This window comes from Elaeis guineensis, chromosome 10 (assembly GCF_000442705.2).
Source record: "Elaeis guineensis isolate ETL-2024a chromosome 10, EG11, whole genome shotgun sequence".
NCBI classification, from domain to species: Eukaryota; Viridiplantae; Streptophyta; class Magnoliopsida; order Arecales; family Arecaceae; genus Elaeis; species Elaeis guineensis.
The window spans coordinates 26,971,587-27,026,477 of record NC_026002.2 but is presented as its reverse complement, the minus strand read 5'-3'; the positions used below and the strand labels follow the sequence as shown (position 1 = coordinate 27,026,477).

The window sequence follows — 54,891 nt, the reverse complement described above, 5'->3', positions numbered from 1 at the left end:
TTTGGATCACTCGATTGCTAACACTTTTAAACTTCTTTGTATGAAAACACATTTTTCCCCCAAAAAAACCATTACACATTTCTTGCTGGACAATCGATGATGGTAGATTTCTATTGTTTTTGAAGTCCCAAATATTTATCAAAAGTTAGTTAGGGTTTTTTCTTGGGTATTGAGTTGCCAAGCTAGCGTTAGGTGAGTACATAGAATTTCTCAATTTTTTTAGGTACATTGATATTCATAACTCAAGGGGTGTAATCGAGCCAAACTAGTCGGATAGCTAGACTCAAGCTCGACTTAATTGAAAATATTTAGACACAAAACTTATCTCAAGATCAATTGAGCTTCAATATCCAAGCTCAATCTTGACTCGATAAAAAATAATAATAATCAAGATTGACTCGATTCGACTCAGCTTGAATGTCAATTGATTTATATTTGAGCTCGAATTCGAGCCTTGACCATAATTAAAAAACATGATTAAAAACTAGGAGTTGGGACATATTAAAAGAAAATATAAACATTATATTTTAAACTATTAAATTTATAATATAATAATAAATAAAAGTATATATATATACATATATATATTCAACTAAATTGGTGAGCCTTCAAACCGAATATTTTGTTACTTGAGCATGACTTGATCTCAATAAAAATGGAGTCAAATCAAGCTTGGATTCGAGTCGAGCTTGAATAGCTCATTTGTTGCTCGGCTCCTTTGCATCCCTAATATATATCAAGTATTTTCGAGAGACTGTTACCAAAAAGGAAAAAATAGCATTTGTAAGAGAGATGCCCCCTCCAGTATAATATGGTACAATTGAAACTAATTGCCATTAGAGTAGTTATAACACTATTATTTAAAACTTTATTTTGAGCATGAAAACTAACTAGCTAGTTATCATGCCCTAATCCTGAGGCCCAAGTTGGACATGTGACAAATGGCCGCACATCCTTGGGGTTTAGTCCCACAGGACATGCAAGGTTTGCCTTCCTATGCATGGACATTTACATCATTCCAAACTTAGGCAATAGTAGATAAGCAATAATTAACTTGATATAATTATTCCAAAAGAGTCTATAACCTTAAAATTTCACATATAAATGTCCAAGTATTTTATTAAAAGAAAGCTAATTTAATGTCTTCTATGTTCTAGGTTCCTCACAACTCGATCCCAAGTCCTGACTATTCCACTGCATTTGAAAAAAATAGAAACGAGATAATAGGCTTTATGAGCTCAGTAAATTACCAAAACCTCTAGCTTAGTTAAATATTTTGTATATGAAATATAAATTTTTAGATTGCATGATTTTCTATAAAACATACTAATGTGTATATAAAATATATCATATGTATCAACATAGATCCAAAATATGCATTTGACCAAAATAAATTTTCAAAATAATCAAGGTTCGACCATCCACTCTTATTCTTCTAATCTCTTTGACTATAGCCACAATCAGCCCATGACTAGTCCCAAAAGAGACTAGATCCTAACTACAATATACTATCCATCGATTAAGCATCAGTGATCGCTCTACTGGAGGCTCAAAAGAAAAACTAACTCTAATATCAAATGAAGAAGCATGCTCTCAATAGCAGGTGCTAGTGATCCACCCTATATATCTAAATCCATTAAAAAAAATAAAAAAAAAATAAAAAAAAAAACTAGCTCCATACTACCATACACCGCCAGCCAGCATGCGTCAATGATTGTCTCACTAGAGGTCTGTAAAGAGACTAGATCTTAAATCTATATGATCATAATCAGACTAGAGAGTAGTAGAATCGACATGTAACATATTTGATGAAAAATAATTTATATTCAAGTCTATCATATAAATTTGATCCAATATTTTATAAGCATTTCACGTATAGCATATAAAATACTTAACAAGTTATCATAGCATTAAAAAAATTTAGAAATTAAATCAAATGTATGATAAAATATACTAGAGATAGAGATAACTTACAATTTTGCTTTAAAATTTTATGAAACTTCATCGACTATGAATATTAACCAAAATCTAAAATAATTAAACACTTTTTTAGACTTTTGTAAAGCATCCAGTAGCTTGATTTATCTCATAATAGGTTTTAATGAGTTTAGACCATTGAATCCAGTATAATATCTAGGGGTCGCAACCATCCCTTAGATCTAACAATTATCTAATACACATATTTAGGTGGAGTCTATATTTACCTATACATAAAGAAATTGATCACGATCATGCCTCCAAGCCAAAAAGATTCGGGTTTCAATATAGTTAAATTAAAATCTCTAAATTAAATATAATTCATAAATTAAAAGAAAATTAGAGAACTAAGCATTATATGGGTTAATCAATAGAGATGGAAAGGTGAGAGAGACTCAATCCGAATTTCGTCAAAGCCGGATTATCTCTCTCTCTCCCCCTTCTCTCTTCTTCCTTTTCATACTGAAACAAGGTTCTTCTCATGGCTTACTAAGGCAGAACAAAGGGAGGCAAAAGGAGGGGTGGGGTTCGATGGTGGTGTGGTCAGGGTGGCTGTGCGATGGTGGCACAGCTAGGGTGGCTGTGGCTTGTGATGGTAGTCCGACTGAAAACAAGAGAAGGAAGAGGAAAAAGGAGAATCACCCCTAGCTACTTTGATGGCAACCTTCCTCAGTTAGGAAAGAAACAAGGGGAGCAAAAAAACTCATCAGAGATGGTGGTGGTCATGGGTCGTAGCTAGTGTTGCCGGTTCCTGACGGCAAAATAAATCCAAAATAGGAGATTTTGAGAGAAAGGGGGGCTTTAGGTGATTAAGCTTTGTTCCGACAACCAATGGCTTCCAATGGTGAGGAAGAAGGGAGAAGAAGGTGGAGAGGGGCTTCATGGTGGCTTGATCATAGAAGGAAGAGGTTTAAATGGAATGGGGTTCAAAGGGATAAACTTGGCCTAATGGTGGATAAGGCCGGCCATTTATTGGGTGCAACCACCTCCAATGGCCAATGGTCATTATATATTAGCTTACGAACATTCTCTCTAGCTATTCGCATGGCCTTATCCCTTTCCATGTCAAAAGGATCGGGCAGGGGATCATGCTTCCCCTATTTCGATCTTTTTTTTCAAATTTTTTATCTGAAGTCAGAAGGCTTGCCAACTTCAGACCAAAATAGGTCCAATTAGGCTGAGCTTCACACTAGTTATGCACGATGCTACTTCAAACATTACTTATGGAGAGAACCATTCTCATTTATTCTCTAATATATGTATATTGGTTGATTTGTATAATAGTTGTCATGCTAGATATCAAAGCTTCACTACTCCCTTGCCCCCATGTCCCCACCCCAAAAAAATATTATATCATCATAAAAAAAAATTGATTGGAGATAGACCACCATTTTAATCTTTCTTATTGTAGTTGAACTTCTAGGTCAAGCTAAGGCCGATAGGGCCGAAGTGAACTGAGATCGGTATGGCTACAACAACTCTTTGGTTAATCGTTGAACTCGAAAAGAAGTTCACATATCGGAGATTTTCTGATGCTTAGGTTAGTTAAAATCTATAGAACAGTGGAAGAGAAAATACGAGAATGAGAGTAATGGAATGGGCTTGAAAGACTTATCTGGGGTTTCCTTATCTCCTCCTATTTATAAAGAGAGTTCGATAGCCATTTTCGTGATAAGCGATGTGCATTGTAACTGTACTATCTCATGGCTTAAATGGGCTATAACGTCAAGTCACATCCTTTGATAATTATGAGTGCTTTAATCATGAGATAATTACTATGGGCATAACTGCTGTAGGTATTTTTAAACTAGTATGATCATGCTTTCAGATCGTCCATGTTCAAAATAAAAAGTAAATTATGCGATATTGTTCCACCTTAGACCATACCGAGGTCAGCCAACATATCATCTACATGCAATCAATTTAGTTCAAAAGATCATTGATTATAATATATATTGAGGGCCATTTAACCTTATCACGTTCAACTCACATTAATGACATAGTAGTAGCAAGAACACTTATGAGCACACATACACATAGCAAATAAAAAAAAGGTTCAATTTGATAACCTAATCCAATCATCTAGAAATGCATTTCTGTATGTTAGATCAATGCAAACTACAATCCAATCAGTTTATATTGTCCATCATTTAAAACAATGTTTCTCTCAAATAAAAACTTTTAAGCTAATACTATAGTACTCCAAAAGTCAATATCATTATTTTTCTTTATAAAAGAATTTGACTGTTCAGTCATTGATTGGTACCGACTATTTCTCATAGCTAGTCACAGTTGTGGCTAGTGCGGGTAATTTTTTCTATATCCAAGGATGAATTAGCAGGAAGTCAAATAGTTACGATGGTAAATTTTCAGAACATTAGAGATATTTTCAATATTGGTTTCTTCCTCATTCTTGATCCCATAGCTTCCTTATTTTCGATCTTTATTTCTTATTGTCGAGAAGCGTTGAAGAAGAGGCGCTAGATCGAGCAAGTAGATATTGGTGCTCATCGATGGTTATAGAGGATGTGTCATCTTCTCATTAGTGTTCGTTGGTTGCATACAGTAGTGACCATGAACAATAGGATCATCACAAGGGAGAGAGGGATGGAAAGCCTGTCGATGTGGGGAGGCCGCAAGCAAGCGCATGGGAGCGGCATGATGGTTAGGGCATGCATAGATAGGGGAGGGGGTGCTTGGAGGCAGCGAACGAGGGGATGGGGATATTGAGGCTGCCGGTATAGGTGAGGGGAGGGGAGCTCATTGGTGATGGGGATGCAATGGGTAAGCAGAATGGGGTGGCATGGAGGTTAGGGCACACATGGATAGGGGAGGAGGGCACTTGGAGGTAATGGCCGAGGGGATGGAGAAGGCGAAGCCATCGATACGGGTAAGGGGAGGGGAGGCCACCAGCATGAGGATGCAGCAGGCAACTGAATCGTGGTGACACATAATTGGATGCACTGATGAAAGGAGAAAGGTGGTAAAAGAGAGCTCAAAATGTCTGAGCTTTTCCAACAAAAAAAGGAGAAAGATTATGGGTTGACTGGCTCAGTAATCGATTAAAAATAAATTTACTTTAATAATCCTATGTAATCGATGGCTAGGATGTATCATACCTTTTAATAAAATATAGGATAAATTATTGAAATATTTTAAGCCCAATTTTAGATATATCCTCTCAACTTTAAAATGTGTCCAACCGATCCTCTAAATTTTTGAAATATTTCAATGTGATCCTATCGTTTACTTACCAACTAACAATGTTAGTTTTTTATTTCAAATAGCAAAAATGCCCTTTACTTACATTAGATAGATCACCGAAAAGGAAGATATGGAGGTGGAGGAAGTTGCCATGGAAAGGAAGGATAGGATCATAGAGGTCTATGGAAAGGAAAGGAATGAGGAAGAAGATGGGGAAAGAATAGTTTGGTCATTTTATAAAATAATAGTATCATTTCATATTGGAGATAGACAGTAAAATTATACTGTAACATCTTGAAAATTTGAAAGATTAGTTTGATACATTTTAAAGTTAAAGAGATATAAGTGAAATTGAGCTAAAGTTAAAAAAATATTTTTATAATTTTTTTTTAAAATATATTTAAAGAGCATCATAGCAACTCTCAAACTTCTAGCATCATGCATTAAATAATATTTTAAATATTTAAATATCTGATCCATTATAATTTTATCATCATGCCATCTCAACATTTGCATATTTGAATATAAACTAGCTTCTCTCCGCGTATCTATCTTCAGCAAAATCTCAGCGCGAATCTTAAACTCATTCTATCTTCATCGAAGTTCCTAAATTTTAGCACCTCCGACGTTTGCTACCAAAAGAAGATACCCCACTAAGCCCTCCACGAAAGGATGGAGAGAGCGGGATTACTCGCCCACAATATTTGGCGGGAGCAAAGCCCTCCCACGCGCGCGGCTCTCCAAATCAGTCGCGCCAAAATTATAGAATCCGTCGCCAAATCCGGTTGCTTGCTGTCTTCACGTCAAAACATAAGACCAGAACCCGGTTTGGGGATATAGTAATTGAGCACCAAACACTGCACCCGGTCCTCGGGACAAATCGGAATACCCTGTTCCCGTGTCTTCAGAATAAACCCCACCATTTCTGTTGGACTCTCTCTCTCTCACTCTACTTTGACGGCCATGGCGAAGGGGGTGAACTTCGAGGAATTCGCGGAGGAGGATGCCTCGAACGGCTCGGTGTCCTCCGACGAGGAGCAGAATAACGGGGTGGAGGGAAACCTGGACGAGGAGGACGAGGAGGAGCTCGAGGCCGTGGGCAGGACCGGGAGCCCCGAGGATGATGAGGCCGGAGAGGAGGACTTCCAGTCCACTGAGGATGATGAGGCCGCTTGCGAGGATGAGGTAAATTGGGAGCATTTGGGGGGGAAGATCTGATCTTGGAAGTAGTTTTTGGATTTCTAGGGTTTGTTGGATGCTGACTGTTTTCTTTTTCTCAAATTTTTGTTTGAATTTGTATTTTTGAGGAATTTGATGTGAAATGCTGAAGTTTGAGTGGTCATCTTTGGTTTGTGTTTTCTGGGGGTTTCTTTTGCCCTTGTAAGCTTTGTGAACAAATTCCCTTTTTTTCGGGTTTCATGATATCTTACACTTAAACTTTAGATTTAGAGAGTTTTCACTAATCTTGTATTTTTGTTAGCTGGAAAATATTTCGGTGTTTGTTTGTTGCTGCTAAATGAGTTGTATGGGCGGTGCATTTGTTATGGTTTATAATTTCATTGCTGGTAGTACTGTCGAACCAGGGTTTTCAGAATTAGGTAGACTCTAAGAAAAGGCTTGACGAGATTGGAGTCGAAGTGCTTAGTTTGATGAGCTCTGGATAATAATGTGTCGAAAAGTGATAAATTACTGTATGAAGGAAACTTTTGAACAAAATTTTAGTTAATGATATTCCTGGTAACATACTCTCGAGCTTTGGGTGAGCTATTTGACTGTTATATGTAATTTCTAGAACTATATTTTTAATATTTTCTGGATAAGTTGCAATTGAAGTATATGTTTGGCCCAAGTTCTTGATATAGTGGAGCTGTTCCATCGATATGTTTTTCAGGCTGAGGAACCATCTGCAAGTGCAGAAGTTGGAAAACGTGAAAGGGCCAGGCTTAGAGAACTTCAGAGGATGAAGAAGCAAAAAATCCAAGAAATATTAGAGGCACAGAATGCTGCCATTGATGCTGACATGGTTCGTTAATGGATGTATTTGATTACATATGCTGTATATTGCACATCTTTGTGGTTGGTCCTTGTATATATTACCTGCATGATTGACATACATGACAGAGTCTGTGCCTCTGTTTCTGTATGTTTGCAGGATATATGAGTAATTGGGCATAGATGAGCCCATGCCTGTCGCCATACATAGCATGCACAAATTTTCAAGTCATTAGTTTTCTGCTGCCTATATACAAGATTAAATGGTGTTTATGCATATGAACTGACAGTTGATATGTTTACAGAACAACAAGGGGAAGGGGCGGTTGAAGTATCTGCTACAACAGACTGAGATATTTGCTCATTTTGCGAAAGGAAACCAATCTGCATCAGAGAAGAAACCAAGAGGAAGGTAATATTGTATGTGCGATACTTCATGTGTTGTGATCCATGTCTGAAAAGAAAATGCTGATTGGAATTGCTTATTGAAGGGGTCAGGATTTTGTCACTGGTGTTTACCTTGTTTCACAATGTTCTTGATGGGTGCTTATATGCTTAACCACTTGCTGTAATTCTAACACACTCTTTCGAATTTGGACAACTATCGATTTCTGATGCTGTTTACAGTTCATTTTCTTTTCTATACTTCCTGTTGCTTCGCATTAATAGCAGTATGCTAATTAGTGGATACAATTTTTATCCAGCAGGCTTCTTGGGGCGTGCTTCATTTTTATGCATGCGCCCTTTTTACAATAAATTAAATCCTTTATTTTCTGAAGTGACTTGAAGAAAGAAGAGGAACACATGAGATAAAATGGGAAATATATTTATCAAATCCCTCCAAATAATCTTGATTGTGTGGATCACAACCATCCATCAAATGCTCTCTTCTTTTTGATAAACCATGTGTGTCACATGTGCCGAATTCTAGTTTTAGTAATGCAAGTTCCATATTAACATTTTTGCTTTAAGCCACTTGTGAATCCTTATCAAGTTGATCAATGATGAAGTTAATTCTAAACATTCTTCACCGCACAGTTCTTTCACAATTTTTAGAGCATTCCATGTTTGTTACTTTATAGTTACAAGCTGCATGTTAACCAATTAGTTTATATCATGAATGCCTCAAAAGAGTTCTATATGTGCCATCATGTTCATAAGAATGATTGTTTTAATTTGTATTTGTTGTTTTTTTCCTCCCTTTGGTGGAAGGGATCTTGTTGTCTTCATTACATTTATGCACATCCACTATGATTTCTTATGCTTCCGTGACAATTTTTGCAGGGGTCGTCATGCATCCAAATTAACTGAGGAAGAAGAAGATGAGGAATGCCTTAAGGAGGCCGAAGATGGTTTTTCTGGTTCTGGAGGGACCCGCTTGCTCTCACAGCCATCTTGTTAGTGTTTCTTTTTACTATTCTTAGCTGTTCCATTTAGTGATCTTTTACTTGTATTTGCATGCAAGTATCTAATATGCCATGCGTACACAATTTTTTAAAGATCTGAGTGGTGGAAACCATATATTGGGCTGGGTAATGTTTATGAATTGTAGGCAATATATTGTTTTCTAGAAATCTGAAAAAAAAAATGCAAGGATGTCTGTACCAAACTTAGAAGGCTGTGCTGAAAGGAAAGTAGGGCTTGCAAATCTTTCAAATGCTTGTTGTCAGAGACCTTCTAGTTGGATTGCATGTGTGAAGTTGCTTCCACATAGATGGGCTCTTTTTGTTGGGTAACAGCCTGCAAGGTGTAGTACCATGCAGTCATAATAAAAAATGCGATTGAACAGCGATTCAGAATCCAAAATGCTTAAGTTTATTAGCAACCATGTTTTGCATGATTGGTTGGAAAGAAGATGAATTAATTTACCACCTTTTACATGATCTGCTTTAATGTGCAATATGTGTGATGTCACTTTCTTGGCATGCTAAGTATCCTTGAGGTCTCCTCTTAGGATATTGGTATATATATTAGTGTGTGTAGGCAGTTTGACCCCCATCTTGGGATCATTATTGTCGAATAGAAGAACAAGATCCTTGTTGCATAGGCTAGGAGTCTTCGTATCGCATGATTTTTAGTCTATAAGCAGTTTAGAGATGGTGGAACATCCAATGGCTTGGATCAATGGTGTTGGACCCCCTTCTTCTGGTAAGGACTAATCCTTATACAGGCAAATATCCTCTTGAGGGGATATTGGCTTGTTGATAGAATCAGCTAAGAGGAATATGGCTGTTAGATTCCTAGTTCCTCCAATATGTTTGATCGATTAAAGATCGGAGCAATATAATTGTATACACACAGAGAACCTGAACATAGTGGCAGTCCTCTCTATACAATATTTTAAAATGAAATTTGATGGAAGATCTTTTTCTAACTTAATCCTTGAGTATTAGTGGTGTTGTAAGAGCCATGATAGGGTGTCTATCTTCTTGTTGTTTAGAATGTTAATTGATTTTTTTGGACTAATACACTTTCTGGAACATTAAGCAGTAATCAAATTCTCATAATTAAATTATTTGTTAAAGGTGATATAAGCAAAATTTATATGGACTGGAGGAGATAAAGTTTCTTGAGAACATTTCTAAATTACTGATGATATTGAGGCTGTTGCTAGGAACGGATGAAATAAACTGCACATATATTCAAAGAGGGCAATCATTAGGTTAGATATCTTTAGAGGATAGTGTTGGTAGATAATGAACTTAATTCTCCTGCTGGCTAGGGCTGGATCTCTGAGTTCTCTAGATGGTTTTTCTTACTATAAACATATACTAACTATTGAAAAGTTATGTTGTTTGTGTGCCCATGGTGATATTTAAGTAACTACACAATAGGATATCAGTGTCAGATGTAGTTTGATTACATAGACGGCAGAAGTTGCAAATGATAGAAATAATGCAGTGAGGGATGATCATGTAAAATGAGGTGAAAGACAGTCCTAGTGAGGAAACAGCTGGATTTACGTTGAAGCTCCGGGCAGAAAATGGGGAAACCCTTGGAAACTTGGTGAAAAGTGTGAGAGAGCTGTAAAAAAATCGACTTTGATGGATGACCTGACCCTTTGTTGGGAATAGTAAAGCTGGCCACAATAGTTTGGAATAAGTTTCACTGGTCATGTCAATTGATAACAAGAACATAAGCTTGATGGTTGGAATGATATCTGAGTGTAGGTAGATAAAATGAGTTGAAATCATCCTTGTAAAATTCATCAAATCTTCAAAAGAAAGTTGATTGATTTTCAAAGCATATGTAGGTAGGTGGCAGATGTGGCAGATACTGGATTTACCTTGTGGTTCTTAGTTGCGATTGCTTCTGGTTCCTAGGGGGACAAGTGAAAGGTGACTGCTTCACCCCACATGATATCTTCTTTGTTTATTTTGATTGATCAATATTAGCTATGAGATTAGTGCATCTATTTTGCAAGAGATATAAACTTTCTATTGGATCAGTTGGATATAATTTATTCCATTTTGGGTTAGGTGGACACATCCAAAACTTTTGTGTAACCTTTGATTTCTATTACTGTTCAGGCACGTTAAACAGAAGTTTGTGACTGCATCTTTTGTGCTTCCTTTGGCAGGTATACAAGGTAAGATGAGGGATTACCAACTAGCTGGACTGAACTGGTTGATACGGTTGTATGAGAATGGCATCAACGGGATACTTGCTGATGAGATGGTATGTTTGGAAGCTTTCCTGATACTTGTATGCTACATTTTCGAACTGATTTCATTTTGCTTAATGCAAGTTGAGGTTCAGTTCTGGCTTTTCTAAGTGACTGTCTGGAACTTTATACTATACTAACTATTCTCTCTCGACCTCAAATTTTATTATTGTATCAATTTTAATAGAATAATGAACAACACTCTACCCCAAATTTTATTATTGTTTCAATTTCAATAGAATAATAACAAATATGCATTTCTCTTGACTTGTTTGATGGGATTTCTTATGTAGGGTCTTGGAAAAACGCTGCAAACCATCTCTCTACTGGGCTATCTGCACGAGTTCAGAGGAATTACTGGGCCACACATGGTGGTGGCACCAAAATCTACACTTGGCAATTGGATGAGGGAAATTCGGCGTTTTTGTCCTGTTTTGCGTGCTGTAAAGTTTCTAGGAAATCCAGAAGAAAGGGTTAGTCAAAAGTTTAATTATTTATCCATTTTACTTAATATTCTCTTTGGGTGCTGAGTATTGGTCATAAGCAAGATTTGCCATCTTAGTACCAGACCTATATCGGTACCATCCTATTATAGTGTTGGTATGCGTACAATAAGATTTGGCATACCGAGTTTTAGTACGGTGTGGTACTACATATCGGTTCAATATTGGTATGGTACAGTATGTCTGATATGATATGGTATCAGTTGGTACGGCAAATCTTGGTTACAAATATGATGCTTTTGATTGTCATTATTATTATTGTTATTATTATTATTATTATTATTATTTTTTGCAGAGGCATATAAGAGAGACTTTATTAGTGGCTGGGAAGTTTGATGTATGTGTCACTAGTTTTGAAATGGCCATTAAAGAAAAGTCTGCCTTACGGCGCTTTAGCTGGCGCTATGTTATTATTGATGAGGCCCATCGGATAAAGAATGAGAACTCTCTTCTTTCAAAAACAATGAGACTCTATCATACTAATTATCGCCTTCTTATCACAGGCACACCTCTTCAGGTATGCTCTCATTGGTATCATGATTTTCTGATTGGCATATCACTTAATGTGGTGCTTATTTTAGTGATTTAGCCTGGCTATTTGGAATGAACCTGATGATTGGCAACAATAGAATCATCTATTTGCACACATTACTTTGTTATATAATAAACTGTCCATTTAGACAAAATTATGATATTATCAGCTAGTTACCAACCATATGTCATAGACTTGTCTGCTTCATGGAGTGGTTATCTTACAAATATCTTATTTCAGTATGGGGGTTTATCTGATAAACTTCTTATTTCAGTAAATTTGTGGTTACCAACCAATACCATGCAATGATACAAATGCTTACTTCTTCTAGAGGGTTATCTGATGTGTCCTTGTGCAATTGCTAGTATTGTCTATGTCAATCTCAAACATCTTGTTATTTGCTAAAAAGAACTTCATACAAGCATTGACCATATATAATTTGTTTATTTGATGTGATGGAATATAACTCATATGTACAACTGGAGATGTTATTGTCCTGCACATGCATGCCCCTAATAAAAAATTTCTTTTTGGTTGTCTTCTGAGAGCAATTTATTAATACCCACTTGAATGTTTAATTTCTCCAAAGTTCATCGATATGTAGAATATGTTATTGATAATCCTTTTAATTCTGCAGAATAATCTGCATGAGCTATGGTCTCTTCTAAACTTTTTACTCCCTGAGATATTTAGTTCAGCTGAGACCTTCGACAAATGGTTTCAAATTTCTGGAGACAATGATCAACAAGAGGTTGTTCAGCAGCTTCACAAGGTGAGGCTGAAAGACTTCTATTAAATTTATGTTGTATGCTCATATGTTACTTTATTTTTTTTAGAGTGCCACCAATAAACAATCATGTCTATGTTTTCATACTGAAGGTTCTTCGTCCATTCCTCCTTCGACGGCTCAAATCTGATGTTGAAAAAGGCTTGCCACCAAAAAAAGAAACTATACTTAAAGTAGGAATGTCCCAGATGCAGAAGCACTATTATCGTGCTCTGCTTCAGAAAGATTTAGAGGTCATTAATGCCGGTGGTGAACGCAAGCGTCTTTTAAACATCGCCATGCAGCTCCGTAAATGTTGTAACCATCCATATTTATTCCAAGGTGCAGAACCTGGCCCACCTTACACGACCGGGGATCATCTTATTACAAATTCTGGTATGTTCAACTTTATAAAATTTCCCTTGTGCATGATTTTGTTGACATCACATGCTTTATAACAAAATAGTCACTGTGCAGGAAAAATGGTTCTTCTAGATAAGTTGCTTCCTAAGCTTAAAGAGCGGGATTCAAGAGTTCTAATCTTTTCCCAGGTTCTTATGATGACTCCAATGAATTATTTTTCTACCAAATAGTGAGCAGTTTTGTATATCGGAGAACACAGAATTTTTAACATGCAATCAGATGATATGTGATACTTCCAAGTATATTTTGTTGAAAATGCATGTAGAATATGTATTTGTTAATAGCAAACCAGCATTGCTTATACAGACATCATGCCATTAACTTCAGGGAGGACTTGATGTTTTCAGACATTACCTTGATTTAAACTAATAACTTTGGGGTTCACCAATAACTTCAGACTTCTAAATTGAGCTTTTGTTCATTTTCCTAGTGCATGAATTTGCTTTGCATCCACACCCCCACCCTTCTATTCCAAGTACTTTATTATCTATTTGTATTGCTGATTTCTTTATTATATTTTCTTGAGTTCAGATGACTAGACTGCTGGACATCCTAGAAGATTATTTAATGTTCCGTGGATATCAGTATTGCCGAATTGATGGGAATACTGTTGGAGAAGATCGTGATGCTTCTATTGAAGCTTTTAATGAACCTGGAAGTCAGAAGTTTATTTTCTTGCTTTCAACTAGAGCAGGTGGCCTGGGGATCAACCTTGCCACTGCAGATGTTGTCATTCTTTATGACAGTGATTGGTAATATTTTTCTCTAGTCATGCTAGCCATCTTTAAATTGGTATTTTAAGGATATTTTGGCTCATCTTTTCATTTTTGTTTTCAGGAATCCGCAAGTTGATTTGCAAGCACAAGATCGTGCTCATAGGATTGGCCAAAAGAAAGAAGTTCAAGTGTTCCGGTTTTGCACTGAGGTTCAGCTTTACTTTATGAAGTTCATTGAGAAGCATGCTTTAATCATGATTTCTATTGAAAGACACTAATATTCCATAAAACAATTGCAGTACACTATAGAGGAAAAAGTGATTGAGAGGGCATATAAGAAGCTTGCCCTAGATGCTTTAGTGATTCAACAGGGCCGATTAGCTGAGCAGAAAGGTAGGCCTCTTATCTCAGAAGATTCTTACATATGACTCGTTGAGGCAATCTTCTTCTAATAAAGAAGTGAATGTTTGAAATCATGCTTTCATGATGTCTAATGATGCAGCTGTAAATAAGGATGAGTTGTTGCAAATGGTGAGGTTTGGTGCCGAAATGGTGTTCAGTTCCAAGGACAGTACAATTACAGAGGAGGATATTGACCGGATCATAGCTAAAGGTGAAGAGGCAACAGCAGAGCTTGATGCAAAGATGAAGAAATTTACAGAAGATGCCATCAAATTTAAAATGGATGACAGTATGTAAAATCTATTTGGGCTTGTTTACAAGAAGTTAAATTTCGAATTCTGATGTTCTATATTTTTCTGTGCAGCTGCTGAATTGTATGACTTTGATGATGAGAAGGTAAACTATATAAAAAACTATTGCATTTTTACTTAAATTTTGAGGAGTGAGTTGGTTCTGTTCTCAAAGTGGTTTTATTGCTTTACTATTTACCTTTTGATTGTATGTAAAATTGTAATTTAGTGCACGAGAACTTAATTGTCCTTGATTTGCTTGATGAAGGATGAAAACAAGCTTGACTTTAAGAAACTTGTTAGTGAGAATTGGATTGAACCACCCAAAAGGGAACGGAAACGCAACAAGTAAGATCATCTCATTGCCTACAATCTCTATTCTATTCTCCCCCCTTTTGATCCTAATCTTTCTGCTCCTTTATTTAGTTATTCAGAGTCTGATTATTTTAAGCAAGCATTGCGCCAGGGTGGTCCAGCAAAACCAAGGGAACCACGAATTCCTCGTATGCCTCAGTTGTGAGTCTGTTTTGTGGCTAGGATTTTTTTTTCCTCCTTTTTTTGCTTCTTGCTGATTTAACTTATAAAGGTTTCTTCTATATGCTCTCTTTTTAATGTCATAAATTTTTTATACCGTTATTTGGAAAAAAGGGGAAAAAAAAAGCATTGAACAAATTGCTTGTTGCTACTGTATTTTTCAGGCATGATTTCCAGTTTTTCAACACCCAAAGACTCAGTGAGCTATATGAAAAGGAAGTTCGGTATCTTATGGTGTGTTCCATCATTGAATCTTCTCTTTTGCATTTTTTTTGGGTCCTCTCTCAACCAATTCATCTTCTTAGTTTGCTTTGTTTTGGCCGCAACTGCACTGGTTTCTTAGCCCTGACAAATTTCTTGCCTTCCAAATGAAACATCAGGCTGCACTGAAGTTCTTGGTCATCCTAACAATGATCCTTTTGTGATGGTTAAACTCCTCTCTTTCCCTCTACTGGAGATGCACCTTTTATGCTTATGTCCCTTGTTGCACCACCTTCCCCGTTGCATTGCCTTTTGATTGGCATTCTTTTCAAAGTATTTAATCGTAAAATTTCCATTGCCTTTTTGATATCTGTCCAGCAAACCCATCAGAGGAATCAGTTAAAAGATACTATTGGTGATGCAGATGAGCCTGAAGGTACTTTATCCATTTTAAAGTGCTTTTCTTAGTCAACAAAGGCATAATTGTAACTGACAATTGCAATTATCTAGAGTTGGGTGATCCCTTGACTGTGGAGGAACAGGAAGAAAAGGAGCAGTTGTTAGAAGAGGTGCTACCACTTCTAGATTATTGAAAATCCTTCAGTCCCCTTAGTATCTGTTGATCTGACTGCTGCAAGTTTCAGGGTTTTTCAACATGGACAAGAAGAGATTTCAACACTTTTATCAGAGCATGTGAGAAGTATGGCCGGAATGACATAAAAAGTATAGCTTTTGAAATGGAGGGCAAGACGGAGGAGGAAGTTGAGAGATATGCCAAAGTTTTCAAAGCAAGATACAAGGAATTGAATGGTATAAAATTTCAGCCTATCTTTACTAAACATAGTCAGTGTAATCGGTAGTAAAGGCACTCTGTTTCTTTTTTATTTTTTTATTTTATATTAATATTTTTTCACTCATTCATATAGTCGTGCTGGAAATTGCTGGCTACCTTATTCCTTTTCCCAAAAGTCTTCACATTTTGTGCTATGCTTTCTCTTAGATTATGACCGCATTATTAAGAACATTGAAAGGGGAGAGGCAAGAATTTCTCGGAAAGATGAGATAATGAAGGCAATTGGGAAGAAGTTGGATCGCTACAAGAATCCATGGCTTGAATTGAAAATTCAGTATGGCCAAAATAAAGGGAAGTTGTACAATGAAGAGTGTGATCGTTTCATGGTAAGCTATACATTGAATTTCTTCTTTTTTATTAATAAGTTTTAGCATATTAAAAATAAATTCTTATTGTCCTTTTCAGTTATGTATGGTCCATAAACTTGGTTATGGAAATTGGGATGAGCTGAAAGCAGCTTTCCGCACATCTCCCTTGTTCCGTTTTGACTGGTTTGTTAAATCGCGCACAACTCAAGAGTTAGCTAGGCGATGCGATACGCTTATCCGACTAGTAGAGAAGGAGAATCAAGAATATGATGAGCGGGAGAGACAAGCTCGAAAAGAGAAAAAGCTTGCCAAGGTTTACTTGTTTACAACCTTTTCCATTTTGGCTGCACCTTATTTGCCTTTTATTGGGTGATAGATTTGTTCATATAAAATGTCTTGGAATTATTTATTTACCACTGCCTTGCTCTTTTGGACCATCTTCACTGTCAACATGCAATTCAGGAAGGTCAAAATTCTTTTGTTGTAATGCAAAAGATATTAATACGTCTCTAAATGCTTACCTTTTGTGCTTCGTTACATTCTATATTGGTATATCGTACTAATGTTTGTAAATCATACTATCATGTGGTCATGATCTCAAAATTTTTATATTTCCAATGTCTTTATTACTTATCTCTTCAAATATTGACTGTATTGTCATTTTGCTGTATGCTATTGTGAACCATTCCTTTTATGAAAGCCTTTCGTATTTATTTTTGTTTCATGCTGAAACCATTTCCATGTGTTCTAGAACTTGACACCCTCAAAGCGGTCCGTGACAAAGGCACCAGCTTTGGAGACCCCTGCATTGAATTCTTTTAAGAGACGAAAGCAATCGGTCATGGATGACTACCTGAGCTCGGTAAGCTTACATCCTTATGTTAAATCACAACTATGCTCGTTATCATGTCAGTGACTTGGAATATCTCTCCTGCTATTTCAAACCAATGTTATAATCATAACCAATAATGCTTTTAATTTTTGCCATTTCTTTCTCGAGGGGAACATCCCATAATTGGCAAAAACGTTTCTATCAAAATTGATTCCGTAATTTGTCCGTTTTCCTGTTGTTAGCTACTTGTCAATCCTCCACACTTTGATTCACTGTTGAGAGGTATATTAGGCCTAACTTTTTGCTCTATGAATTGTAGATTGAGCCAAAAACGTGAATTTGGAGGTATAAAGTGGCATAGATTAGCAAGGAAAGACTGAAAGAAGAGACTAAATAGTAATACTAGGAATTATATAACAGTGAAGGCATGAGATGGGATAGAATATGGAAGGAGTTATATTAGGAATCAGTGTAACAAATGTGCAGATATTTCCAACAGGTTAGAAAAGATTGAATACTGCAATGTAAAAATAATAAACTATAGTTTCCTTGCACCCAATTCCAGATAGTAAATGACAGTTTAATCACATTCACAAACATCATGGACCTGTGGAGGATTACCTCTCAATATGTTTTTTTTTTTGGTCTTTTTTGTAGATGAATAAAATAGCTATAAGTTTTAGATTAGGGATTATATGAGGTTGTCTCTTGGGTTCAAAACACAAGGTTATTTCAAAGATCTATTCAAACTTTGGTGCTTCATATCCATGGTCATATCCTTATTGATTCCCCGCAAAAGTTTTTTGGAGGATGAACTTAAAAACCAAGAAGAGTGGGACCTTCAAAAGGAAGTCACAAAAAAAAAAAAAGTATTTTGTAAATCGTCTTTTCTGTACAAAACACAAGGTTATTTCAAAGATGTGGTTATGTATCTGTTCTATTCAACTTTTGGTGTCTCATATCCAAGATCACATCCTTATGTCAAAAGGATTCCAAACAAAGTTTCTCGCTGGATGAGGATAAAAACAGAAAAAATGGGGACTTTTACAAGCCACATGCAAGCATGTATTACACATGGAATGGGAACAGAAATTCTTGTTTGTGTGCTTGTGCGTGTTCGTGCCCTTTTGGCTCTGTGACTGATCTCTAGTCTATATGGTTTCATAGTTAGGTTTTTAGATGCTATAATTTGTTAAATATTAAATTGGCCTTCAGCATTTGCATGATTGGTTATAATGCATGCTAAACTATTTATGTTGATAGAGCGTAACCAAAACTAATGCTCAAAAGATGAACTGCACTAGCCGTTAATTGCTCACATAGGTGGTTTTTCTTTTGGACTTGTTTCAGGGAAGGAGGAGGAGATGAATTAAGAGAGGCCTGCTGCTTATGTATTGATGCTTGGGCCCAAATTTGATGGTGCAGATGGCTTTTTAGAGGTTCAGAGTTGAGCATTGTGAAGGCTCTGTTATGTATTATTACTTTTTAGGGCTGGAAATGGAGCTTCTGTATGAATTTCATCTGTTTAACCAGAAATGTAGCAACCTTTTCTTGTTTTGATGCAGTGTAGGATGCAGCTGTGCTAGTAAGCACCTGTGTACCTTGTAGCCCGACCAAATATATAATGACAATTATAGTTAATCCACTCCATCTTTGTTCTGCCTGAGTGCATACCTAAAAGACAGAAAGATGATTTTTTTTTTCCATCCCTAGGAAATTAATTCGCCAGTTCCTGCGTAGTTCTGCAGATACCATACGTGTGGTACAGACTATTGAAGCATGTAACAAGTGCTTGTTGAAAAACTGTCTTTATTTTGATGGGAACTTGTTGAAAAACTGTCAACGTTGGCTCTCAGGTTTAATCAATTAATGCGGAAAAGGTAAGGATTAATAGGTTCAGAGGGGTGCTGGACCATTTCCCATTGTTGATCTGCTCCTCTTTCAAACTCACCTACGGTATACACAACACCTCTTGCTTGAGTTGTTCTTGTTACTCGTCTTTTAAAGCTAAAAGCATTACCTGGGAATTGAGAGCTTAATCTCCTTGGCCTCAGATTGCACCTTGAAGGGCGGGAGGCATTGTTTTGATGATGCCTACTCGAAAAGCTATCACTTGGATTAAGTTTTCAGGTCAGGCTACTTGGTTCTTTAAGTTCAGGTCAGGTGGCTTTTATCAGGTTATCAGACTTATCTGCACAAAATGGGCTGGTTCAGATCTTAACGATCAATTTGTTTGCAGCTTCGAGTGAAGCATTCCATGCTTTGACGCAGAGACTTCTAAAGCATATTCCATGATTCAATGAGTCCACGTATTGACAGTTCTCAAAGTACATTCCATGAGGTCCCATATCCACAAACTTATTTCTCGTTACATTAGCTCTGTCCGGTAGATTCTGTGAGGTCCACCTCTTTTTTTTTTTTTCCTTTCAGACCTCTTTCTTAATGGCATATACACCAGGCTATCCTCATTCCAAACTAATTAAGAGAAAGCAGGCATGACAATAGAAGAAGAGCATACCTGGCTATCTGGTACGTGCATGAGATCATAACCATTCATCTAATTAATGCTCTGAATGAACTAAATCCCGAGCGCAAAAAATGCAAAAAAAAGATCTTTAGAGCTGAATTGCCTAACCTCTTAGTCTCCCCGTGGTCCTCAAGGAATAGATAGCACCATTATTACCCTCCGTGCAATTCCAGAGACGTTTCATCTTGATCTCGGCCACCTATTCGGGAAACCAAGATGTTCGTTTTTAAAAATATAAGTGATGGTGCATATTTCTATGGTGTGTTTGCACTCATCAAAAATGATTTCAGATCCAAAAGCAAAATTTTTGATATTTGGCTACAATTCAAAAATAATTTTGAACCACGTTGAAGATCCCCAAAACGTGATTTGCATGAAGCTGACCTCCTCCCGTTTTCCATAATTACGGTCTTGCAAGTGGCTCGAACATTGTGACGAAAGAAAAACTCCTAAAAACCGATTCCATCACATGATAACGATCCACAAACCTCGCCTCTTTCTTTCTCTCTAAAGTCCTCCATCTAGTGGAAAATTTAATCATAAAGGTACTCCAATGCCTGCATGTCCTTTTGCTTCCCAAGTTCTGAATGCAATGAGACTCTCTTCCACGTCTCTTCTCCTCAAACTACCCTTTTTCCCCTTCGCCTCCTGCATTTTGACAGCACCTTCTCTTCCACATCTCTCCTCCACCAACCACTCAATTTGTCGTACAAAAATTAAGATAATGATCCCATTGGAGGTTTAGGAGTGTTAGGATTTGACGCCTCAAGATTCAGCCCACATTGAGCCCACGGTGAGGTTCGCGGTGAAAAACGGAGTCCAATGAGACCAAGATCACCTGAAACGGAGCTCGGATGTAGGAGATACGAGCTTTTGAAGTCGGCACGAGATTCGAGGCAGCGGAGGACCACCGGCGACTGGCGGCGGGTGGTAGCGGCGTGGCAGCAGGCGGCGGCGCGCGGGACCCGCGACCCAGGCCCGCGCGGGACGCGCGACCCATGCTGGCGGGCGGCCCAGGCGGGCGCGCGGCCCAACCAGGCCTGCGACCCAGGCGCGCGCAGGCCCGTGCGCGGGAGCGGGCCGGCCCAGGCCCAGCGGTCTGCTGGCCCTTTGCACCGGTCCACTGTGGATCGGGCGGTCCACGGCTGGGCTTGTGGACCGCGTGGGCATTTCTTATGCGTTTTTCGCGATTCACGGCACTATTCCGTGGACCAGAGCGCGATCGAAGGGCCCAGATGATTTTCGGTGACGATCCGACGGTTCAGGAGGTTGATTTGGCTTGTCTAGGACTCTTAAACCTAATCTAATTAGGTTTTAAACCCTGCTTAAGCCTTTAAATAGGGCTGATCGGTAACAGGGTGTGGTGGTTCGATTTTTCACTGTGGACACTGCACGGAGCCGAGGAAGGGGAGCGTTGCTGAGAGAAGGAATATGAGGCTCTTGGACAGCGGTCGTCAGGCACTTCAGGGGTTCAGGGGGTCTTCCAAGAGAGAGAGCTTTTGTGAGGGGAGAGAGAATTGGGTGTACAAGGGTTGAGGGTGAGGTCTCCTCTTGTAAAATTTCTTTTTCATAGTGAAGTTTGCATGCCCTGTGGAGGCGAGCCCTTTTGTGGCTGATCCACGTATTTTGATTGCTTTTCTTTTTGTTTTGTTTCTTCTTTCTTCCTGCTGCATCGTGTGGTACTGAAAGAATCTTGGGAGGTGGTGTCCTGACCAGACATCCACCCAACAAGTGGTATCAGAGCAAGGCGGAGCAAGGACGCAGATTGCAGTAGTAGTGAGCAAGACTGAAGATGGAGAAGACAGGAGCAATCAAGATGGAGATCAACAAGTTTGATGGTAAGAGCAATTTCTCCTTGTAGCAGGCAAGGGTGAAGGACGTGCTCATCCAACAGGGATTGATCGATGCTCTCTTGTGCGATGAGAAGCCGACCACCATTGAGGTGCGGGATTGGAAACGGCTACAGATGCAGGTGGTGAGTACCATTCGTATGTACCTGGCGGATGAGGTGGTGATCTATATGCTGAGCGAGACTTCTCCGACAGTGCTGTGGTCGAAGCTCGAGGAGTTATACATGACGAAGTCTCTCACCAACACACTTTTTCTCTGGAGGCAGTTCTATCAACTGCGGATGACTGAGGGATAGAGCGTGCAGGAGCATCTCAGCCACTTTCAGAAGATCCTCACTGACCTCCTCAGCGTTGGCGAGAATGTTGAGGAGAAGACCAGGGCGCTGGTTTTGCTGGCGTCGCTTCTCCTTTCGTACGAGACCTTGGTGACTGCTCTTTTAGTGGGGAAGAGCACTATCAAGATGGACGAGGTCACCGCGGCGATACTCTAGAACGAGGTTCTCAGGAGGAAAAACCCAGCTTCGAGCTCAGGTGGCGGTAGCTCAGCTTTGGTGGCTTTTGGAGGAGTAGGAGGCGGTAGACGGAGCGACAGGAGATCGCAACGAGGGCGGTCCAAGTCCAGGAGGGACTTAAGCAAAATCAGGTGTTACCGGTGTGAGGAGTTGGGGCATCTAGCCAGAGATTGCCCTCAACTAAAAAATCGGACGGTGGCTGCTGTAGTGACGGCCGATAGCGATTTAGATGGAGATGTCCTGGAGATATCTAACGAGGTATCTACTTCTTCCCAGCAGTGGATATTAGATTCTGCATGCCCCTATCATGTATGTTGCAGAGAGGAGCAGTTTGACTCTCTGGAGAACAGTGAGGGCACTGTATATTTGCCGGATGGATCGAGCTGTGCGATCAGAGGCATTGGGACGGTCAGCTGGAGGACACATGATGGTGTAGTGAGGAGATTGAGGGAGGTCCGATACATACCCGATTTCAGACGGAATCTTATCTCACTTAGCAGACTAGATTCAAGAGGCTACAAGACGGTAGCTGGTGGAGGAATCCTGAGGGTGTTATGCGGCGATAGGATTGTGCTGGAGGGGAAGAAGGGGAGCAGAGGACATTATTACCTGGCGGGGAGCCCAGTGCGAAGTGGAGCTTCGGGAGCCAGGTGGAGCCTAGAGTGAGGTGGAGCTCCAAGAGGCGGATCGGGCATGAGACAGGAGACTCGGGAGGATGAGAGACAACGTCGCAAGGTGAGATTCCTATTGCCGCAGGACGATGCCCCGAGTAGGTCTCAGGTCAAGAGGAGCACAGCATACGATGGAGATGGGATCGAACAGCCTGGTTTGACTCCCATGTTTGCCCATCCATGATCAGCAGACGATTGCCCCAGGGCATGGAGGAGAGGAGATCCAGAAGCTCTCAAAGTTTGGAGGAGACCGAATATCGAGTCGAGGTAGAGATTGTTAGGATTTGACGTCTCGAGATTCAGCCCACATTGAGCCCACGGTGAGGTTCGCGATGAAAAACGGAGTCCAACGAGACCAAGATCACCCGAAACGAAGTTCGGATGGAGGAGATACGAGCTTTTGAAGTCGGCACGAGATTTGAGGCGGCGGAGGACCATCGGCGACCGGCGGCGGGCGGCAGCGGCACAGCCGCAGGCGGCGGCGCGTGGGACACGCGACCCAGGCCCGCGCGGGACGTGCGACCCATGCGGACGGGCGGCCCAGGCGGGCGCGCGGCCCAGGTGGGCGCGCAGGCCCGCGCGCGGGAGCGGGCCGGCCCAGGCCCAGCGGTCTACTGGCCCTTTGCACCGGTCCATCGTGGATCGGGTGGTCCATGGCTGGGCCTGTGGACCGCGTGGACGTTTCTAACGCGTTTCTCGCGGTCCACGGCATTATTCCGTGGATCGGAGCGCTATCGGAGGGCCCAGGTGATTTCCGGTGACGATCCGACGGTTCAGGAGGTTGATTTGGCTTGTTTAGGACTCTTAAACCTAATCTAATTAGGTTTTAAACCCTGCTTAAACCTTTAAATAGGGCTGATCGGTAACAGAGAGGGTGTGGTGGTTCGGTTTTTCACTGTGGATGCTGCACAGAACCGAGGAAGGGGAGCGCTGCTGAGAGAAAGAGCAGGAGGCTCCTGGACAGCTGTCGCCAGGCACTTCAGGGGTTCAGGGGGTCTTCCAAAGGAGAGAGAGCTTTTGTGAGGGGAACTTCAGGTGAGAGAGAATTGGGTGTACAAGGGTTGAAGGTGAGGTTTCCTCTTGTAAAATTTCTTTTTCATAGTGAAGTTTGCATGCTCCGTGGAGGCAAGCCTTTTTGTGGCTGATCCATGTATTTTGATTGTTTTTCTTTTTATTTTGTTTCTTCTTTCTTTCTGCTGCATCGCGTGGTACTGAAAGGATCTTGGGAGATGGTATCCTGGCCAGACATCCACCCAACAAGGAGGAAGAAGAAAAAGATCGCTAATTTATTCTCTTTCCTCGTTACTTTCATTGTAGATTGTTTCTTTGCTTTCCCAGTTACAAACAATTCAAGTTTAGGTATGAGATTGATTGAATGTTGATCTGATTGATGTTTCTTTTGCTTGATAAGTCTGCATACATGCTTTCTAAAGCCGTTCATCTGAAGATGTTTTATTGCATTTTGTTTGTACGATTTGATTTTTCTGATGGTCTTCTGTGATATGTTGGACGAAGTTTTGATATCATATCGTTTGATGCATATTCCTCGAGATTGTTGTGCTTTGTTTTGCGATGTTCACTTGGCTGCTGCTCATCATCTTTTTGATTCTATAGCTATTCTTTTTCAATATCCCTTCATGACTTGGAATTATGAGAGGAAGTCTTCATTAGGAAATCATACCTTTTTTTTTTTTTCCTTTTTTTTTTTTTTTTTTGAGAAAGAAGGCAGGTTGGCCACATGTTTGTTAACAGAAAGGCATAGGTACCCAATTTTATTGATAGGAGAAAATTTACTTGAATATATTGCTTTTATTTTGTTTATATTTATGAATTATTTTATTGTTAGTGAACAATATATTTGTTGATTGCAACTTGTAACTAATAATCATCTATTTAAAGTTGAAATCTTGAACATATCTAATTATTTTACATATGGATGACCGCTATATTACTTTTCTAGTTGCTAGCATCTGTTGGAGATTTAAAAAAATCAATTCTACTTTCTAAATATATTTTATAAATGCTTTGCTCTATTTCTATTATTCTATAAATACTTTGTTCATTATCTGTAAATACTTTTAGCTATTAAATTGTCAACAATTTATATTGATGAATAATTTTGAAACATTTTGCTAGACTTGAAAATGACAAGTGAGCAAAATATATCTCAAATTTTGAAGGGACAGAGCTCAAACACAATAAAAGGTAAAGATAAAGCTATTGACGATAGCAATGAGTAAGAAATACATATAGTATCAGACTTTTAAAAAAAATCATATATATTACAAAAATTTAAACATAATGAATTTGGAAATACATTGAATCTAAATTAGAAGGAAGCATTTCTCTTTGGCAACCAAGTCTTGACATCAATAGGTTATCGTCTAGGATGTTGGAAGAGTAGTTTACAAGATGTTTGATGAAACATGGACCAAATAAATGTACCTCCCTTCTCCTGCTTGTTGATGAAGGAGAAATGAGCTATACTAGCTCAGTAAATAAAATCTATATTTTTTTACTGAATTAAATATAATTTTTTATATGATAATGCAAGGTTAAGAAAATAATAGATATTATAAAAATAAAATATTTCATAAAATAATATAATAAAACTAGTTGTCAAGCAAATCATGCATATATAAATCATGAACATGATTCATAAGTTATTTTTGTCAGGTATTCATATCATATTTTAAAATATTGCTTATAGCTACTCGTGTTATGGTCACTTTATACTTATGATAGGGCCATCATCGTAATCGATAAGTTTCAATAATTTATATTCATTACCAACTTTATACCCATTGGCAAAGGGTTATTTGTCGATTAACCTCACTTTTGTAAGGCTATCATAGTCATTTGAGAGCTTTTAAAATTTTATATCTTTTTTTTAAAACATACATAAATATAGATGAAAAAAATAATAAAATTTATACTTCATAAATATGCTATTTTCATAAAACATATTCATAGAATTACTTGTCATAATAAAACATGTTTTTTCATTTCATATATATTGATTCTTTATTTTATGAAAAATATGATTTCATCAATAGCAGATAATATATATGAAAAATATAAAAATTTAAAAATAAATAAGGAGTATAAGATCTATTTATCTTGTTCTCTCTAGATCTTCAAACTTCACTAGGAGAATCGGCTCATCTTATTTAACATATAAAAAATTATAATTATGAATCTAATGAAATTAAATAATATAAAAAAGAGATCATTGATTGGATGGACAGTCTGATGGATTGGATAGATCAGATCTATGTGAATCGATCAAAAAATCAGAAAGTATGGATTCAATCAAGGTAAAGATCAATCGATAGGGTTCATCAATAGTGAGTTTCAAAAGACACTCGACATGGCTGGGATGATCGGTTCGACAAGCTATTCATGCGCCATGATGGTCCTGGGCCTCGTTGGGTCCACTTGGGTCCATAGCAAGCAAACAAAATTTTGAACTGGGTCCTTGATTAGCTTAGAGATAGAAAGAAAGTGGATAGAGAGAGACATGGGAGAAAGAAGAAAGAGACAACTTCTCTCCTTTTCTTTTCTTATTTTTTTTTTCCTTCTTCTTTTTTTTTCTTCTTTCCCTTTTTGGCTGAATAGGGGAGGAAGAGGGGTGATGGCTCATCATCGGAAGTCCAGCAATGGGTGGCAGTAGGGGTGGCAAACTATGACCTAACATGCCCATCCGATTCATGTTCGACCTGCCATAGGTTCGAATTTGGGTTAAATAGGTTCAGATCGGAAACAGGTCGACCTGTTTAACTTGCTTTAGGTTGGGTTCAGATTTTACATGTTTAACCTGCTCAATCTATTTAACCTATATTAGTTTTGGGTTAGACCAAATTAGCTAGTATGTAGGCTATTCAAATAAATTGAGTAATGGGCTAGTGGGCTCCTCCCATGTGGCATGCAGTGCGTGCTTATTTCCTAATTCCATCTGTACCCCCCTTCGTATAACCGTGTCAAATCCCATAGTGGATAACAATTAGCACGCCATGCTACCTTTTGTATTTCACCAATTCTCGATTGGGCTAGGGTTTTCTCGTCCCCTCTCTTTCCTTCTTCTTCGCATCGTCACCACTGTTCCAGAGAGTCGGAGACGATGCCGAGGCTATGACTACGGGGGCTTATCGGAGGCGAAGAAGGTGGAGGCAACCAAGAGATCCCGATGGGGCGGAGCCGTGAAAGACCAGAGGCGGCCAAAGACGCAGTCAAGCTGTCAAGGATGGAGTAGAAGGTAGCCAAGAGCTCTGGTCGAGCAGAGCTATAGGTAGTGAGAGCATGGCCAAGCCATCAAGGGTGGAGTTGGAGGCAGCTGAGAGCTCCGATTGGGTGGAGTTGGAGTCGGCAAGAGCACAGTCAAGCCTTTTAGGGTGGAGCTGGAGGTGGCTGAGAGCTCTGGTCGGGAAGCTAGTGAAGAGATGGCCGAGAGTACGGTAAGGGTGGAGGTCAGAGAGGTGGTCGGGCGGAGATGCGACGAAGGCAAAGCCATAGAGCTTGAAGATGACAGAGAGTAGGTTTTTTATTTTTTATTTTTTTTAAATGAATCATAAATGGATTGGTTTTTATTATTTTTTGATGGGTTATAAATGGATCGTAAATAGGTCAGGTTAGGTAGCCTGTTTATTAAGTAGGTCAGATTCTGATTTTAAAATCTGACCTATTTAATAAACAAGTCAGGTCTGGATTCAAAGTTGTTTGACTCAATTCGTATCTGATCCGACTCATTTGTATCTGACTCGATTGCCATACCTAGGTGGTAGGGCTTGGCTGGCAGTGGATAGTGGTGCACAACCAGTGGTGGTGACCGACCAATGAGAAATCAAAAGAAAAAGAGTCAGAAAATAGGGAGACTTGGGCTTCTTTCTTGGTTTTGGTCCTTGGCCACTTGCCGGTTACCATGGCTCCATCGTGGAAGGGTCATGGGGAGGCTGAGGTACTCAACACTAGGTTCAACTTCAACGGCAGCAACACCGATAGCCAGAAAGAACGAAAGAAGTATCAGAAAAATAAAAGAGAAAAATAAAAAAATATTTCTTTATAGTTTTCTTGTGAAATCGGTGGCCGGTGATGGTGCTAAAGGCCATAAAAAGAGGGGGAAGAGAGAAAGGATGTAAGATTGGGGCCTTACCTTGGCTCTGACAGTGTCTTGGCTTTAATTTTCAGTAGGTGCAAGAATGGAAAGCCATAAATCCGAAGGAAAAAAAGAAAGAAAGAGAGGCACGATGATCGCCAATGGAGGATTTTATGGGGGAAGAGGGGTTCTATTTGTAGAGAGTCCTAAGATCCTGGTGGGACTCTTGTTCCTTTTGGGAATTACCAGAAAAGAAGACTCCCATTAGGAGTCTTCTTCCAACCTTTATTTTTGGTTGGAGATTTGGGCCCACTCAATAATGGACCCGATTGGGCCATCACATTCTTCCTCCTTTAAAAAAAAATTCATCATTAAAACTTAACATATCTTTACTTTCAAACAATTAATGATACTTAATCTTTAATTAGTATTCCACCATACTTCTATTGCATAACTATATTGTTTTGATACCATAAAATATCATGTCTTAAATTCTGAACATAACACGGCTATACTATTGAGAGGTTAAATCCATGATAATACAAAGCCAGCATTCATCATCTTGAATAGAAGAAAAGATGAATCACAAAGAAAATATTATAAAGATGTTCAATTCAAATTATTTATTAAATAATGACAGATTCCAAGTATCTAAATTCAAAATCAAATACCAAATCTATATCTCAAAATTTATAAGTAATTGGCTACAATTCTATAATCATCCAATAAACTAAATCTAGTTATAAAGCTTTCAAGCATGCTAGTATAGACCTCCAAGCCTAAATCTTTCGTTATTCTTAGTTGTCTTATTCCTTTGGAAAAAAAATAAAAGAGAAATGAACTATACTAATCGAGTAAATCTATAGTTCATTATCAGATCAAGCATAAATTTTTTAAATAATAATATAAAATTAAAAAAATAATAGATATTATAAAAATAAAATATTTTATAAAGTAATATAATGAAATAATTTTTAAGCAAATTATGATGCATAAATCATAAATATAATTCATAAATCATTCTTATAAGATATTCATATCATATTTCAAAATATCATTCAAAGATATTCGTGTTATGGTCACTTTATACATGTGATAGAGCCATTATTGTAATCGATAAGTTTCATAATTTATATTCATTATCAACTTTATATCCATTGGTAGAGAGCTATTTATCGATTGACCTCATTTTCGTAAGACTATCATAACTATCTAAGAGCTTTTAAAATTTTATATCTTTTTTTTAAAAATATACATATATGTAGATGAAAAAAATAATAAAATTTATACTTCATAAATATGATATTTTTATAAAAAATATTCATGAAATCACTTATTATAATAAAATATACTTTTTTATTTTATATATATTGATTCTTTATTCTATGAAAAATATGACTTCATCGATACCAGATCATATGTATGAAAGATATGAATATTTGAAAATAAATAAGAAGTATAAGGTCCACTTATTTCATCTGTCTTAGATTTTTGACTTTGCTAGGAGAATCGACTAATTCTATTAAACATATTAAAAATATAATTATGAATTTAATGAAATTAAACAATATGAAAAGGAGAGTGTTGATTGGATGGATAGTCTGATAGACATGATGGGTCAGATCTAAGTGACTCAATCAAAGAATCAAAAAGTATGGACTTCATTAAGGTAAAGATCAATCGATAGGATTCATTAATAATGAATTTTAAAAGACATTTGACATGGTTGGGGTAATTGGTTCGACAGGTTACTCAAGCACTATGGTCATCTCAGACATCTTTGGGTCCACTCAGGCTATAGCCAAGGGAACAAGATTTTGAACTGAGTCCTCTATTAGTTTGGAGATAGAAAAAGAGTGAGTAGAGAGAGAAAGGAGAGAGACAACTTCTCTCTCTTTCCTTTTTTTTTTTTTCTCTTTCTTTCTTTCTTCTTATTTTTTTATTTTCTTCCTTTCTTTGGCCAACTAGGAGAGGAAGGAGATGGTGACTGATCGCCAGAAGTCTAGAAATTGGTGGCGGGGCATGGTCGGCTGTGGGCAATGGTGGGCAACCCGCAGTGGTGATTAGTCCGTGAAAAATCAAAAGAAAAAGAATTAGAAAATAGGAGAATCAGGCTTCTTTCTTAGTTTTACCCATTGGCTGCTTGTCGATGATTGTGGCTCCACTATGGAAGGGTGATGGAGACGCCAAGATACTCGACATTGGATTCGGCTTCAAGAGGCGACAACACCGATGACTGAAAAAAAGGAGAGAATTGCCAGAAAAATAGAAGATTTCTTTCTTCATGATTTTTTGACAAAATCAATAGCTGGCAATGGCATTAAAGGCCATAAGAAAATGAGAAAAAGAGAGAGGATGTGACATCAGAGCCTTACCTCGGCTCTGATGGTATCTCAGCGTTGATTTCTGAATGGTGCAATAATGGGAGATTGTGAATCCAAAGAGAGAAGAGAGAGGCGCGATGACTACCGGTGGAGGGCCTTATATATACATACATGCATGCATGCATGCATACATACATAGACATATGCATACTTCAAACATGCATGCATGCAGAGACACATACATAGGGTTGAAATTGATGTTTTGAGATACAAATTAGACTTGATCCAAACCGGACGCTGTTGGTTTTGGACTTGTTTTTACATCTATTAGCAAAATTCCAGGATCCAGCTGGTAGGTCATTGGCCACCATTGCCACATCTCCTACATCTAAATTTTGTACTATGTGCATTAATTGGATGAGTTCATGATCCAGAATCTTTGCAATTTAATTTGGTCTTACTTTATTGTCAAACAATAGTTACCAAAATAAATAGTATTTATCACCTCAAATATTTGTCATTTAATTTGGCCTTATTCAATTTTTAAACCATCATTGCCAAAAATGCATTACTATCTCCAACCTTACCTTTGCTATTTAATAAGGTCATACTCTATTTTTAACTATCATTACAAAAAACAGATAGCAGTAATCAACCCGACTGTTCCTATTAATTTTGATCCTACCTCATATTTTAATTGTCACATAAACAAAATTGATTGCATGCATGATTACTTAAAGTTTGTCTGGATATTCTAGTGGTTTGGTTTGTGCATGAATGTGGTTTGACTTCTCATAGACTAGACAAACCATGTGAAGTAGATGTGTAGACTAAACCCTCGCGATTTGACTCTTGAAGGGCCATTCTTGCTTCTATCATGTCTGCTAGTGAACCAAATTCGTTTACCTTCTACAATGATCTTCTTTGATATGCCTAATCTATGGACTTGGTGTTCTAGTCCTTTCTGTCTCCAGTGATTCAACCCAGCTGCTGCATAACTAGAAGACACCATTCATAATATACGGTGCATCATTTACCTAAATTGCTAGAAAGTTTCATTCTAGGAAATGCCATTTGTAAGTTAAATGAGACTTACATTAGAGGCCAATATATTTTAGTTAAACTTGCATCAAATCAATAATTAAGGAAACAACTAGCAAGCTCTCAAAAGACAGATGGTATTTTGACAATTTAAGATGGGATATTTGAAAAATACTGAACAAGAAACCATGCAGGCGTTAGAGTTGCATCAATGGGTTGCCATTCACCCAAGTGTTACTATTCTATATAAAAAAGATCAAGATTTGCTGACTTGGTATCAGATCCCATACCATTCACAATCCTATTAAAGGTTGGTACGCAATATAATATGATAAGATTCAGAATACAGAGTATCGATAAGATGATATCAATATGGGATGATATGCCCGCATTTAGAGATGCAACAATTCAGCACAGTACCCAAACAATGTGAAGTTGAAGATTTCACTAATAAGCTGTATGGAATCTAGACCAAACAACACAATTGGGACCCTCCTTACAGGGAGAGAATTGCTTGTTAAGGTGTTTGGCCAGATCGTCAATGAATGCACTATTGCATGGCCCAATGCTTTCTGTAACTCTTGCCCGGAGGGAGTAAGAATCAATTTGGGAGGACTGCTGGAGTTCTATTGAGGAGGCACAGCTGGAGGAGAAGTTGTCCTGGTGTTGTAGGAATTGCAGTGACCACATTTATGGCCAACAATGTGAAAGAAGACCTCAGAAACTTTGTTGCAGTCATTACAGAGGATCCAGACCTGCAAAATATACACACCATCTGTTAAAATAGAAGGGAGAACATTTTTTTTCACCCTTTCTTTCTTTTGTTTTAGCACAGGTGAAATATATTATAGAAAAAGGAAAATACATGCTATGCCCAAAGGTTTGTTACATTAGGATCCAACCAGGAAAATTCTAGATTCAATTCCTATCATCAATATCAAAGTGGAGGGGTTTGTGTGGCGGGAGTTGGTGTAGATCTATAAGAATTTTATGCAGTCCGAGAAGAGCCCTGAAAAACCCTTGATTCCTATGCAAGCCCAGTTTAAACTGAATTAAATATAAATGGCGTTCTATCTGATCACCTTAAGCAAGCTGCCAGACCCATTATCATTAATGTAATCCCTAACCATTTTATTCAGGAAAGATGACATAAAATGGAAAATTCCTAATAGAAAAGTTAGGTTATTGGAGCTGAAATTTTACTTAACCCCAATAATTCCTTTTTATGGTATAAGTTCAACAGAGATTTTCTGATGATTATGGGATCCATACTAGTGGTTATGGAACAAAGGATGAAAAACAGACCTTGTAACGATAATCTTCAGGCATGATTGTTGCTGCTATCTGCAAAAGTAAGGGTCCAGAAGTTAATGTTGTATGACTTTGGCTGAACGCCAGAAACCGAGAGAGATAGATAAATAGAGAGAGAGAGAGATAGCAAATTATTATTAAAGCAATAATGTATTTGTGCTTCAAATTCATTAGTTTACAGGTCTAATCCCTGCTCATCTGTGTAAAACTCATGGTGAGATTAATATCAATTGCTCTAATGCTATAAAGCACCAAGTCTGAATTTCAATCAAGAAAAATTAACTGCACAGAGATGATCCTCAGACAACTAATAATTTGAAATTAACAATTAAAATTCATTGATGCATTTATGTTTCACTAGACATATTTTAACAGGTTGAGGATATGTCCTCCTGGCTGGTATACCATGGATGAATAATGAAGAAGGCAGTGAGAATCTAATTAAGTGATGATTCAAGTAGAATGACATAGAGTTATGCGCATTTGATCCCAGATACAGGTCAATGAAGAAATATTATATTCTTATATTCATACTGGCCATGGATTGAAATGAGACAGATTGTTTTCCTTGAAGAACACCAAGAAGAAATGAGATAGAACACAAATCAAGCTCCTGGAAAGCTAAAGTATCCAGATAAAACATTGACCTTCAATCATATGCTTCTCAGATTGTGTCACTATTTCAAACTAAATTAGACTCACATCAACGAAATCTTGTTCCTTTTGGTGCATCTCATTTCCTCAATCTCATATGAGGTCAAAGGAATAAGAACAACACAACAAATTATTATGTTTTTGTGCTGCAAACATGTATGAGAAACAAGACCAAGGTTTTACGTCCCGGCAAGATGGGTGGTGTCCCGACCATCCCGTCTTGTTCCTATGAGAAAATGAGACCGAGACAAATTTGGTACTCCAAAACCCATCTACATGGGGAAAGAAGAAGAAAAAGGAAGGAAGGAAAGATGAAGAAAAAGAAAAAATAAAAGGAAAGAATAAGAAAAATGAAAAAAGAAAGGAAGGGAGAAGACAAGGAAAGAAAAAGAAAAGGAAAAAAAAAAAAGAAAAGTAGAGGAAAAGAAAGAAAGAAAAAAAAGTAAAAAGAAAGAAAAGAAAGAAGGGAAGAAAGATGGACGATCGAGATGCATGATTAGAACTCTTGTCGGGATGAGACGGGACAAGAGGCATCCGGTTTCATGGAGAAACCGGGACACCTTCGTCCTACAGGATTTAAAGCCTTGAACAAGACTATCAAGGGAAATAGGTGCATAAAAGAACTAGAAGGGAAAATTGGAAGAGTGCTGGTTAGATCTTATACAATTCTGAAAGAACCCCTTTCATCCAAATATTTGACAAATAATCTCCTACATGCACAAACCAGCTGTCTTTCCAACCCATTCTTATTCGCAGAACTCACAGACTCGAACAAGCTAAGCAGGCAATGAATTTCAAATCTTAAGGTCTCAACAAATAATAAGAGAACAGATGACATTGCAATGCACCTACCAATGAACATTTCCAGAGAATCAAGATCAATAAGAGGAGCATTATAATCTAAAGAAATAGGCATACGAGGAAACTCCCCACACAGACCTAACTGTAGACTTAGCTGCAGTTATAAAGTGAGTTAGCTTCTCATAATACTAGAGCACATCAACGATGTCCAAGAACCTGATCAAAACAATCTAGAGCATCCCTAGACTCCCAAAAGCATGACCAACTTACGGGAATGCCATCCTTTGCATTTGAACATAGAACAAAATAAATTGTAGCTATAAATTGTCACTCTCCTTTCTTAACACAAATTATCACCACCACTTCTTTGCAAGGTAGTTTTGAAAGGTTTTTAAGATACTTTAAATAAATCCTCCTACATTTGTAGAAAAATATGCTGACTTCCAATCCACAATATTATCCACAATTCTATTTTATTACCCAATTAAATTTACATCATCTACAAAGAAAGAAAAAAAATAAGGCAAATGCTACAACAAAAAAGGGCAAATGTTGTATCCTTGATTGATACCAACCTTTCTTAAAAAACAGAAGCTGCTTATTTGCAGACATCAACTTGACATTTAATGCTAGTTGAGTCTGACAGTTAGCATGGATGACCAAAATAACAGCCTCAAACTCTTCCACTCAATACCCCAACAAACTAGAGCATACAGAACTACTACACCCTGCTAAACTCATCATAATGAAAATTTCAAAGTTCACCTTTGCTCCTATGGCAATTCAACATAATTCAAAATAAGATCAACATGCATACCACTTCATGACGATACAGACTGCACGAGAACAACAAGAACCAGAAAGACATTATCCTAAACTTTTCACTGCATGAGCAGTGCCAGTACGACCTTTTTCTCAAAGGAAAGAGTCACATTACTATCACCTACCATGCACAGAGACTTGCCAAAAATATCTCATGATGTCTCTTTACCTAAAAAAATATCACAAAATGCCCTACTCTAGCCGACAGATACTGCTCATTTGCATGGCTATGGCCATAAAAGATAATGCCATCCAGAATTCCACCTATGAAAAAAAAAGACTGAGGACATACACATCTTGATTAAATTTTGCTGGCTATAAATATGTACTGCATTAAAGTGGTACTGCCTATATATCCACTAGCATTAAAAACATCCAAATAAGAAAGCTATATAACAGCAAAAACTACTCAACTAGAAATCCATCTGCCCCAGAGAAGTGCTGAACGATAATAGTATAGAGAAACTGCAAACTTTGCCTTATAAATTCCTTCTAAGCTGTTGACTTCCTGATCGTACCAACCCAAATCTGTCCCCAAACAACAGAATTCTCATCATTCACAATACCAGCTATGCCTCATAGCATGCCCAGCCCCCCCAGCTCCTAATCATAATTAATAAATGACTGAATGTTTAACAATTCCCAACATTTAACAATTCTCATCACTCATCAGTCATTACTGCTATAGAATTTGTACCCACAAACAACTCACTATCCACAGCTTGGATCACTGTCAATTTATCTACCTTCCAAACCTCCTACACAGATGACATGCATAACCTAACCAAGAGAGCCTAAATGATTTTTTGGTAACTGAATAAGAAACAAGACCTTCACCCCCTCAACAAGCAGTCTAGACCCACATTAGAAAAATTGCTTAATAGCCAAGTCTGCCACAAAGGATGATGTTGGTGGTTCAGAACCTCCTCAGAATATCACCCTATAAAACAAGCCTTTTTTTAATTTTTTTAAAAAAGCAGCTCTATTTCCATGCTACCACACTGAAATCATGAGTGAACCACACCGAAACAAGCCTTTTTTTTCATTTTTTTTAAAAAAAGAAGCTCTATTTCCATGCTACCACACCCAAATCCATTCCTGGTTCACTCATGATTTGGGTACCTTAATAGATGCCAACAGTAGAAAGAACTGATCATGATAAGCAGATCTGAAAGGGGCCTGGATCGATTCTGAAATCAAATAAAAGGTTGAAGCTGGGAAACAATTGATTCAAAAATCCAAATAGTAATCCTTAAGCCACAAGACACAGGATCAAGACTATGGAGTTCGCGAAACATTAAAAACCAGACAGGAAGGGAAATGAGGAATTTTAAGAAATCTGCATATTCTTTCATGAAGTGGAAGAATAGTTACCAGCAAAAAAGCCTAATTTCAAGTTTTAATGCCAGTCATCATCTTTTAAGCAATTTCCATTAAATAGGCCTCCTAAACTTCATATGCCTATGATGAAAGTTGTTGTCAACCTCTAAATTAGTTGGCATTTCATTCCTATTGCAAATCTGGGGAAGAGATGGGCCAGCCAGGAATCCCAAAAGACAAATCACTGGGTACTGATTGCCCATATATCACAGCACTGACTAATTTACAAAGCAGCAAAATTGGAAGACACAAATGTGAAGGTCGGAAATAAGAACAGGAAGAATGGAGAGTGAGAAAAAGAATTAAAAAAGCCTCAAAACATCAAAAGCAAAAAAGGCAGCTACCAATAGAAGTACTAAATAACTCTGCTGGCATGAACACCTTTTCTCTAGTCACAGTAGAATGGCAAACAACAAACTCAATGCAAAATGAGCCACCATTTTCCAATAGATTTTTTAACTGAAGCTCAATTGAACTACATGCATTCCATAACTCCAATATCTTTAATTTCCTAATTCATCTCAAGGGGTCTCGATTTACCAGAAATATCTTTAATAGAGCACGTCGCATCTAGGTTTAGTTCATATAAAAGCGACCCACTCCCCAAAAGTGACTAATGGAAACCATTGTTAACCTGGTACCTTGCTCATAGAAAGCACAAACCTCATCGATCTAGAAGCCCCGAAACCATACAGACCAAAAGTCACCCCATGTCTCAATTCTGATATCTTGATCTAATCCAACCCCATTATTTGATCTAATCCAACAGGAGCTAAAACATCTATCCATCAGTTGGGTGCAGGTGCAGCAAACCCGACTTGCTAGCAAATCATGTTGGATTCGGGTTGAGGTTTCTGACCCATTAGGCCAGTAAACCAAATTGATTAAATTATATTAATATTTTTATATTAATAGTTACATATTTTTTAATAAACATGCCTAAGCATCAAGCCAACCAGCCCCCAGTTCCCTCTTTGCATGACTCTTCTCCTCTCCTCATTCCCCCTGCCCTTTACTCCATCCCTCCCTTAATCCAACTCTACTTCCCTCTCTTCTCTTCCTCCCTCCTGTGCCTCTCCATCACTCCCCTTGCTTGTCTCTCCTTCTCTTCTTTTCTTCTCCTCCAACTCTCAACCTCTCCACCTCTTCTCACCTCCTGTCCTTCCCATCCGTCCTTTCCTCTCCTCCTATCTTTCCGTCCTCTGACTTCTCTCTCCTTTGCCTCACCTATTCACTTCATCCTCCCCAACAGCTTGACAACCAAATCAAGCAATGCTCAACACAATCTAGTTGCACCACCACACATTGAATGAAGCACCCCGTCATTCAACCCAGCCGCCCTGATATAGATTCAGCCATTCATCATTACCAAAACCAGTCATCTTTATGCAGATCCAACTATCCCATCACTATATCCATTCATTTTAAACCAGATCTAGCAACATATGGCTAGTTCTGCTCAGCTCAATGGCTGTTATACAACCAAAACCCCTCTTGCGTAGGCTCCCTGGTACTCATCACTGTTCTCTACTACTAAACAGACATACAGGTTAAGCCCATGTCAACCCGGTAATCCTTCATTAAGTTCAGGTCACCGATAGCGAACTCACTAGCAGGTCAAATGAGTTGGGTTCAAGGCAGGCTCATGTGGACTTGATATGGACACCGACCAACCAGAACCAGCCCATTGCCATCCCTAGTAGTGCAGGCCTCATGTGTCCTACGAGCAGTTTATAGCTATCATCCTGTCACCTTTTTTTGATAAAAATTGTTAGGAAAAAGACAAGCTCCTACCTACTTTAAGTGTTTTGAATAAGAATGTAAAATGTTTTCAATATACCAAAAATTATTTAACAGCCTTCACACTTGAATACTAGTGTTATTCAAAATGATGAATTTAGTATTAGGATGTTTATGCATCTTACATATTTTGTGTACTGCAAATCACCTTAACATAACCCTTTTCCTGCTTACATTTCAATTTTGTTTCTGTTCTACTTTTAGTTTCTTGGACACTATTGTTTCTCAGATTTCACGTCACCAAGTGTTAGAGATGACCTATTAAGATCCATATAACTCTTGTTCTTTTCAGTTGGGATTTATTACAATCATGTTCCTATTTTGCATTTATCAACAATGAGTATGTAATTCAGAAGGTAGGGCTTCAAGCCAGCATTAATTGCCAACAATGATGACTGGCTTGTCCCTGCACTTAGGTTCACAGGCAAGCTGAATACAGTATGGGACATGTGGTGGCTTCCAGGGGTTTCTAGCTGACTAAATGGCCTTTCTTATGGCCATTAAGCAATGGTATCACAGAATAATACGTATGGAATTCATATCAACACTATGTGAATTATCTTTGAAAATTGCACTATCATGTTACCAGTTGCTTGATTCAACATTCCCACTAGGCTGCACGAGTCCTTAAACCTAAGGGTTCTCCACTACGAATTGCGATCTTCATATGGTAACTTCCAGCTCAAGCAAGAGATGCAGCAAGTAACACCTTGTATGCAGCATCCTTGTTGGCTAAATAATGATTCAGAGCAAGGTATGCTGAACCTGTACTGCCGGCCGTTTCGGCCGGCCGGCGGTAAGGTTCGGTATGGTTTCATACTGTACCGAACTGACGACCCGAACCGGAAGAAAAAAAGAGAGAGAGAAAGAGGAAGAAAAAAAAAGAGGGGAAGGAGCTGGCGGGACCACCGGACGGCCTCCAACTGGCTGCCGTGGCCGTCGGAGGGCGCAGTCCACGCGCGCGGCGCCGCAGGCGTGAAATAGGGGCATCATCCCTGTTTCGCAAATTTTTTTAAAAAACATGGTTTTAAGTGAAGTTGGCAAATGATTTTTATTTTTTTTAAAAAAATTCTTAAGTCGGCAACCCAGTTGCCGACTTCATAAGTTAAAAAAAAAAAAAAATCGAAACAGACGTTGTCTGTTTCGAAAAAGAAGAAAGGGGCAGAGCCGCGGAGGGGCTCCGCCCGCTCGACCGCCCTCAGACCGTCGGCGTCAGTTCGCCGGCCACCGGGAGCCTCGCAATGGAGGCACCGTCCGTCCGGTAGTTTCCCCGCCCCCCCTCCGAGCGCTTTCTCTCTCTTTTTTGCTCTCTTGAAAGCCCTATCGGGCGATACGGGGCTCGAAAGCCCTCCGACGGCCACAGCCGGCCTCCGGCGGCTCCCACCTCCCTCCCTCCCCTCCTCTCTCTCTCTTTCTTACTTTCCGTTCTTTTTTCTTCGGTACCGCCGGTATACCGATTTTACCGACCGAATCGTGCCGGTTCTCCGCCGGTCTGGTACGAGATGGGGTGTATCGGCCGGTTCGGCACGGTATGACAAACCTTGATTCAGAGCAATCTATCAGCAATGGAATTTATTGACATATGTGCCTCTATAGAGATAGATATGAACAGATGGAAACTCTTGGTTTCCCATGCTTATTCCATTAGTTTCGTGTTGATTCGAAAATAATAAATTATTTTCAGAATATGGTTTCTAGTGATTTATATGTTCAATCATGCAATTAAGTTCACATTACATGGATGTGCTCGCTGTATGGTGGACAGTATGGTTCCCTAGAGCCATATGTGGACACAAGGTGCATGGAGGGACTAAAGAATAACAATTTGGTGCACAGGGGGCTTCAATGAAAAATTTACCTAAAGGGCCTAAGAGGGTTTGATTGTTAATTATTTGATGACCTTGAGAGGACACTAGGAGGGTTTCTAACCAACAAATAGATATCCTAGTGGACCTAGGGTTCCCACCTCCTCAACATCCTGTTTGAGGACTTATAAGGGTTCCGCCACATCTTCACTAGGTGCTTGAAAGAGTTTTCTGATGAGATTGGCCACTCAGAGTGCTTTAGATATTTCTGTTTCTTACTTCCATATGCAAAGAGAAAAAGACAGGAAAACTAAAAGAGGAAGCCACTAGTAAGACTCATTGACAAATCTCATGAAATAACATTATGGCCGATTGCAAAGGTATCAGGGCATAAACTAATCTCTGACTGTTCATTAATCAATATCTCGCTTCTCTAGGGCAAACCATTTTCCCTAATTGGCTCTGACAAAAAAGATCTGTATCCAGACAAGTCTTCTCATAGAGGTAATTTTCAGTCTTCTACTTTCACTCTTTGGATCTAGTTTCTCCCCCCACAATCCTTATGATTATCAAAGAGCCAGATACCCTACCTACTGCAAACTTCTATGAGATTTTAACCACCACATAACCACTATTTCTAGCAACTTTGCCAATGTACCAAAATGTGAAGTTTTCATTTGAAACACCTCTTCGCCAATGAACCAACTCCACCTTTTGTTCAGAGATTCAACAATAAACTTTCCTCATTGACCCCACCAAGGATCTGATTGCAATTTACAGTAATAAGACTTCCATTCTTCTTTACGAGTCAAAAAAATGGACTAAGCTTCTTTTAGTGAGATCTTTCAGATCCAACTTTAAATTTCTTTCCAAATTGCTCAAAGTTACATTCAATTATCTAGCCATAAACTAGCCCTTAAGTATTTCTTTAGAACATTCCATATCCTGTTATCTTGGTTCAAACAAAACAATAGTGCCAAAGGAACGTGTATGAGTTTTGATCTTTAACTAAATTCTGAACAAGTGTTGTTGCAGATTAAAGAAATGGAATGGAGGTAGTGTAAGAGGGTGTGGGAGAGAAATTTTGGTGAGATTCTGAAGCAGGTATAATGTCGTAATTAGGAACCTGGTCATAGTGCAAAGGACTATAATTCACTTCCAAAATGTCTCAAATAATGAGATTACTTTGAGGTTTTTTCACATTCATAAGACAAGAAACTTTCCTACTTGTTTATGAAAATAGACAAATTAAAAATAAAATAAATTTCTGACCAGTGGATTAAATCGATATCTTTTGACACTGAATGGCCCCTATATCAAAGTTTGGCAATCCATTGTCCATACTATTGCCTCATCCCTCAACATTTCATTCTTTTCTCAACTATACACGCTCACTAACTTCTTCAAATGCCCGAGGTGAATACTAAAGGTTTCACCTAATATACAGTCAATATTATTTTAACAGAGACATTTTACAAAGTAGTAGATTGCAGATCAACATATAGAACTGCTGCTTTTAAATTTATAAAAAGTGAGAAGAAATGATGATCATCACATTATAACCTCAATTATTTGCTGTTAGTAACTATATGCTTAGTTTAACTTAATTGATAGGAACTTCTGATCTTTTTTACAAAAAGGTAAATTCAAAGAACATAACATAGCTGCATCGTTTTGTCTAAATGGGAAAAAAAAGAGAGAGTAGAATTGCATCAACTATTAATGAACAGAAAACTCGCATGATCCTTAATACTTAACATATAAAAACATGCAAGGTAAGGCTGCTATGGTCTTACCTCTTCATCTAATTGCCTCCAATATTTTGACATATCACATACTGATTTGGAACATATTGGACATGTGTACCTATTAAAAATCACAGAAACAAAAGGACTTCAGATAACAGAATTATTATCTACAACTCAAAAACCAAAAGCATATGGTAAAACAAATAAATAAGCTAAAGAGGCGTGGGCTTACCGGGCATGTTCTAGCATCTCGTCATAACATTCCTCATGTATGGTGTGCCCACATTTCAAAACTCTTGTCTCTTTCAATGAGTCAAAAAGATACTGCAATATAGCTTCTAATATTATGTCAATTTCAAATTTCAATAGACTTTAGAAGCACATCAAAACAAACCTCATAACATATAGGGCAATGGCGCCTCATTGAGTGCTCCACACATGAATGCTTATCACGCAACCCATCTGAGTAGCAGGATCCTGTGTGTTCAATAACAAAGATAGTAGAAGGAGCACATTGTTCGGAACAGTTGATCGCTAACAAAACAGAGTTTAAAGCAGCATGGTCCATGTGGATAGGCATACAAATATATATAGCATTGATAATGATTACAGAGCAAAAAAGCACACACATGCGTGTGCGCACGTGTGCGTGCGCAAACGCAAGCATACACGCACATGCACAGAGACATATAGACATGCACACGCACAGAGGCACATAGACACACACATTTTGCTTTAGCTACGAACAAGAACTCAAGGCTCAAACCACCAACTACAGCTTGGCTTTCTTCTGGCTCGCTTTTCGCCCTGTAGAAAGTTACCTTCATTTCGTTCCTATTCAAAGCCAAGTTGTCAATCGGACATTAGTATGGGCTTCTTGTTTGCTCTTCACTCAATGCCTAACTCAAGCTTGTCCATAGAACGAGCTCCGCTAAGCGATTAGTTTACTGTTGAGAGGTAGCAAAGAGGACAGATAGGCTAAAGAGAGGTTAGCGCTAGCTACTATTAGAGAGCTTGCTGGATGAGAGCAAAGCAGACTAATTAGAGGAAGGTGCAAAGCGTAGTAACTTTCAGAATGAATGAGTGCAGTAATGTCTCTTATCTTCCCCCTACCCCCTAAGAAGGAAAAACTGAGCAAGATAGCTTCAACTTCCATTGAGTGTTGAAAGAGAAATTGAGATGTGAGAAAAAGAATAGCTTTTCTTTAGCTCTTCACTAGCCATTGCCAATCCTGTTCTCCATGGAAAAGCTTTACCTTAAGTGGAGTGGCCAGGCTCTGATCTAATTCATCTTCATGACTCTGAATGAATGCTGTCGGCATTCAATCATACATATATGAAGTGTGCTGCGAGTCATCTTAGAGAAAGAGAAAGGAACTTATAATGACTGCTAGCAGATGTTATGAAATAAGGGATAGAAGGAGAAGAGACTAGGGAATGCTTTTTAACTATACAAGAATTCCTCTGATTCCTCCATTCCAACCAGATTTTCAGGAATAAGCACTGCAAGAATGGTGATACCCCCTGCAGTTACCTCTAAAAGGAATGATCTCGGGCATCAATCTAAAGAGAGTTTGGTAGCTTTCCGAGAAATTGCTTTATCTTATTAAAGGAAAAGGAAGAACTCGCTTTCGCTAGGCACCAAGGCTTCTTTCACTCCTAACTTCCCTTGAGCTTGGTTAAGAAAGGAAAGCTTGGTTAAGAAAGGAAAGCTGGTCCAATCCCAGCTTCTTCAATAAGAGAAAAGATCACAGCGGCAAGACCTAAGAGAAAGGAGCTATTATCGAACTCGAGCCTTCTTCTTCATGTGCACCTACAAAAAGCAGATAGGAAAAGAGAACTCCTAAACCAAACTGAAAAGCAATCCATTTCTTATATATTATATACAAGACCACCCCGCCATTTCTCATTAAAGATAGGCACAGGGAGGAAAGAGAGAAGTGCATCCAAAACAGAAGCCAGTTCTAGCAGAGTCAAAGTCAAATAAGAAGGGCCTTGAGCCCGGTACTCTTTCTTCAAGATATCATGCCCATCCAAGCCTATTGACACACACACACACACACGTATATACACACATAAACTAATTAAATGATTTTATCTATTTCTTCTGCCAATAATCTAAGGCATACACAATAGTTTTTAGTTGAACAGTTTAGATGCCTATATCATTTTATTCTGCTGCACACAGAATCATGCCAGCATTATATGATGCTGCAGTGTGGGACAAGGCTTGATACAAATCCAGGAATGGTCATGGGACACGCACATCTTTCTTGCCTTGCCAAATAAAAAATGTATCCTTTTCTTTTCTCCTTTATTTGACTTGATGAAGTCCCACAATATGACCAAGATAATGCCTGAATAGTTAGCATTTTTGCCCGTCGAAGGCAAACTGTACCTTGACAAAATGGCTATATCAGGGGTTTGGGGTCTTCTCGGCATCTAAATATCTAAAAGAAGCAGCAGCTCCATTAAACTGCACAGTTTTCATATATTTGACAGAGCAAATTCATGTCATCTTTCAGTTACCATACCAAAATTGGTGTAAAGGTGTATAATCTCTTCTGTGCACCAAATTGAGGATGAAAGATTCTCAAAAGCCAACATCTTAGACATAAATAAATTACTAACCTTGCCGCAATTTCATATAGCAGTTTCCCCACTATCATTCACTTACAAAGGGAAACAGCATATTCATCACATCTTTAGGATCATATAATCAAAAGATAAAAAGAAACGGAAGAACAAATCACGACCAAACTAAATTTGCTACACATACAACTTAGGGGTGAAAGTGGTATGGATATTATCTATCCAGATCTATTTTTGTATCCAAATCAATCCAGATATGGACAAAAACTTAAGGATCCGATTAATATCCGTATCCATATCCATATCCGTCAAAGAAAAATAGATATGGATATGGATAGATAACTATCCGATTCGTATCCGAATATCTGAATCTACATATAACTCTAAATAATTTTATATAGCATTTACTAATTTTTAAGAGAAATATACAATCATATAAATATACTATTAGCTTAATTTATTATCTATCTAGTAATATTTTTGATTTTATAGTTATAAAGTTTAATTATCCAACTTATATCCGTAATTATATCCATACTTTCAGTATCCGAATTGTATCCATATCCGTTTTAAACAAATATGGATATGAATTTTTGCATCCGAATAATATCCGAATCTGAATTTGTATTCGTCAGACAAAACAAATATGGATATGGATAACAACTGTCACAGCATCAGGCTCACGATATAATTACACTACTAAGTGAGCTTATAAAAGTGCAAAATAGATGCAGCAAGCACATACCACACTTCTGGCAGTGGAAAAAATTCTCTTTACCACCTACTCTGTTAGAATTTAACACAAACAGGGTCAGTCCATCATCTAACATGTCCAAAGATTAAAAAGAAAAGAAAAAGAGACAAGAAACGAATTCACTAACCTGCAGATGCCACAATCATTGCAATGAAATTGCCCCTTTCCAAGCTGCAAGAAGAAACAAGCAACAGACATTACCATCGATATTTTACCAATTCAACTTCTCAGCCTAGCATGATAAACTTTTACAAAAAGCTCACGTCATCATCATAAAATTTGCACACATCGCAGAAATACTCTCCCATATTAACCCCGCAATTTGAACATACTTGTGCAACCTATAAGCAGAATCACAACACAATCACTACCCAAAATTTAACTAATAACAATTTAAAAGTAAAGAATATCAAGCATAGTAGAAATATCTCTTCTCAGATCCGAAACCGATACCGGCTGCTCAGTGTCGCAGACCAAACAAATCACCTGCAAAATCCATCCAAAAATATCCAAATTTCATCATCCGAACCCATATCCAACCCAAACAACCCATCCAACATAAAAAGAACAGCATTTGAACCCACCCTCTGAACATCCCGGCGGCAAAGCTCGTGCAGACCGCTCTAATACAATCAACAAGAACAACAAAGACATTCATAAATTCCACCACCAATCAAGGAAAAAAAAAAAAAAACGAGATCCAAACAGAGAGAGAGATAGATTTCAATACGTTGGACTCATTATGGCAGTGGCGACAATAGAAGATCTCATTGCAACACGGAGCTCGGATCTTGCACCTCCGTCTATAGTGCATACATCTAATCATAACCCCAAAAAAATCATTAAAAAAAAAAAAAATCAAGAAACGCACTGGATTATACGTCTTTTATATCAAAATCAATCCAGAAATTAGGAAACAAATTACCCAAACTCCATCTTTCCGAAGCCAAGGCGAGAGTCGGCGGCGGAGGAGTCGGCATCGGTGGAGGAATCGGTAACGGTGGAGTCCGTAACGGTCGAGGAGTCCGTAACGACGGAGGCGGCGGTCTCCATCGCTGTAACGAAGACGGAGGACGTTACAGCGAAAGAGCGTACCGCGCCGGAGGAGAAGGAGAGGCTTCGCTCGCTGGAAAACAAAACCAGTTTATACGAAAGAAATCGTGTATTCTGAATAACAAAAATAATAATAATAATAATAATTATTATTATTACTATAAAATTCAAGAATTTATTATATGAGATTATAAAAAAGGGATTAGCGGCCGTCAAGGGAGGAATGGGCGCCGACTTATCGACCAATGGGAATATTGGAAATAAAAATTCCGACCCCGAATCAAGAATTCGCCAAAGAAAAATGGATCTTTGGATTAAAAAGAACATTCTAGGTCAAGGGTTTTTTACCACGCGCGGAGGAAGAGGACAACGAGATTACGTTTTCTTGAGCGTACGGTTCTCCCGATGGATGGAGACGTTTTTATATCCAAGGGGATGTCAGCGGGCCTATTGATTGGACGGCTGAGATCGATGTAAGTTTTGTTGGATATGCGCGTGTTGCTTTACCGGCCGTCCAGCCTGTCCTTGTAGAACGAAAAAGAACTGGGTGGAACGAAGACATTTCAGTGAATTTACATTTACCTCATGGAGAGTTGACATAATTACGGATTCCCCCCTCCAACGTTCGAAGAATATACATTTCGTACCTAATTTTTTAAGATAAACTCCCTTCCCTTCTCTCTCTATTAAACAAGCTAATCGGGGTCATCACTAACTAACCTATTTAAGTTATTTCGGTGACTCCGGTTTCACGACAAATTTATTAACTGGGTGCTCAACTTGCTTTGCCGATCAACGGAAACCTTGCGCAAGAGATCTTCGGCGGGGACGCCCACTGTTCTCTTATTTACTTGTTCTCTGTTCTAAGATGTTTATATCTTGTTTGTAGATGATTGTATTTAGAGCCATTATTCTTAATGCTACATGGATAAGAACTATTATTGATACTTATTGCTTTTTATCTGCCTGTGTTCATAAGAATTAACGGACAAATGAAAACTTGCGCAAATAGGCTCGTTCGGATTACTGTTCAACTCTTTGATATTATTATTATTTTTTTTTGGAGCTATTTAATTTTAAAATAAAGGGTTCGCTATTGTTAAGCGGGAAAAGTATGGGACTTGAAAACAGGATGGGCGATGGGGGAATTCCAACCAGTAATGGAAGAGAGGAGGGGAAACTGCTATCGTTTGCTGGCAGATCCATTTTGATTCAATTGATGCTTGCTTGTATCCCAATCCACTATTTATCTTGTGTGCATGTGCTCGCCGCAACTATTTGCAAATTAAAGAAAGAGTTCTAGACTTTCCTGTGGGGCCCTACCTCTAACACAAAAGAACTGCGCTTCCCCTCTTAGAACTCGGTGTGTAAACCAAAGAACTTGGGTGGGCTTGGGTTCTTTGCCATGACTGGTAGAAGGCAAGGCCTTTTATTCTAAGTTGGCTGCATAGTTGGTGTTGTAGCCTAACTCACTGAGGGTGCAATTTGTTAGAGCTAAATATTATTTTTCAAGCACCTGGATGTATTACAAAAAGCCCCAGAATCATTCTGCATTGTGGAGCAAAATTTGTGCCCACCGTCATAAGGTTTGTTAGCAATTTCAATGGATGATAGGGCTTGAAAGCTCAACAAATATCATAAAGGACATGTGGCTCTCCTTTATTCCCATCTTAGTTTGGCCCACATTTATTAACATGGATAACATTAATGTGTTGGAGGAAAACTTAAATTTTTTTTTTAATATCCCTCAAAATATTTTAATTTTATTATTTAAATATTTTAATTTTTTTATTATCATGATTTTAATTTTTAACGATTAGACTTCTAATTACTAACGATCATATGCATTTAATCTTATTTTTATTTTTCGGATCGTTGGACTTTGTATTAAAGGTTTTGATCATTGAGTTCCTTATTAAGATCTTAATGGATCAATAAAACTCCTGACAGTTATAAATGGTCATATTGGTTGACAATAAAAAAAATCACTTTAGGATCTAATTCTATAAGCAATCTAAGAGCCTTTAGGGTCTAATTCTATAAACAATCTAAGAGCCTTTAAAGATATTCTTCTTTCTAAGTTTTTTCTAATTCTATTGTCTACTGCAATTCCTCTTTTCTTTTCCTGCATGCTGAAAGAGTCTTTATCAACCATCTCCACAATCATGGCTCACAGACGGAAGATACTGATCATATCTTGGGATGATTTTTCTCGATATTTCTGTACGAAGGATGGGAATACTTCTTAGAACAGTGCCTCGCACGCTTTCGATTTGATCAATCATCATTTTTTATTCTTAATTTTTTTATAAGTTATTTATAATATAATTTTACAATCAAAATTCTTATTAATTTTCTTAGATCACATATGAAATTGTTAAATATTGTTCCAACAATTTACCGCGTATTTTCAGATTGCGGTTAAAAAGATAATCTTACATATAATGTCTTTAGATTAGCAATGCTAACAATCTATTTCCAATCTTGATTTTTGTTGTCAATGCCAGCGCTCGAAGCCAAAGGAATGAGTCTGCTACGGTGGACTGGCACGCACGATATAGGGTATGGACACCCCTGTATACCATCCGGGACCATTTTACTAGAGTATATTTTGCCAGCATGCAATTCTTTAATCCTTGTTTCATAATGATCCATCATTTACCCACATTGATTGTTGTCAGCTTTATTTTTGCTTATTGTAACTTAAATGGTAAATAGTTCTAATCCGCTGTGTGGGCTTTATGTGCTATTTGCTGTTGAAACTGTGTTCGTTGAAAGCAGAGGCGGTTGACATTAGCTAACAGCATGAGATGTAAAATATTTCTTTTTAGAATGAAAATAAATTTAAAGAGATGATATCATGATTGTTTCTTGTCAATATATTTGACTTTTAAGTCTTTATGTTTTTCTGTAAATTGGAGTATAATTTCATAGTGAACTGAAACCATAAATACTATATCTTAACAATTTGTGTAGAAATAGTCTGTCGACTCTCTTAAAGTACATGTTTAGTAATAGAAATATGTGATGGCATAAAAAAAAGAAAAAAAAAATTCTTTTGTTTTTCCTGCATCTTGTGCCAAGACATTTAATGTTGTTGCTGTTTAGCAATATTATATTTTATTCTAGAATTAGTATATTACAGATTTACTATTACTTGCATATGTATTTTCCCAACCTTATATTTCGATAGTACATCTTAGTGTGATTGCATATATTATTTTTTGCTTCATTTGAAAAGAATGCAATTACCAATGTTCCAACTTTGATCCTCAAGTTTAGCACTAGGATGTCAGCTGGAGGTTATGAAGAAAACTGTCCAATTCAAAAAGTTCATGGTAGCTTTTGTCCCAATCATTTTCTAATAAAAAAAATAGATTAATCTCTTTCTGTTTATTGAATTCACTTTTCAGAATATTTTTTTAAACAATTTGCTCTCTGTTTGGATGAGTTCCAATACTTTTCTATATTTAAACGTCCAGTTTATGCATTCATTGCCGTGCAACTGCTATCTAAAATGGTTGTTAGTACTTAGTGCAATATTTAGGTTGAGACCATACTAGGAAAGAGAATTTTGTGTTAGACTTGTGTATGCATGGGCCCTGAGCTTGTGTTACCGGAATGATGGGGAAAATTTTGTAGACTTCCCGTAAAAGTGACTTCTTGTCTTTGGTAATGAATAATTTGTCCTACGAAATTCAGCATGTAAATGACACTGATTTCCTTCTTATTTGACTTCCATTTAATATCTTTGTTTTATGTTCTCATATTTTATGAAACTGGCTACTAAACTTTGATAATTTTAGGTTGCTACCATCTACATTTAATGTTGTCTGATTCTTTTTCTTAGCTGGCATTTTTTCTTGTAGTATAGGACCTTCTCCATTCAATTGATTGTTTAATTGTATTCTTTATCTTCAGGATTTATTGAATTTCTTTGTGCCTTTAGTAAGTTGTTGTCATGTATGCCACAATTACAATCTTAATTTGGATACTCAAATTACCCAACCTGAGCTTCATACTACTTTGAATTGATATACTCATAAAGTACACGCTTTTATGTAACAATGTGATTTTGGCATCTTATATAAAATTCTTCTAATCCACTTTTAGCAGGGCCTTATAGTCAAGATAATTCTTGCAACCGTTGTCTTTTCAATTAGACAATTGTTTTTACCTGCTGCATTGATTGTCATATACTCTATTCTTAAATGTATCTGTTATTTTATCCATATTATTATAAATGTGTGGTAGAAATATTTTTTATTTATTTTTTTTATTCCAATGATATGGCTAAATAATTATAGGACATAGTCATGAGATAAGTTCTGATATATTTCAGAAATTATGGAGGGAAGATCTTTTTATATCAGTCTGCCTTACAAAGGTTTGAATAAGATTAAAGTCTTCGAATCATCGAAGAGGATGGAGTTTTGTCCATAATGGACCTTCCAATAATAAGAACCCAACCTCTATGATAGAAGATCCTTTGAAGGAAGTTCAATATAATAATAACAAACTAATTGATTGGTTAGAGAGCATATATAGTTTATCAGATATGGGAGTCATCGACTCCATTCCATCCCTATAGACTATAATGATTAGTGCTTCTATACAGTGGTTAGGAAGAGCGGTAGCTTTGAATGAGATTCGAGATGATATTTTTTACGAGATGTGATACTATACATATTCCTAGAAAGGCTCATCTATATAAGAATACTTGTACATGGCTGCAAATATGAGATATGGGTGATCTCTAATAACTCTTATAAAAAATTAAAATACATATGTAGGGCCACAAATACACAGACTAGCGATGAAAAAATTATGTACTATATGTGTGGTAGTTGAAGTCTGGATCAAAGAAACAGATATGATTCACTTTATTTTCTTCAGATGAAAATTATTCACACTAAGTAAGATTAAGTCACCTTACCCATTGCATAGTGTAAGTATATAAAAATTTGTGTTATTTTATTTTATAATTTTTTAAAAAAATTTGAGTTTTGTGGAGAATTGTTGGAGAAAAACTCAAAATTTTTCTATAATACCCCTCCAAGTATGTTAATTTTACCGTTTTAATATTTTAATTTATTCATTATCATGATTTTAAGTTTTGATCATTAGATTCCTAGTTACCAACGATTATGTGCATTTAATCTTATTTTTATTTTTTTGACTGCTGGACTCTATATTAAAGATTTTGACCATTGGGTTCTTTATTAAGATTTTAATGGGTCAATAAAAGCTCCAATAGTCACAAATGGTCATATTGATTGGCTATAAAAAGGCTACCTTGGGACCTAATCTTATGAGCAATCTAAGGGCCTTTCAAGATATTCTTCTTTTTAAATTTCTTCTAATTTTACTGTCTAGTATAATTTCTTTTTTTTTTTTCTGTGTGCTGAAAGAGTTTTCATCAATTTTCTTCATGATTGTGCTCGCTGGTAAAGGATACCGGTTGTATCTTTGGGTGATTTTCGAATATTCCTATACGAGAGATAGGATTACATTTTAGGATAGTGTCTTATATGCTTCCAGTTTGATCAATCATCATTTTTTATGCTTAATTTTTTTGTGAGTTATTTATAGTATTCTTTTACGATCAAAATTCTTATTAATTTTCTTAAATCACATATGAAATTTTTAAATATTGTTCCAACATAATGAAGATATGCTGGCTGCTGATTTCATTTCTGCCACTAGAGTCTGGGACACAGAAAAACTGGCAGATATTTTCTCAGCTGAGATGATACATCAGATCATGAACATACCTATTGCCCAACGACTCTAGACTGATGAGCTGATGTGGTGTCATACAAAAGAGAACCATGTGACTCTAAAGGATATGCTTCCTTTGGTCAAGCCACCACAGAATCCTGACACAGTTTCCAACTTCAATTGGATCTGGAAACTCGAAACACCAAATGGAGTTAAAACATTTTGGTGGAAACTTTTAAGGAATAGGTTACCTTGCAAAGTTATGTTGGTCAGTAATGGAATTATCCCAGCAGCTGAATTACATTGTGATCTTTGCCCATTCATCAATTGAGGAATGCTGGCAGCAATGTAAATGCTTGTGTGGGTTTGGATTTCAGCCTACTTCTTTTCCAGGCCTCATAGATTTCATATTAAGGTCCAAGGTGGAGGAGGGATACAATGCAATTATTGCATATATACCTCGGTTGCTATGGATTGCTCATAATGAATGGGTATTCCATCAAGTACAGCATTTGCGGCCAAGGCAGCTAGTGAGGAAAGCTCTCTCCTATTTCATACCTTCTTTATAGTCAATACATCTTCCACTTTTAGGTGCTCCATTAAGGCACCAAGTCAGTGATCAACAGCAGGTATCTACTCTCTAATTTAACTCTAGAATGGTGTCATGAGGAGAAAATGAACTGAATGCACTGCTTTTGCTGACTCCATATTTGGTGAGGACCTAGATTTCTTATGAAATACAAGGAAGGTTTCTTATCAGCAGGTTGTGTATGGTACTGTGCTGTAGTTGCATTGAGGGGGGACTTCCTTTCTATTATACTGAATTTGCAGGGACCCAAAATGGAAGGATGGACCCTGGACTTGTATTGCTTATACAATTTGGTGTATCAACGAATCTCGGCTGCTGCGAAGATGCCTCCTCCACTGGAATCACTCAAAGTCTAACTACCTTTGCAAGTTATATATGTTATTACATAGTCAATGGTATTATATTCCTTTCATAAATATGCTGATGAAGTTGATCTCAAATGGGTACAGGTGTTTATAGGCATCTGAAACAGCATAGTTATGTGTTTTCAAACAACATGGGAGCTGTTGGTGGTGAGCTGCAATGACTTCCATAATCTCACACAAAGGATATTAGATGTATGCAGTATTTCTAATATTTGCCCAGCTGATTCCAGTTAATAAGATGATCTCATGCTCCTATGCTACTGCCACTGCAGCAAAATCTAATGTGTGCAGCCTTGTGGCAAGTCAAGGTAATTTCTTTGGCTGCTCATAGGATGGCTTATGGTCAGCCCACCTTTCTGAGTAAGAAATGCTTTCTATGGGATATATGCTTTGGGTTTTCATGCAGGGCTTTTGCTATACCCATATTATCTAGTGACTAATGAGGGTTTATCAACTCATTTACTTATTTTTATGATGTCTTTGGAAATTTGTAAACCTCAGCAGGTTACTCAATTGGTTACTTTTATTACTAGGGGAGTTATGGGAATGCTAATGTGCAGTCACCCCTCTACCTATATTGAGGCTCTTCTGTTTGGGGTCACCTCCTACTCCACACTGCAGCTAAATAATTTGGTGAACAGTCACTGTCCTCCTTGCCAAGACCTGTTAATGTTCAGATGGAAACGCTTCTTATCAAAGTCTGCCTTCGGATTTAAGCCTTTACCTAACTTCTGTTTTGGGTCGTAGCATATAGTTATACTTCTGTTCATTTTGCTTTAGCTGCATGCTCTATTATTTGATGTACAGTCGCTGCAGCTCTCTCCATTAAGCTCAGGCCCCTTTTTTGCCAAAGAAAACTAACCTATGTAAGTCTTAAAGTATCTAACCAATCTTGCATGATTGTATGGCGTCATTGGTTATACACACAGCAAAATTTAGGTAGTAGAATGCATATTTCTCAAATGTTGAATAGGAAATATATAATAACTCCAAACCTCAGGGGGATCAATGTAATTTTTTCAAACTATTTATATTTAAATTTTTAGATCAAAAATAAATATCCTCTATACTTTGTCTTGAGTTGTGAATATCTTTTATATTTTGAAATGCTGTAATATCAATTTTGCATTTTCTATGTTGCTTAAATATGGTTAAAAATTAATTTGAATTATGACTCCCAACATTGTATATAATAATGGTTCATGTACACTTCTCGATGATGTTTTGACATTTTGACGTGTATATTGTAACAATTACATGCTTATAAGAAATTTTTATAAATTTTTATTTGTAAATTAGATAGATTTTGAATCAATTTGGGTAATATAAAAAATATAAGTTTGTCATTATAGTAACTTAAAATGTAAGGGATATTCAAAAAAAGATGCAAAATGATATATGCAGCCACTAGGTCTGATAGGATAAGATATTTTTGGCAAAAAAATAAATATTTTATATTAGGGAATGACGAGAGCTGGCCAGCTTATCTTCGTTGATGGCTGTAGTGGGTCAAGTGATCAACAGATATAATAATAATTTTTGTGGTTGGCCTCGTGAGACCTCTGCGTTGCGGCTTTTGTGATTGGTGGTGCAGGTTGCTGGAGCCGCAATTCTTCAAGGGTAGTATTAATATATGTGCAAAACACTGCACCAAGCACTTATGAAGGTTAATGTATAAATTTTTTTATATAATGGTATGCATCTTGGGAAAGAGCATAGTTTCTTGCATTAGAAAAAAATCTTAATGTAATATTCCAAAGAGTATTATACGCAGAGTATTTAATATTGTGGATTATTTTTTTGTTGAAAAGTGGTAGAAATCAACCGATATATCATGCAAAGAGGTAGTTCCTTCAAATATCAATATCATTTTAAGTGTAAGAATGCGATCCAAATGTTTACTCCATGGAAAACATGGCTTGCCTCTAGGTGAAAAACTCATGAAGCAAACAACTTAAATCAACAAATACATCTGAAAGTAATGCAATAGATTGAGAAGATTTGGTTGTAAACCATGCATAGCTATGGAAGGGGGAATATGTACAGAGATTAGAGTGGTGAAGTTAGTTAGCTATGCAAGGCAAAGGTTTCCATTTGTATTAGAAAAAATTATTGAAGTTTGATTATTTGAAAGATAACAGTTAGATTATTTCGGAAAAAAAAGAAAGAAAGAAAGAAAAAATGAATGAATGAGATGTACTGACAAACCCAACAATCTCTATTATTGTAATCCAAACGCCTGGGGACTGACTCCATGCCAAGTGCTGCTTTTCTGACATCACG

At 37.6% G+C, this 54,891-nt stretch overlaps 2 protein-coding genes across 2 annotated transcripts; one reads left to right on the top strand and one right to left on the bottom strand.

Moving 5' to 3' along the window:
* The first annotated feature begins 5,988 nt into the window (after positions 1-5,988).
* Positions 5,989-18,842, top strand: LOC105059957 (probable chromatin-remodeling complex ATPase chain). The gene is made up of 25 exons (XM_010943503.4): positions 5,989-6,366; positions 7,073-7,204; positions 7,479-7,585; positions 8,458-8,570; positions 10,754-10,851; positions 11,131-11,310; positions 11,636-11,857; positions 12,510-12,644; positions 12,752-13,034; positions 13,116-13,189; positions 13,593-13,813; positions 13,899-13,986; positions 14,077-14,170; positions 14,280-14,468; positions 14,544-14,575; positions 14,738-14,817; positions 14,896-14,985; positions 15,168-15,237; positions 15,583-15,640; positions 15,715-15,773; positions 15,849-16,014; positions 16,205-16,383; positions 16,463-16,678; positions 17,117-17,227; positions 18,548-18,842. Exons 1-25 carry the CDS (start codon positions 6,145-6,147, stop codon positions 18,563-18,565), a joined length of 3,237 nt encoding a protein of 1,078 aa, XP_010941805.1. The 5' UTR covers positions 5,989-6,144; the 3' UTR covers positions 18,566-18,842.
* A 12,634-nt stretch (positions 18,843-31,476) lies between these two features.
* LOC105059956 (E3 ubiquitin-protein ligase MIEL1) lies at positions 31,477-46,274 on the bottom strand. The gene is made up of 13 exons (XM_029260434.2): positions 46,169-46,274; positions 45,806-46,006; positions 45,611-45,698; positions 45,465-45,503; positions 45,334-45,366; positions 45,144-45,221; positions 45,008-45,051; positions 44,872-44,912; positions 41,930-42,012; positions 41,768-41,859; positions 41,584-41,653; positions 32,520-32,558; positions 31,477-31,969 (listed from the first exon to the last, which is right to left on the bottom strand). Exons 1-13 carry the CDS (start codon positions 46,258-46,260, stop codon positions 31,841-31,843), a joined length of 1,029 nt encoding a protein of 342 aa, XP_029116267.2. The 5' UTR covers positions 46,261-46,274; the 3' UTR covers positions 31,477-31,840.
* Positions 46,275-54,891: the final 8,617 nt, after the last annotated feature.

Excerpts from the sequence above, each read along its gene's own strand:
- LOC105059956 (XM_029260434.2), bottom strand. The coding sequence starts at position 46,260 with ATGTTCTTTTTAATCCAAAGATCCATTTTTCTTTGGCGAATTCTTGAT. Across the intron at positions 41,654-41,767 it reads GAGATGCTAGAACATGCCCG|GTACACATGTCCAATATGTT; the intron begins GTAAGCCCACGC and ends GATTTTTAATAG. Across the intron at positions 31,970-32,519 it reads CTGAAGATTATCGTTACAAG|GTCTGGATCCTCTGTAATGA; the intron begins GTCTGTTTTTCA and ends TATATTTTGCAG.
- LOC105059957 (XM_010943503.4), top strand. The coding sequence starts at position 6,145 with ATGGCGAAGGGGGTGAACTTCGAGGAATTCGCGGAGGAGGATGCCTCG. Across the intron at positions 13,190-13,592 it reads GAGTTCTAATCTTTTCCCAG|ATGACTAGACTGCTGGACAT; the intron begins GTTCTTATGATG and ends TCTTGAGTTCAG. Across the intron at positions 16,384-16,462 it reads AAGAGTGTGATCGTTTCATG|TTATGTATGGTCCATAAACT; the intron begins GTAAGCTATACA and ends TGTCCTTTTCAG.